At 35.1% G+C, this 72089-nt stretch overlaps 1 protein-coding gene and 1 long non-coding RNA gene across 3 annotated transcripts; one reads left to right on the forward strand and one right to left on the reverse strand.

Annotated features, from left to right (window-relative positions):
- Positions 1–14910: 14910 nt before the first annotated feature.
- Positions 14911–29263, reverse strand: LOC139485919 (uncharacterized). Of its 2 annotated transcripts, XR_011655425.1 has the most exons (5): positions 28723–29263; positions 24076–24709; positions 19430–20063; positions 17735–17880; positions 14911–15414 (listed from the first exon to the last, which is right to left on the reverse strand). It is a non-coding gene; the product is annotated as an uncharacterized lncRNA (long non-coding RNA). The 2 variants fall into 2 exon arrangements; XR_011655426.1 differs by lacking the exon at positions 17735–17880.
- A 16447-nt stretch (positions 29264–45710) lies between these two features.
- LOC139485920 (cyclic GMP-AMP synthase-like receptor 2) lies at positions 45711–55677 on the forward strand. The gene is made up of 2 exons (XM_071270590.1): positions 45711–45796; positions 53710–55677. The coding sequence occupies exons 1-2, from the start codon at positions 45790–45792 to the stop codon at positions 55644–55646; spliced, it is 1944 nt and encodes a 647-aa protein (XP_071126691.1). The 5' UTR covers positions 45711–45789; the 3' UTR covers positions 55647–55677.
- The last annotated feature ends 16412 nt before the right edge of the window (positions 55678–72089 follow it).

Here is a 72089-nt window from a genome sequence, read left to right on the forward strand (position 1 = left end):
CAAATTCTAAAGTTAACGGAACCGGAAGATGTGGTAAATTAGATTATTTCATTCAGATGAATTTTCGGTTAATATGATAACCTTGATTTGACACGTACGTAAGTTCATACAAATGTCCAAAATCCTGCAGTCCCGTCACATTGAATCAAATACTAAAGTACTAGAACGCACACTTTAAATCCAAAAACTATACCGTTTGTTTCAACGCAAAACATAGCAAACCTACACAACGCACTGTCGTTTGAAAACCAGTTTGCCCAAGCCATTCTCACAATCAACACGCAATAAAGTACATTTCCTGCAACTTTTAATCAGAGTAACGTACCAAAACTTACGATTCCAACTTTCGAAGGCACGATTTCAGAATGGCAATCCTTCTGGGACTCATGTGAGTCGTCCGTACATCTTAACTAGTTACTTACAAATATACAAAAGTGTAACTGCTTGAAAGCTCATGAAGTAGAACACGAAGCACTAGATTTAGAAATTCCTTCGCCTATAAATCAGTAAACAAGCTTACGAAGTTTTTTACGATCAAATTGGAGGTAGCGTCAAGGTCTAGAAACTTTGGGTAAGACACATGAAACATACGGCACACTACTTCTTCCCATTATTGTCAACAAATTACCCGTTGAAGTCAGAAAATATCTCGAGCGAGGACATAGAACAAAAACGTTGGTATAACGGACCTCCCTGAAAGCATATTAGACGATATCGTTATACCGGACACAGGATAAAAGAGTCGACATCCGAAATTGGTGAAATCTAAATCTTACAAGAATATTAAGACTAGACCTAGCGTTTACTGTCACGAAATACATCCACCAACTCATTGCAGTAAAACAGCCGACACATAATGCCGTATGAACAAATTTGTTATCTTTAACTACCTTGGTATACACAGACTAAACGAATGTAAATCTAAACGCACATTGTAATGAGAAACACCACACAAACTAATGTAATGCACGTTAAACCCACTATCTTCGAATTCGCCCAACGTTCAACTCGTGAATGACATTGATGATACGGAACATAATACTACTATTTTGTATTCTCAACGGACAGAATTGCAATCGAATGTACTTTTGAAAACTGCCGTGGCACAAGTAGGCTCAAATCAGTTCTTTATCGATACGGATAATTCTTTTTGACGAAGGAGGGCAAACATCTTTTGAAACGCAAAACTTAACTAAATTTACAGATAGCGGGAACATAAATAATATATTAATCGGCATTTGGAGGTGCAGAGAAAAACGTGAGACACATAGAAAAGTCAACAATCTATCTCAAAACCGATGTAGGACACGTATTGTAAATCAAAGCACTGATAGTACAGATGATCGGCATGCCTATACAGAATCACATACGTAATATTGATACACAGAACGGTTATTTGCGTGGTTTAAAGATAGCGCACACGGTGACAAAGCACGATTCATTCGAGATATCGTTGCTGGTAGGCGCATATCACTACGGGGACATTGTTAACGATTATATAGTCCGTGTAAACGATCCGACCGCCGTGAAATCCAATATCGGATAAATGCTATCGGTACTTACATACGGTAAGAAAACAAACACGTCGAAGACTAGTATGTGTAATGTTGATAAAAGGGATGATTTTTCATTTCCTATCGTTAATTATCCGTTTTTAGATGGTGACGTTCCCTTGTCACCATCTTACGGTGTTTATATATCTCAACTTGTACGATTCGCTCGTGTATGTAACAATGTTTTAGATTTTAACGAGAGAAATTTATGTATTACTGAAAAATTATTACACCAGGGTTTTCGATATCACAAACTAGTCAAAACATTTACTAAATTTTATCATCGGTATAAAGACATCATTCGTAAATATAGCTCAACATGCAGACTTCTAATACGTTCAGGTATTTCACATCCAATTTTTTATGGAAATATTCTTTATAAAGCACAAAGGTGTCAGTATTCACCTCAGAAACTTACAAAACCTTTGAATAGACTTATTAAGAAGGGATATAATTACGATACTGTTGTCAAGTCATTAAAAATTGCATATTTTGGCGTTAATATTGAGTCACTGATAAGGTCCTTGCATCGGAACTAAACACATTTATTCTAAAAACAGTTGTTGGCATGACACGGGTTATGTTCTTCTCATATATGTTATGATGGTATGATACTAAACCCCTAACGGGAAGGATTGTGCCTGATGTTCATATGATGAAATCATAATCTTTCAGTCAGTTTAATTGAAGTCTGGAGCTGGCATGTCAGTTAACTGCTAGTAGTCTGTTGTTATTTATGTATTATTGTCATTTTGTTTATTTTCTTTGGTTACATCTTCTGACATCAGACTCGGACTTCTCTTGAACTGAATTTTAATGTGCGTATTGTTATACGTTTACTTTTCTACATTGGTTAGAGGTATAGGGGGAGGGTTGAGATCTCACAAACATGTTTAACCCCGCCGCATTTTTGCGCCTGTCCCAAGTCAGGAGCCTCTGGCCTTTGTTAGTCTTGTATTATTTTAATTTTAGTTTCTTGTGTACAATTTGGAAATTAGTATGGCGTTCATTATCACTGGACTAGCATATATTTGTTTAGGGGCCAGCTGAAGGACGCCTCCGGGTGCGGGAATTTCTCGCTTCATTGAAGACCTGTTGGTGACCCTCTGCTGTTGTTTTTTATTTGGTCGGGTTGTTGTATCTTTGACACATTCCCCATTTCCATTCTCAATTTTATCTAGTATCACACAAAGTTAAAGAATTCAATCTGGAGAGATTTTGGAATTTAGATTCAATAGGAATAAATAGTAGGGAGGTAGACGAAGACGACAATGCATATATTTAAGTCTATCAGGACAGATAAATTGAGTTCTGAGAAAACAAATATTCCGCTATGTTACCTTGAAAACGTGATGAATTGCCTATAAATTAAGCAGTCACGAACAGAAGGACAGAAAACGTCCTTCAAAGACTTACTCAAAACTCAGATATGTTAAAGAAGTACGGGAACATTATACAAAAACAGGAACGAAGAGGATTCATAGAGAAGGTAGATGAAACAGATGAACTTAAGAAATGTATCACTACATTCCTTATTATCCTGTACAGAAGGAATCAAGCACTATGCCTATCAAAATTGTTTACAACTGCATTTGTCGACATTGCATAATTCGCAAAGTTTGAATGACTGATTTGTATGTGGACAACATTCTGTTAAGTTTACAGAACGAGGGTGGGCTGACTATAAGGAAGGGAGATCAATGATGGAGGAAACTGGATTCTATCTACGATCCTGGACGTCAAACCGTGTGGATATACGTAAGCTAGCTAAAACGGAAAAAGTACTACTATATGCGGACAAAACACAAAAGTACTTGGTATGTTATGGAATAGCTGATTCGATGATCTGATGTACCAGAAATTAATACGGCCGCTTTGTGAAAAATTGTGCAAATCATGCTACAGGAATAAAATTTGGCATAGACTCAGCTCAGCTGTTACTCTTTTATTCAAGATAAGGAGGCATTTGAAAAAAATGTCTCACATCCGGTAAAAATCTTAAATGGTCGACATCATACTTAAATCATTCAAATATCAGAGGCTAGTGTAAGTGTGTGAAAAGCGGTTTTTATCATGCTGATATAATAATATTTGGAACAAACCTTTGTTATGTACTACTTTTGGATATTTTATATAGATTAGATGTCTTTTAAAACCCTACTTTCGGTAAAATCCAACATGGCGGACATTGTACTAAAATAAGCTTATTTTTAAAGGAGGGTATTGCTACTATCATTAAATTGTTCAGGAACCTTTCTTTGATGCTGCTAATGGATACAATACATAAGACATATGTCTTTAAAAGCATTACTTCCGGTGATAGTCAAACTGGCGGACATGAAACATCATTATTTTACTTTAATATTCAACTTAATTTCAAAATGTAAAGAAACTGTTTTTTTTTGTGCTGGTCGGTTACCATTTGGTTTTGGCTTTAAGTTATCTTCTAAACCACCTATTGTATTCTATAGATAATGATTAAATACAAAGCTAACACTTCCGGTATATAAAACCAATTTGGAGTAAATTTCAAAGATGAGTCCTCAGTCCATATCTTCGAAATAGAGCTTTTATTTGGATAGATTGATGAAAATAAGATAAAATCACTGTAGTACTAAAACATCTTTAAAAGTACAGATCATTTATGGCCGCAAATATTCACAATCGGAAAGCTGATTTTCCTCATTTACTAAGACAGCGGCGGTATTGGTTTTTACATCAATAATGTACAAGCTCCTGATAAGGTGAAGAGGCCTCACAAAGAGTTGTCCAAAGGGGTTCCAATGTTTCATATTTTCCCCGCCATTATAAGCGTCTGGAATAGTAAGCATAGAAACCAAATCTCAAGCTTGTTACTCATCCACACCCGCCATGGTATATTGCACGTTTTACATGATGAAAAACATTAGACCGAGTCGTTCAAATATCATCAATAAGTCTTTCCACTTTCAAAAACATGTTTTCTTGCTTCGTAAACCCTATCTGATAAGTTTGTTCGATCTTACTACAAAACCACGTATCGTTTTATCAATGACATTATCAAATCCATATCTGGTGATGTTGGCTGATCAATCATCATTCTAAATCATTAAGTCACATCTTCAAACGCCATCCATGTCAACAACGAAGTTTCCTTTCAAGTAAACGTGCACTTTAAAGGTCACGGATAGATTATATCTAAGGCTTTTTCCACTTCCAAATACAAGCCAAAGTTCATCTGCCCCCATGTCACGGAATAATGACACAGCAATGACAGCAGCATCAGTATCGACTGTTCAAGTCATGAGTCAGTTAAGTCTGTGAATCACTGCATCAGACACATGTTTTTTTTTGTATATTGATTCTATAGTATAAGCCTATTCATTTTAACATGGGGCTAAACTTGAAACACCATCATGTGGTGAATAACACAAAACATCCTCAGCATTTGTTGCTACAACTAACTCTTCCTCAAAATCTATTGAGCAAGCGCCTGTGAATAAAAACTAAAAAGTTCTTTCTTAATGTCGTCATCTCTCAGAAAACATTACCAATTTTGAGATTTGTTTCGTCTCTGGATTCGTCTTTGTATTCTCTTACCCCTAAGTGTATTTCTTTTTTCTTGTGGCAGCATTCAAACTACCGGTATTGTCTATATATGCATTCATCCACTGTTACAGTTTCAAGTTGTTTCATAACGAGTATGCTGATAGGGTATTATGCCCTTATCTTAAAAAGCATGAAACTATTATGATAAAGTCTTGGATGCATATGACAGTTGTAGCAACACATGTTCAGGATATTCTATCTTTACCGACGTGATGCGTTTCAAGTTAAACACCATATTAATACATATGTATTAAAAGGCTGACACTAGAAGCATGCGGTGCATGTGTCTGATGCAGTGAAACACAAAATTAAACAAGTCATTATTCGAACAGTTGTTACTGATGATGCTGTCATTACTGTTTCGCTATTCCGTGACATAGGGGTAGACGAACTATGGATTGTGTTTAAGAGGAGGAAAAGCTTTGGATAAATATATATAAATGACCTTCCAAATGCACTCGCGATTAGGGATCACACACAAATATTGTGATCCATTTTCCGGTTGTGATACGGTTCTCTGTTTTCTTGAAAAGGGGGGAAAAGACTGTTTGGGAGACATTGATAGCATTTGAAGATGTGACTTTAACTTAAAGAATGATAATTGATCCGCCTAAATCACCGGTGTTAACTGTAAGATAGCAAAAAATAATCATATGGGGTTAGCATGGTTAACAAAGCAAGAAATATCTATTTACGCAAAAGGGTAGGTTAATTGAGGTTATCAACTTAGTCTAGTCTTTTCCAGCATGCAAAATGTACAATATACTAAGACACGTGTTTAGGGGACGAGCCTGAAATTGGCTCGTATGCTACCAAGTCCAGGCGCTAATGGATGACGACGGGACAAAGAGGATCACTTTTAAAAAACTCTTTCTGAGGGCTCATCATGTTGTCAGAAGCTTGCACATTGTGCATGTAAGAAAGGTTGTCACGGTTGTTTTTATGAGGAAAATCAAGTCTCCCGTGCCCTGCGTCTTGTGCATGAGGTGGTAACTGGGAATTTACAAGTTTTTTTGCCAAATAGTGGTAATTTTTAAAAGGTTTAGTACTTAAGTGATTTTATTTTGATTAAATCAATCTATCCAAAGCTCTACATCGAACATATGGAGTGAGGACTCAATTTTGACATTTACGCCATATTGGGTTTTTTTTACCGGAAGTGTTAACTTTGTATTTAAATATTAACTACAGAATATGATAAGTGGTTTAGAGGATAAATTAAAGCCTAAAGTTGATGACCACCACAAAAAAAAAACCACTTTCTTCACATTTTCAAAAAAAATAAATATCAAAATAAAAAAATGACATATTTATGTCCTCCATTTTGAATATTACCGGAAGAAAGGATTTTTAAGACATATATCTTATACATTGTATCCCTTGGAAGCATCAAAGAAATGTTACTGTACAATTTAATGATAGTAACAATACGTTAAAACACATTTCAATCCCTCTCCCTAAAAAATAAGCTTATTTTAGTCAATGTCCGCCATATTGGATTCTACCGAAAGTAGAGTTTTTAAAGACATTTTATCTATATAATATATCCAAAAGTATTACATAACAAAGGTTTGTACCAAATATTATTATAGCAGCATGCTGATAGATCCTTTTCACATACTGTGGATTCATTATTATTCGTGGGATACCAATTTCTCGTGGATTTCGTTGGTACAGGCAAACCACGAAATTTGATGTTCAACGAATGACAAATTTTACAAAGGCTTGTACTAGTATGCAGACTTCGGTAAAACCACGAAATCAAATATCCACGAATATGTAAGTTTCCCTGAATCCACGAAAATTGGTACCCACGAAAATAAATGAATCCACAGTACAAGCCTTCTATATTGGGCCGATTAAAGTATGATGTCCGCCATTTTTTATTTCACCGGCAGTGAGACATTTTTTTCAAATGCCTTCTTATCTGAAATAAAAGAGTAATATTTCAGGAAGGTCTATGCCAATGTTCATGCTTATATCAGGATGTGCACAACTCGTCTGAAATATACTTGTGGCCGCCGGACTAAATGTGATATTCCAATACTAGACATTGTAACAAAAAGTGAGATTTTGAAAATTCTTCGAAAAAATACGATCCACTTAGAATACTTAGCCCGGTCACAATACGAACAAAGAAGCTCATACAGGATCTATGGAAAAGTGGATTGAATTGGGATAAACACGTTTCGGAAAACTCTAAGGATTACTGTAGCAAGCGACTTTGAGAAAGCGACACACAACGTATTTCCGAGCTATTATTTCTCCGGTAATTCTATTTCGGAATAGTCCGGTAACAGCGCTTCTGTCTTCTGTTCTCCGATCTGACTAATTTCATTTTTTCGAGATCCGGGTCACGGTATCATAAATAAAGATGATAGTTAAGGCAATATGTACTACAACAACTGTTCAGCCAGTACATTAAATATACATATTCGTATTCCAAGGCGAAGTCACTGACAGTACGACGTCGACAATGGACAAGTACAATAAATCGGACGTTATGCTCCCGCGATAGGTTAACCAATAATGGCTAACGTGGAGAATCTCTTAGTATGGCCAGTCAACAATAGTTAATTTTTATTTTTAACCCTCTTCTGAAAAATCTTACGGGTCTAAGGCATATGTGCTTTTATCAATTTTAAAGGTAATAACTACCTTTGTCCCTGTTATCGTGGCCCTAGTGGAGAATCTTTTAGTTTTGCTAGTCGGCAACAATTCAATAAACCCCTTTCTCTTTGCTGACTGACTCGTACGGGTCTAGGGCATAAGTGTTATGGGTCATTTTAGAGTCAATATCAACTTCTACCTCTGGTATAATTGTCGATGTGGAGAAGCTCTTAGCTTGGCCAGCCGGCAATAGTTCAGTTCGAATTGGTTGTAAACCGGTATCCCATTTCCCCACTTTTAACCCTCTACTTACTTACTCATACGGGTCTAGGGTATAAGTGCTATGGGTCATTTTAAAGTCAATAAGTACCTCTTCCTCTGGTATCATTGCCTACGGGGACAATATCTTCGTTTGGCCAGCCGGCAATAATTCATTTCGAATTTGTGATATACTTGGGTACCCCCTCCTTATCCTCTCCTGACTAACTCGTTCGGGTCTAGGGCATAAGTGCTATCGGCCATTTCAGAGGCAGTACCAACCTCTACCTCTGGTATAATGGTCGATGTTGAGAATCTTTTAGTTTGGCCAGCCGGCAATAGTTCAGTTCGAATTCGTTGTAAACCGGAATACCATATCCCCCCTTTTAACCCTCTACTGACAAACTCGTACGGGTCTAGGGTACAAGTGCTTGGAGCCATTTTTAAGGCAATAAGTACCTCTTCCTCTGGTATCATTGCCCACGTGGAGAATCTCTTCATTTGGCCAGCCGGCAATAGTTCATTTTCGAATTTGTGATATACCAGGGTACCCCCCTTATCCTTTCAAGACTAACTCGTACGGGTCTAGGGCATAAGTGCTATGGGCCATTTTATAGGCCATCCCAACCTCTACCTCTGGTATGATGGTCGATGTGGTGAATCTCTTATTTTGGCCAGCCGACAATAGTTCAGTTCGAATTCGTTGTAAACCGGAATACCATATCCCCCCTTTTAACCCTCTACTGAAAAACTCTTATGGGTCTAGGGTACCAGTGCTATGGGCCATTTTAAAGGCAATAAGTACCTCTTCCTCTGGTATCATTGCCCACGTGGAGAATCTTTTCGTTTGGCCAGCCGGCAATAGTTCATTTTCGAATTTGTGATAAACCAGGGTACCCCCTTATCCTTTCCTGACTAACTCGTACGGGTCTAGGGCATACGTGCTATGAGCCATTTTATAGGCAATACCAACCTCTACCTCTGATATGATGGTTGATGTGGAGAATCTCTTAGTTTGGCCAGCCGGCAATAGTTCAGTTCGAATTCGTTGTAAACCGGAATACCATATCCCCCCTTTTAACCCTGTACTGACAAACTCGTACGGGTCTAGGGTACAAGTGCTCAGAGCCATTTTAAAGGCAATAAGTACCTCTTCCTGTGGTATCATTGCCCACGTGGAGAATCTCTTCGTTTGGTCAGTCGACAATAGTTCATTTTCGAATTTGTGATATACCAGGGAACCCCCCTAATCCTTTCAAGACTAACTCGTACGGGTCTAGGGCATAAGTGCTATGGGCCACTTTATAGGCCATACCAACCTCTACCTAAAGGCAGTAAGTACGTCTTCCTCTGGTATCATTGCCCACGTGGAGAATCTCTTTGTTTGGCCAGCCGGCAATAGTTCATTTTCGAATTTGTGATATACCAGGGTACCCCCCTTATCCTTTCCTGACTAACTCGTACGGGTCTAGGGCATAAGTGCTATCGGCCATTTTATAGGCAATACCAACCTCTACCTCTGGTATGATGGTTGATGTGGAGAATCTCTTAGTTTGGCCAGCCGGCAATAGTTCAGTTCGAATTCGTTGTAAACCGGAATACCATATCCCCCCTTTTAACCCTCTACTGACAAACTCGTACGGGTCTAGGGTACACGTGCTCTGGGCCATTTTAAAGGCAATAAGTACTTCTTCCTCTGGTATCATTGCCCACGTGGAGAATCTCTTCGTTTGGCTAGCCGCCAATAGTTCATTTTCGAATTTGTGATATACCAGGGTACCCCCCTTATCCTTTTCTGACTAACTCGTACGGGTCTAGGGCATAAGTGCTATGGGCCATTTTATAGGCCATACCAACCTTTACCTCTGGTAAAACTCGTACGGGTCTAGGGTACACGTGCTCAGGGCCATTTTAAAGACAATAAGTACTTCTTCCTCTGGTATCATTGCCCACGTGGAGAATCTCTTCGTTTGGCCAGCCGCCAATAGTTCATTTTCGAATTTGTGATATACCAGGGTACCCCCCTTATCCTTTCAAGACTAACTCGTACGGGTCTAGGGTATAAGTACTATGGGCCATTTTAAAGGCAATAAGGACGTCTTCCTCTGGTATCATTTCCCACGTGGAGAATCTCTTCGTTTGGTCAGCCGGCAATAGTTCATTTTCGAATTTGTGATATACCAGGGAACCCCCCTAATCCTTTCAAGACTAACTCGTACGGGTCTAGGGCATAAGTGCTATGGGCCACTTTATAGGCCATACCAACCTCTACCTCTGGTATGATGGTCGATGTGAAGAATCTCTTAGTTTGGCCAGTCGGCAATAGTTTAGTTCGAATTCGTTGTAAACCGGAATACCATATCCCCCCATTTAACCTTCCACTGACAAACTCGTACGGGTCTAGGGTACAAGTGCTATGGGCCATTTTAAAGGCAATAAGTACGTCTTCCTCTGGTATCATTGCCCACGTGGAGAATCTCTTTGTTTGGCCAGCCGGCAATAGTTCATTTTCGAATTTGTGATATACCAGGGTACCCCCTTATCCTTTCCTGACTAACTCGTACGGGTCTAGGGCATAAGTGCTATCGGCCATTTTATAGGCAATACCAACCTCTACCTCTGGTATGATGGTTGATGTGGAGAATCTCTTAGTTTGGCCAGCCGGCAATAGTTCAGTTCGAATTCGTTGTAAACCGGAATACCATATCCCCCCGTTGAACCCTCTACTGACAAACTCGTACGGGTCTAGGGTACACGTGCTCTGGGCCATTTTAAAGGCAATAAGTACTTCTTCCTCTGGTATCATTGCCCACGTGGAGAATCTCTTCGTTTGGCCAGCCGCCAATAGTTCATCTTCGAATTTGTGATATACCAGGGTACCCCCCTTATCCTTTCAAGACTAACTCGTACGGGTCTAGGGCATAAGTGCTATGGGCCATTTTATAGGCCATACCAACCTTTACCTCTGGTAAAACTCGTACGGGTCTAGGGTACACGTGCTCTGGGCCATTTTAAAGGCAATAAGTACTTCTTTCTCTGGTATCATTGCCCACATGGAGAATCTCTTCGTTTGGCCAGCCGCCAATAGTTCATTTTCGAATTTGTGATATACCAGGGTACCCCCCTTATCCTTTCAAGACTAACTCGTACGGGTCTAGGGCATAAGTGCTATGGGCCATTTTATAGGCCATACCAACCTTTACCTCTGGTAAAACTCGTACGGGTCTAGGGTACACGTGCTCTGGGCCATTTTAAAGGCAATAAGTACTTCTTCCTCTGGTATCATTGCCCACGTGGAGAATCTCTTCGTTTGGCCAGCCGCCAATAGTTCATTTTCGAATTTGTGATATACCAGGGTACCCCCCTTATCCTTTCAAGACTAACTCGTACGGGTCTAGGGCATAAGTGCTATGGGCCATTTTATAGGCCGTACCAACCTTTACCTCTGGTAAAACTCGTACGGGTCTAGGGTACACGTGCTCTGGGCCATTTTAAAGGCAATAAGTACTTCTTCCTCTGGTATCATTGCCCACGTAGAGAATCTCTTCGTTTGGCCAGCCGCCAATAGTTCATTTTCGAATTTGTGATATACCAGGGTACCCCCCTGATCCTTTCAAGACTAACTCGTACGGGTCTAGGGTATAAGTACTATGGGCCATTTTAAAGGCAATAAGGACGTCTTCCTCTGGTATCATTGCCCACGTGGAGAATCTCTTCGTTTGGTCAGCCGGCAATAGTTCATTTTCGAATTTGTGATATACCAGGGAACCCCCCTAATCCTTTCAAGACTAACTCGTACGGGTCTAGGGCATAAGTGCTATGGGCCACTTTATAGGCCATACCAACCTCTACCTCTGGTATAATGGTCGATGTGGAGAATCTCTTAGTTTGGCCAGCCGGCAATAGTTTAGTTCGAATTCGTTGTAAACCGGAATACCATATCCCCCCTTTGAACCTTCCACTGACAAACTCGTACGGGTCTAGGGTACAAGTGCTCTGGGCCATTTTAAAGGCAATAAGTACGTCTTCCTCTCGTATCATTGCCCACGTGGAGAATCTCTTCGTTTGGCCAGCCGCCAATAGTTCATTTTCGAATTTGTGATATACCAGGGTACCCCCCTTATCCTTTCAAGACTAACTCGTACGGGTCTAGGGCATAAGTGCTATGGGCCATTTTATAGGCCATACCAACCTTTACCTCTGGTATGATAGTCGATGTGGTGAATCTCTTATTTTGGCCAGCCGACAATAGTTTAGTTCGAATTCGTTGTAAACCGGAATACCATATCCCCCCTTTTAACCCTCTACTGACAAACTCGTATGGGTCTAGGGTATAAGTGCTATGGGCCATTTTAAAGGCAATAAGAACCTCTTCCTCTGGTATCATTGCCCACGTGGAGAATCTCTTCGTTTGGCCAGCCGGCAATAGTTCATTTTAGAATTTGTGATAAATCAGGGTACACCCTTATCCTTTCCTGACTAACTCATACGGGTCTAGGGCATAAGTGCTATGGGCCATTTTAGAGGCAATACCAACCTCTACCTCTGGTATAATGGTCGATGTGGAGAATCTCTTAGTTTGGCCAGCCGGCAATAGTTCAGTTCGAATTCGTTGTATCCGGGATACCATATCCCCCCTTTGAACCCTCTACTGACAAACTCGTACGGGTCTAGGGTATAAGTGCTATGGGCCATTTTAAAGGCGATAATAACCTCTTCCTCTGGTATCATTGCCCACGTGGAGAATCTCTTCGTTTGGCCAGCCGACAATAGTTCATTTTCGAATTTGTGATATACCAGGGTACCCTCCTTATCCTTTTCTGACTAACTCGTACGGGTCTAGGGCATAAGTGCTATGGGCCATTTTAGAGGCAATACCAACCTCTACCACTGGTATAATGGTCAATGTGGAGAATCTCTTAGTTTGGCCAGCCGGCAATAGTTCAGTTCGAATTCGTTGTAAACCGGAATACCATATCCCCCCTTTGAACCCTCTACTGACAAACTCGTACGGGTCTAGGGTATAAGTACTATGGGCCATTTTAAAGGCAATAAGAACCTCTTCCTCTGGTATCATTGCCCACGTGGAGAATCTCTTCGTTTGGCCAGCCGGCAATAGTTCATTTTCGAATTTGTGATATACCAGGGTACCCCCCTTATCCTTTTCTGACTAACTCGTACGGGTCTAGGGCATTAGTGCTATGGGCCATTTTAGAGGCAATACCAACCTCTAACTCTGGTACAATGGTCAATGTGGAGAATCTCTTAGTTTGGCCAGCCGGCAATAGTTCAGTTCGAATTCGTTGTATCCGGGATACTATATCCCACCTTTGAACCCTCTACTGACAAACTCGTACGGGTCTAGGGTATAATTACTCTGGGCCATTTTAAAGGCAACAAGGACCTCTTCCTCTGGTATCATTGCCCACGTGGAGAATCTCTTCGTTTGGCCAGCCGGCAATAGTTCATTTTCGAATTTGTGATATACCAGGGTACCCCCCTTATCCTTTTCTGACTAACTCGTACGGGTCTAGGGCATAAGTGCTATGCGCCATTTTAGAGGCAATACCAACCTCTACCTCTGGTATAATGGTCGATGTGGAGAATCTCTTAGTTTGGCCAGCCGGCAATAGTTCAGTTCGAATTTGTTGTATCCGGGATACCATATCCCCCCTTTGAACCCTCTACTGACAAACTCGTACGGGTCAAGGGTATAAGTGCTCTGGGCCATTTTAAAGGCAATAAGTACCTCTTCTTCTGGTATCATTGCTCACGTGGAGAATCTCTTCGTTTGGCCAGCCGGCAATAGTTCATTTTCGAATTTGTGATATACCAGGTTACCCCCCTTATCCTTTTCTGACTAACTCGTACGGGTCTAGGGCATAAGTGCTATAAGCCATTTTAGAGGCAATACCAACCTCTACCTCTGGTATAATGGTCGATGTGGAGAATCTCTTAGTTTGGCCAGCCAGCAATAGTTCAGTTCGAATTTGTTGTATCCGGGATACCATATCCCCCCTTTGAACCCTCTACTGACAAACTCGTACGGGTCTAGGGTATAAGTGCTATGGGCCATTTTAAAGGCAATAAGTACCTCTTCCTCTTGTATCATTGCCCACGTGGAGAATCTCTTCGTTTGGCCAGCCGGCAATAGTTCATTTTCGAATTTGTGATATACCAGGGTAGCCCCCTTATCATTTTCTGACTAACTCGTACGGGTCTAGGGCATAAGTGCTATGGGCCATTTTAGAGGCAATACCAACCTCTACCTCTGGTATAATGGCCGATGTGGAGAATCTCTTAGTTTGGCCAGCCGGCAATAACTCAGTTCGAATTCGATGTATCCGAGATACCATATCCCCCCTTTGAACCCTCTACTGACAAACTCGTACGGGTCTAGGGTATAAGTGCTATAGGCCATTTTAAAGGCAATAAGTACCTCTTCCTCTTGTATCATTGCCCACGTGGAGAATCTCTTCGTTTGGCCAGCCGGCAATAGTTCATTTTCGAATTTGTGATATACCAGGGTACCCCCCTTATCCTTTTCTGACTAACTCGTACGGGTCTAGGGCATACGTGCTATGGGCCATTTTAGAGGCAATACCAACCTCTACCTCTGGTTTAATGTTCGATGTGGAGAATCTCTTAGTTTGGCCAGCCGGCAATAGTTCAGTTCGAATTTGTTGTATCAGGGATACCATATCCCCCTCTACTGACAAACTCGTACGGGTCTAGGGTATAAGTGCTATGGGCCATTTTAAAGGCAATAATTACCTCTTCCTCTGGTATCATTGCCCACGTGGAGAATCTCTTCGTTTGGCCAGCCGGAAATAGTTCATTTTCGAATTTGTGATATGGGTCAATATGCGCATTAGATTCTCCATAGGCCATAATGTTAACGTTTTCTTCTGTTGCTCAGGCCATATCGTAAACTTGGATATGTATGATAGCTCGTTTTGAAGCTGAGACACTTGGACACATGTGGTGCGATTTTCGGGGTGGCAAGTGTGATTCGTTTTCCCGTCAAGTGCCCAACCCCGAAAGATAGTGAAAAAAGTCACTCTCCACAGGAAATAATCCCAAAATTCTGACCATAAAAATCATTAAAACATATGTCCTTTGTAATTTTTTGATCAGGTTTATTTTTGTATACTTTTTTTCACATCACATCAGCTGTATAAAACACCAGTCCTAGTTCATTTATGTCAATTTTTAAAATCACAGCTCCCACATATGCATGGCGGACTAATTTTTTAATGAGAGTCAAAAATCTGTGTTCCTCATCTCAAGGTCCTTTAGGGGTCTTGTCCCATATTAGATCAGCTAATGTCAGATTTTACTTATTTTGCAGTTTGTATCCCTTCAGTACACATTTCTGAACAATTCTGTGAAGTTTTAGCCATATCTGAAATAAAATAAGGTCATTTTAATACTTTTAGGTAGCAATGTTTATAACTGTTTAATATCATTTTTAAGAAAGAAAAAAACACAATAAGCATATACTATAAATTTTCATTTTAAACATTTGTTTTAACTTTTTTTGGTATAACTGCAATTCATAAGCCTCTTTTACCTTACAGACTTTCTACAAATCATCTTTTTTTGTTGATAAATCATGAAAATATAGTGTTTTTCACTTAAAAACTATCAGATTTAAGAATTTTTTTCCACCCTGAGAGTCTTGTTTTCTATTATATTTTTTTTTATTGAATAAAAAGCTCTTATATCTTTGCATTACTGTAAAGATTAGTCATAGACCTTTCCAAAGCTAGTCTTGTTTTTAAAATCCATCAAGTAATAAGAATTTTAGAGGTTTTCTTTGTATGTGTCATGAAAGTGGGAAAAATGGGTTATTTTTTTGGTGAAGAGTACATTGTGACGTCATGGTTTTTGTGACGTCATTGCATTATGACATCATAATTTAGAGTTGTACACAACTTACAGAGTGTAGTAATTTTGAAAAATGAAAGGCAAAAAGAAACGAAACAAATTTAAGGTTGGTAACCAAGCATTTTTATCACGTTATGATTCCCTAGCAACAAATCAAGATTGCAATGGTGTTGCTCTATCTACAGCTCCATCTACACAGGTTTTAAAAAATTCATCTATGCAAGTATCATCTGCATCATCTAAAAGTGAATTTACTAATTCAACTACAAATGTATTGCCAAAAAAACCCACTGAATCCCTCTGGTTACCCCGCCTTACTGAAAAGGATTTTAAATTGCATTCTAAAGAAAGTTATGATAAGAAGTCATATGTAGCACCTCAGACTGAAAAGTGTGCTACTACCGTGAAACTCCTTCGTCCACATAAAGTGTCTGATGACTATTTGGATGAATATTTAGGGGATACAAATACAGAAAATAGAACAGTGGATAGAGATTTAAATATTTTAATGATGAATAATCTAATAATTTGTCATATAAATGAAAGTCCACATTGTAATGTTCCACATTTTGAACTTGTGCAAGAGACTCAGTGGGGTCTCGGTTGGATTTGGGAATTAAAATGTACAAAGTGTAAGTTTATATCAGAAAAATATAAACTGTTTAGAGAAATTGAGACTGGGCGTCCTGGCCGCAAGAGTGCCAGCATAAACTATGGGTTTCAAACTGGTGTAATAAACTCTAACATAGGTAATGATAGCGCGCGAGTACTTTTGACCAGTTCGTGTATTCCTCCTATGGCAAGAACAACAATGCAAAGAATAACCAATAATGTATGTGACAAGGTTGTTAAACTTGCTAATGAGTAAACTAAAAAGGTGGTTGAGAATTTTAAAAGGAGAAATGAAACCTTAGGGTTAAATAAAAATAGTCCAATAAAATTACAAATGGATGGTACTTACCAGAGTGTTTATATTAAAAGTAGACATAAAATGGGTCAAAATGCCTCACAAGCAATTGGCATTGCCTGTGAGAATGAAACTGACAGTCATGATGTTATAGGACTTCACTTAATAAACAAACTATGCTGGGTCGGTGCATGGTTACGGGGTAAAGGTTATGATGTTGAATGTCCTAACCATGAGCATTGTACAGCAAATACCAATAGGTATGATCCTTTGAGTGAAAAGGATCTAGGGTATGAAATAGGTAAAAAAATTGCCACAAATGAGTTACTTGTAGATTATTGCACTACTGATGGTGATGCAAAAAGTGTAAAAGGTTTACAAGAGGCCATGCAAGAGGTATTTGGTCCCTTATGGTCGGTTAACAGACTTCCCGATACAATTCATAGGGGTCAAAGTCAGTTCCGTGAAGGAATTCGAGCAAATTTTAGTGTTGGTATGTTCCCTGGTGTAACAAAAGCTCAGAAAAATGATATAAAAACAGCTTTTGCAAATGATATAAAACTAAGGTCGCATGGTATAATGAAATCATTATTTATGAAGTACAATGGTGACCGACAACAAATTTCAAAATGCTTGCCTGGTATTGTTCGGTCTGTGGTAAATTGCTACAGTGGTAATTGCGGTGATACGTGTAGATGGAGCATAACACTTTGTAATGGTGGTAAAAAAACAAGCTGGTGGTATAAATCAATAAACCTAAATAGCCATGGCTTACAAAATGGGTCTCTGATACCAACTGACAGAGACAAATTATTAATAGAATCATTGCTAGAGATGAAACTCTCGCAGAGTGCGTTAGATCAAATGAAATTTTTCAGTAACACTAACAAGTGTGAGTCTGTAAATAGGACTATTTCCACATACCTACCAAAAAATAAGAATTTCTCCCGCAATGCCATAGGTCGTGCTTCTGCAGCAGTCTTGAAAGTAAATAATAATGGAGATGTTGCCTTGGTTAAAACTCTAAAAGCTGTTGGCTGCACAATGGGTAAAAAGTCTCGTGCTGCAGTAGCTCTGAAAAAAATACGTAAACTTGAAATGTATGATAGTGCATATCAAAAAAGTTCAAAAGTAAAATATCGAAGGTTACAGGCTCGTAAAAGGCAGGCGATTAATTTTCTGCTTCACAAAAGTAACCGAAATGACGGGTACAAAAAACATCAGTTGGAACCAAAGCTTAGTCAGTTAACTAACTGCAAAGAGTTTGTTCCGCAGCCTGGTTGTAGTTTTTGGCCAGATTAACAAGGTCACAATTCCCATTTCTCTTTCAGCTATTTCAGGAAATAGTACATGTACAAATGTATTAATTTATTTAGCTATTTATTTATTTTTTATGATTACAGGGACTAATAAATGTTATATAAATTATTGTGATGATAAATCAAAATCTTTTTCAGTAATATGCATGTGCATGTTGTTTTGAGTTGAGTTATTTCTATTTCTATAATAAAGAGTTTGTTTCATTTTAACTGTTTTGAAAATGGGATAAAGGTCCAAGACATTGAAACATACCACACACAGCATCATACATGCAAATTTAGACACATGTATATATTGCATAAAAATTTGTGTTTCCTATACTGCACACATTAGTTGAAACTGAACATACAAGGAAATAAAATAAAATAAAATAAAATAAAATCATGTCCATATTTACTTCCATTCTGTTTTGCAACTATTTTAGTTCTGTAGGCTTTTTCTTTTACTTTTTGATATCCTAATTTTATAATTTTGTAGTTTTTGTTTGATTTGTTTGGTTTTTATATTGAGGATTTCTTTTCACTCGTGCTTACTTCAGTTGGTTGATGTGGTTTGATTGTCCCAATTTCCTGACACAGGTAAAAATACATTTGTAAACAACAAGAGTTACTCCCCCTTCTATGTAAAGTAAAATGTAAACACTCGTGAAACCAGCCGTAAATGTTTTACCTCAGGTTAATAAACATGCATGTTTGTTTCAGTGTCTTGGAGGGTAAGAGGGAGGGCTTTTATCCCATTTTCATTTTTTTTTAGCAGTGTAAGAAACTTGTATTTGAGTAAATGATTCGTGCATAATGAAATGTGCAGTTGTCACCTCGGGGAGACTTAAATTTTAGAATTAAAAATATAACAAACCACAGTTTAAGATGCAGCATGCAGTTAGGATATGTTGTTCCATGCAGTTCATGAATGGTGCATTTTTGTGAAGCTACACAGACCTTACGGTGGTTATTTAAATCATGGGGCTCAAAAATTATATGGGCAGCATTGACACACAAGGCATTATGACAGAGATGGGAGGCATCTAAATTTCTATCAATATCAATAGTTTTTAGCTGCAACATTTTTGACAAGCGTGCAACATTCATTTTTGTCCTTTTTCCATTTGGATAAGCCACATTTAGCATCCCTAACATATAATTTCTTTTCCTCTGAATGGCCCCTGTCCAGATTTTACACGACCCATTTTCTGCATCAATGCAATTTAACAACAGAATATTGGTATATTTTTGATAAAAATCAAAAGTTTGAGAAGCCATTTTGTATTGTTTTGATTAATTAGCACTAAAAGAGTGTAACTGACCTTGATTTCAGCAGCTTTCATCCTAATATTGTAGTCACTGAGCCATGAAACACTCCATCACCTTTGAAATTAAAGGTCACAAGATGGGTCAATATGCGCATTAGATTCTCCATAGGCCATAATGTTAACGTTTTCTTCTGTTGCTCAGGCCATATCGTAAACTTGGATATGTATGATAGCTCGTTTTGAAGCTGAGACACTTGGACACATGTGGTGCGATTTTCGGGGTGGCAAGTGTGATTCGTTTTCCCGTCAAGTGCCCAACCCCGAAAGATAGTGAAAAAAGTCACTCTCCACAGGAAATAATCCCAAAATTCTGACCATAAAAATCATTAAAAAATATGTCCTTTGTAATTTTTTGATCAGGTTTATTTTTGTATACTTTTTTTCACATCACATCAGCTGTATAAAACACCAGTCCTAGTTCATTTATGTCAATTTTTAAAATCACAGCTCCCACATATGCATGGCGGACTAATTTTTTAATGAGAGTCAAAAATCTGTGTTCCTCATCTCAAGGTCCTTTAGGGGTCTTGTCCCATATTAGATCAGCTAATGTCAGATTCCACTTATTTTGCAGTTTGTATCCCTTCAGTACACATTTCTGAACAATTCTGTGAAGTTTTAGCCATATCTGAAATAAAATAAGGTCATTTTAATACTTTTAGGTAGCAATGTTTATAACTGTTTAATATCATTTTTAAGAAAGAAAAAAACACAATAAGCATATACTATAAATTTTCATTTTAAACATTTGTTTTAACTTTTTTTGGTATAACTGCAATTCATAAGCCTCTTTTACCTTACAGACTTTCTACAAATCATCTTTTTTTGTTGATAAATCATGAAAATATAGTGTTTTTCACTTAAAAACTATCAGATTTAAGAATTTTTTCCACCCTGAGAGTCTTGTTTTCTATTATATTTTTTTTTATTGAATAAAAAGCTCTTATATCTTTGCATTACTGTAAAGATTAGTCATAGACCTTTCCAAAGCTAGTCTTGTTTTTAAAATCCATCAAGTAATAAGAATTTTAGAGGTTTTCTTTGTATGTGTCATGAAAGTGGGAAAAATGGGTTATTTTTTTGGTGAAGAGTACATTGTGACGTCATGGTTTTTGTGACGTCATTGCATTATGACATCATAATTTAGAGTTGTACACAACTTACAGAGTGTAGTAATTTTGAAAAATGAAAGGCAAAAAGAAACGAAACAAATTTAAGGTTGGTAACCAATCATTTTTATCACGTTATGATTCCCTAGCAACAAATCAAGATTGCAATGGTGTTGCTCCATCTACAGCTCCATCTACACAGGTTTTAAAAAATTCATCTATGCAAGTATCATCTGCATCATCTAAAAGTGAATTTACTAATTCAACTACAAATGTATTGCCAAAAAAACCCACTGAATCCCTCTGGTTACCCCGCCTTACTGAAAAGGATTTTAAATTGTATTCTAAAGAAAGTTATGATAAGAAGTCATATGTAGCACCTCAGACTGAAAAGTGTGCTACTACCGTGAAACTCCTTCGTCCACATAAAGTGTCTGATGACTATTTGGATGAATATTTAGGGGATACAAATACAGAAAATAGAACAGTGGATAGAGATTTAAATATTTTAATGATGAATAATCTAATAATTTGTCATATAAATGAAAGTCCACATTGTAATGTTCCACATTTTGAACTTGTGCAAGAGACTCAGTGGGGTCTCGGTTGGATTTGGGAATTAAAATGTACAAAGTGTAAGTTTATATCAGAAAAATATAAACTGTTTAGAGAAATTGAGACTGGGCGTCCTGGCCGCAAGAGTGCCAGCATAAACTATGGGTTTCAAACTGGTGTAATAAACTCTAACATAGGTAATGATAGCGCGCGAGTACTTTTGACCAGTTCGTGTATTCCTCCTATGGCAAGAACAACAATGCAAAGAATAACCAATAATGTATGTGACAAGGTTGTTAAACTTGCTAATGAGTAAACTAAAAAGGTGGTTGAGAATTTTAAAAGGAGAAATGAAACCTTAGGGTTAAATAAAAATAGTCCAATAAAATTACAAATGGATGGTACTTACCAGAGTGTTTATATTAAAAGTAGACATAAAATGGGTCAAAATGCCTCACAAGCAATTGGCATTGCCTGTGAGAATGAAACTGACAGTCATGATGTTATAGGACTTCACTTAATAAACAAACTATGCTGGGTCGGTGCATGGTTACGGGGTAAAGGTTATGATGTTGAATGTCCTAACCATGAGCATTGTACAGCAAATACCAATAGGTATGATCCTTTGAGTGAAAAGGATCTAGGGTATGAAATAGGTAAAAAAATTGCCACAAATGAGTTACTTGTAGATTATTGCACTACTGATGGTGATGCAAAAAGTGTAAAAGGTTTACAAGAGGCCATGCAAGAGGTATTTGGTCCCTTATGGTCGGTTAACAGACTTGCCGATACAATTCATAGGGGTCAAAGTCAGTTCCGTGAAGGAATTCGAGCAAATTTTAGTGTTGGTATGTTCCCTGGTGTAACAAAAGCTCAGAAAAATGATATAAAAACAGCTTTTGCAAATGATATAAAACTAAGGTCGCATGGTATAATGAAATCATTATTTATGAAGTACAATGGTGACCGACAACAAATTTCAAAATGCTTGCCTGGTATTGTTCGGTCTGTGGTAAATTGCTACAGTGGTAATTGCGGTGATACGTGTAGATGGAGCATAACACTTTGTAATGGTGGTAAAAAAACAAGCTGGTGGTATAAATCAATAAACCTAAATAGCCATGGCTTACAAAATGGGTCTCTGATACCAACTGACAGAGACAAATTATTAATAGAATCATTGCTAGAGATGAAACTCTCGCAGAGTGCGTTAGATCAAATGAAATTTTTCAGTAACACTAACAAGTGTGAGTCTGTAAATAGGACTATTTCCACATACCTACCAAAAAATAAGAATTTCTCCCGCAATGCCATAGGTCGTGCTTCTGCAGCAGTCTTGAAAGTAAATAATAATGGAGATGTTGCCTTGGTTAAAACTCTAAAAGCTGTTGGCTGCACAATGGGTAAAAAGTCTCGTGCTGCAGTAGCTCTGAAAAAAATACGTAAACTTGAAATGTATGATAGTGCATATCAAAAAAGTTCAAAAGTAAAATATCGAAGGTTACAGGCTCGTAAAAGGCAGGCGATTAATTTTCTGCTTCACAAAAGTAACCGAAATGACGGGTACAAAAAACATCAGTTGGAACCAAAGCTTAGTCAGTTAACTAACTGCAAAGAGTTTGTTCCGCAGCCTGGTTGTAGTTTTTGGCCAGATTAACAAGGTCACAATTCCCATTTCTCTTTCAGCTATTTCAGGAAATAGTACATGTACAAATGTATTAATTTATTTAGCTATTTATTTATTTTTTATGATTACAGGGACTAATAAATGTTATATAAATTATTGTGATGATAAATCAAAATCTTTTTCAGTAATATGCATGTGCATGTTGTTTTGAGTTGAGTTATTTCTATTTCTATAATAAAGAGTTTGTTTCATTTTAACTGTTTTGAAAATGGGATAAAGGTCCAAGACATTGAAACATACCACACACAGCATCATACATGCAAATTTAGACACATGTATATATTGCATCAAAATTTGTGTTTCCTATACTGCACACATTAGTTGAAACTGAACATACAAGGAAATAAAATAAAATAAAATAAAATAAAATCATGTCCATATTTACTTCCATTCTGTTTTGCAACTATTTTAGTTCTGTAGGCTTTTTCTTTTACTTTTTGATATCCTAATTTTATAATTTTGTAGTTTTTGTTTGATTTGTTTGGTTTTTATATTGAGGATTTCTTTTCACTCGTGCTTACTTCAGTTGGTTGATGTGGTTTGATTGTCCCAATTTCCTGACACAGGTAAAAATACATTTGTAAACAACAAGAGTTACTCCCCCTTCTATGTAAAGTAAAATGTAAACACTCGTGAAACCAGCCGTAAATGTTTTACCTCAGGTTAATAAACATGCATGTTTGTTTCAGTGTCTTGGAGGGTAAGAGGGAGGGCTTTTATCCCATTTTCATTTTTTTTAGCAGTGTAAGAAACTTGTATTTGAGTAAATGATTCGTGCATAATGAAATGTGCAGTTGTCACCTCGGGGAGACTTAAATTTTAGAATTAAAAATATAACAAACCACAGTTTAAGATGCAGCATGCAGTTAGGATATGTTGTTCCATGCAGTTCATGAATGGTGCATTTTTGTGAAGCTACACAGACCTTACGGTGGTTATTTAAATCATGGGGCTCAAAAATTATATGGGCAGCATTGACACACAAGGCATTATGACAGAGATGGGAGGCATCTAAATTTCTATCAATATCAATAGTTTTTAGCTGCAACATTTTTGACAAGCGTGCAACATTCATTTTTGTCCTTTTTCCATTTGGATAAGCCACATTTAGCATCCCTAACATATAATTTCTTTTCCTCTGAATGGCCCTGTCCAGATTTTACACGACCCATTTTCTGCATCAATGCAATTTAACAACAGAATATTGGTATATTTTTGATAAAAATCAAAAGTTTGAGAAGCCATTTTGTATTGTTTTGATTAATTAGCACTAAAAGAGTGTAACTGACCTTGATTTCAGCAGCTTTCATCCTAATATTGTAGTCACTGAGCCATGAAACACTCCATCACCTTTGAAATTAAAGGTCACAAGATGGGTCAATATGCGCATTAGATTCTCCATAGGCCATAATGTTAACGTTTTCTTCTGTTGCTCAGGCCATATCGTAAACTTGGATATGTATGATAGCTCGTTTTGAAGCTGAGACACTTGGACACATGTGGTGCGATTTTCGGGGTGGCAAGTGTGATTCGTTTTCCCGTCAAGTGCCCAACCCCGAAAGATAGTGAAAAAAGTCACTCTCCACAGGAAATAATCCCAAAATTCTGACCATAAAAATCATTAAAAAATATGTCCTTTGTAATTTTTTGATCAGGTTTATTTTTGTATACTTTTTTTCACATCACATCAGCTGTATAAAACACCAGTCCTAGTTCATTTATGTCAATTTTTAAAATCACAGCTCCCACATATGCATGGCGGACTAATTTTTTAATGAGAGTCAAAAATCTGTGTTCCTCATCTCAAGGTCCTTTAGGGGTCTTGTCCCATATTAGATCAGCTAATGTCAGATTCCACTTATTTTGCAGTTTGTATCCCTTCAGTACACATTTCTGAACAATTCTGTGAAGTTTTAGCCATATCTGAAATAAAATAAGGTCATTTTAATACTTTTAGGTAGCAATGTTTATAACTGTTTAATATCATTTTTAAGAAAGAAAAAAACACAATAAGCATATACTATAAATTTTCATTTTAAACATTTGTTTTAACTTTTTTTGGTATAACTGCAATTCATAAGCCTCTTTTACCTTACAGACTTTCTACAAATCATCTTTTTTTGTTGATAAATCATGAAAATATAGTGTTTTTCACTTAAAAACTATCAGATTTAAGAATTTTTTCCACCCTGAGAGTCTTGTTTTCTATTATATTTTTTTTTATTGAATAAAAAGCTCTTATATCTTTGCATTACTGTAAAGATTAGTCATAGACCTTTCCAAAGCTAGTCTTGTTTTTAAAATCCATCAAGTAATAAGAATTTTAGAGGTTTTCTTTGTATGTGTCATGAAAGTGGGAAAAATGGGTTATTTTTTTGGTGAAGAGTACATTGTGACGTCATGGTTTTTGTGACGTCATTGCATTATGACATCATAATTTAGAGTTGTACACAACTTACAGAGTGTAGTAATTTTGAAAAATGAAAGGCAAAAAGAAACGAAACAAATTTAAGGTTGGTAACCAAGCATTTTTATCACGTTATGATTCCCTAGCAACAAATCAAGATTGCAATGGTGTTGCTCCATCTACAGCTCCATCTACACAGGTTTTAAAAAATTCATCTATGCAAGTATCATCTGCATCATCTAAAAGTGAATTTACTAATTCAACTACAAATGTATTGCCAAAAAAACCCACTGAATCCCTCTGGTTACCCCGCCTTACTGAAAAGGATTTTAAATTGTATTCTAAAGAAAGTTATGATAAGAAGTCATATGTAGCACCTCAGACTGAAAAGTGTGCTACTACCGTGAAACTCCTTCGTCCACATAAAGTGTCTGATGACTATTTGGATGAATATTTAGGGGATACAAATACAGAAAATAGAACAGTGGATAGAGATTTAAATATTTTAATGATGAATAATCTAATAATTTGTCATATAAATGAAAGTCCACATTGTAATGTTCCACATTTTGAACTTGTGCAAGAGACTCAGTGGGGTCTCGGTTGGATTTGGGAATTAAAATGTACAAAGTGTAAGTTTATATCAGAAAAATATAAACTGTTTAGAGAAATTGAGACTGGGCGTCCTGGCCGCAAGAGTGCCAGCATAAACTATGGGTTTCAAACTGGTGTAATAAACTCTAACATAGGTAATGATAGCGCGCGAGTACTTTTGACCAGTTCGTGTATTCCTCCTATGGCAAGAACAACAATGCAAAGAATAACCAATAATGTATGTGACAAGGTTGTTAAACTTGCTAATGAGTAAACTAAAAAGGTGGTTGAGAATTTTAAAAGGAGAAATGAAACCTTAGGGTTAAATAAAAATAGTCCAATAAAATTACAAATGGATGGTACTTACCAGAGTGTTTATATTAAAAGTAGACATAAAATGGGTCAAAATGCCTCACAAGCAATTGGCATTGCCTGTGAGAATGAAACTGACAGTCATGATGTTATAGGACTTCACTTAATAAACAAACTATGCTGGGTCGGTGCATGGTTACGGGGTAAAGGTTATGATGTTGAATGTCCTAACCATGAGCATTGTACAGCAAATACCAATAGGTATGATCCTTTGAGTGAAAAGGATCTAGGGTATGAAATAGGTAAAAAAATTGCCACAAATGAGTTACTTGTAGATTATTGCACTACTGATGGTGATGCAAAAAGTGTAAAAGGTTTACAAGAGGCCATGCAAGAGGTATTTGGTCCCTTATGGTCGGTTAACAGACTTGCCGATACAATTCATAGGGGTCAAAGTCAGTTCCGTGAAGGAATTCGAGCAAATTTTAGTGTTGGTATGTTCGCTGGTGTAACAAAAGCTCAGAAAAATGATATAAAAACAGCTTTTGCAAATGATATAAAACTAAGGTCGCATGGTATAATGAAATCATTATTTATGAAGTACAATGGTGACCGACAACAAATTTCAAAATGCTTGCCTGGTATTGTTCGGTCTGTGGTAAATTGCTACAGTGGTAATTGCGGTGATACGTGTAGATGGAGCATAACACTTTGTAATGGTGGTAAAAAAACAAGCTGGTGGTATAAATCAATAAACCTAAATAGCCATGGCTTACAAAATGGGTCTCTGATACCAACTGACAGAGACAAATTATTAATAGAATCATTGCTAGAGATGAAACTCTCGCAGAGTGCGTTAGATCAAATGAAATTTTTCAGTAACACTAACAAGTGTGAGTCTGTAAATAGGACTATTTCCACATACCTACCAAAAAATAAGAATTTCTCCCGCAATGCCATAGGTCGTGCTTCTGCAGCAGTCTTGAAAGTAAATAATAATAGAGATGTTGCCTTGGTTAAAACTCTAAAAGCTGTTGGCTGCACAATGGGTAAAAAGTCTCGTGCTGCAGTAGCTCTGAAAAAAATACGTAAACTTGAAATGTATGATAGTGCATATCAAAAAAGTTCAAAAGTAAAATATCGAAGGTTACAGGCTCGTAAAAGGCAGGCGATTAATTTTCTGCTTCACAAAAGTAACCGAAATGACGGGTACAAAAAACATCAGTTGGAACCAAAGCTTAGTCAGTTAACTAACTGCAAAGAGTTTGTTCCGCAGCCTGGTTGTAGTTTTTGGCCAGATTAACAAGGTCACAATTCCCATTTCTCTTTCAGCTATTTCAGGAAATAGTACATGTACAAATGTATTAATTTATTTAGCTATTTATTTATTTTTTATGATTACAGGGACTAATAAATGTTATATAAATTATTGTGATGATAAATCAAAATCTTTTTCAGTAATATGCATGTGCATGTTGTTTTGAGTTGAGTTATTTCTATTTCTATAATAAAGAGTTTGTTTCATTTTAACTGTTTTGAAAATGGGATAAAGGTCCAAGACATTGAAACATACCACACACAGCATCATACATGCAAATTTAGACACATGTATATATTGCATAAAAATTTGTGTTTCCTATACTGCACACATTAGTTGAAACTGAACATACAAGGAAATAAAATAAAATAAAATAAAATAAAATCATGTCCATATTTACTTCCATTCTGTTTTGCAACTATTTTAGTTCTGTAGGCTTTTTCTTTTACTTTTTGATATCCTAATTTTATAATTTTGTAGTTTTTGTTTGATTTGTTTGGTTTTTATATTGAGGATTTCTTTTCACTCGTGCTTACTTCAGTTGGTTGATGTGGTTTGATTGTCCCAATTTCCTGACACAGGTAAAAATACATTTGTAAACAACAAGAGTTACTCCCCCTTCTATGTAAAGTAAAATGTAAACACTCGTGAAACCAGCCGTAAATGTTTTACCTCAGGTTAATAAACATGCATGTTTGTTTCAGTGTCTTGGAGGGTAAGAGGGAGGGCTTTTATCCCATTTTCATTTTTTTTAGCAGTGTAAGAAACTTGTATTTGAGTAAATGATTCGTGCATAATGAAATGTGCAGTTGTCACCTCGGGGAGACTTAAATTTTAGAATTAAAAATATAACAAACCACAGTTTAAGATGCAGCATGCAGTTAGGATATGTTGTTCCATGCAGTTCATGAATGGTGCATTTTTGTGAAGCTACACAGACCTTACGGTGGTTATTTAAATCATGGGGCTCAAAAATTATATGGGCAGCATTGACACACAAGGCATTATGACAGAGATGGGAGGCATCTAAATTTCTATCAATATCAATAGTTTTTAGCTGCAACATTTTTGACAAGCGTGCAACATTCATTTTTGTCCTTTTTCCATTTGGATAAGCCACATTTAGCATCCCTAACATATAATTTCTTTTCCTCTGAATGGCCCCTGTCCAGATTTTACACGACCCATTTTCTGCATCAATGCAATTTAACAACAGAATATTGGTATATTTTTGATAAAAATCAAAAGTTTGAGAAGCCATTTTGTATTGTTTTGATTAATTAGCACTAAAAGAGTGTAACTGACCTTGATTTCAGCAGCTTTCATCCTAATATTGTAGTCACTGAGCCATGAAACACTCCATCACCTTTGAAATTAAAGGTCACAAGATGGGTCAATATGCGCATTAGATTCTCCATAGGCCATAATGTTAACGTTTTCTTCTGTTGCTCAGGCCATATCGTAAACTTGGATATGTATGATAGCTCGTTTTGAAGCTGAGACACTTGGACACATGTGGTGCGATTTTCGGGGTGGCAAGTGTGATTCGTTTTCCCGTCAAGTGCCCAACCCCGAAAGATAGTGAAAAAAGTCACTCTCCACAGGAAATAATCCCAAAATTCTGACCATAAAAATCATTAAAAAATATGTCCTTTGTAATTTTTTGATCAGGTTTATTTTTGTATACTTTTTTTCACATCACATCAGCTGTATAAAACACCAGTCCTAGTTCATTTATGTCAATTTTTAAAATCACAGCTCCCACATATGCATGGCGGACTAATTTTTTAATGAGAGTCAAAAATCTGTGTTCCTCATCTCAAGGTCCTTTAGGGGTCTTGTCCCATATACCAGGGTAGCCCCCTTATCCTTTTCTGACTAAATCGTACGAGTCAAGGGCATAAGTGCTATGGGCCATTTTAGAGGCAATACCAACCTCTACCTCTGGTATAATGGCCGATGTGGAGAATCTCTTAGTTTGGCCAGCCGGCAATAGTTCAGTTCGAATTCGTTGTATCCGGGATACCATATCCCCCCTTTGAACCCTCTACTGACAAACTCGTACGGGTCTAGGGTATAAGTGCTATGGGCCATTTTAAAGGCAATAAGTACCTCTTCCTCTGGTATCATTGCCCACGTGGAGAATCTCTTCGTTTGACCAGCCGGCAATAGTTCATTTTCGAATTTGTGATATACCAGGGTACCCCCCTTATCCTTTTCTGACTAACTCGTACGGGTCTTGGGCATAAGTGCTATGAGCCATTTTAGAGGCAATACCAACCTCTACCTCTGGTATAATGGCCGATGTGGAAAATCTCTTAGTTTGGCCAGCCGGCAATAGTTCAGTTCGAATTCGTTGTATCCGGGATACCATATCCCCCCTTTGAACCCTCTACTGACAAACTCGTACGGGTCAAGGGTATAAGTGCTCTGGGCCATTTTAAAGGCAATAAGTACCTCTTCGTCTGGTATCATTGCCCACGTGGAGAATCTCTTCGTTTGGCCAGCCGGCAATAGTTCATTTTCGAATTTGTGATATACCAGGTTACCCCCCTTATCCTTTTCTGACTAACTCGTACGGGTCTAGGGCATAAGTGCTATAAGCCATTTTAGAGGCAATACCAACCTCTACCTCTGGTATAATGGTCGATGTGGAGAATCTCTTAGTTTGGCCAGCTAGCAATAGTTCAGTTCGAATTTGTTGTATCCGGGATACCATATCCCCCCTTTGAACCCTCTACTAACAAACTCGTACGGGTCTAGGGTATAAGTGCTCTGGGCCATTTTAAAGGCAATAAGTACCTCTTCCTCTGGTATCATTGCCCACGTGGAGAATCTCTTCGTTTGGCCAGCCGGAAATAGTTCATTTTCGAATTTGTGATATACCAGGGTAGCCCCCTTATCCTTTTCTGACTAACTCGTACGGGTCTAGGGCATAAGTGCTATGGACCATTTTAGAGGCAATACCAACCTCTACCTCTGGTATAATGGCCGATGTGGAGAATCTCTTAGTTTGGCCAGCCGGCAATAGTTCAGTTCGAATTCGTTGTATCCGAGATACCATATCCCCCCTTTGAACCCTCTACTGACAAACTCGTACGGGTCTAGGGTATAAGTGCTATAGGCCATTTTAAAGGCAATAAGTACCTCTTCCTCTTGTATCATTGCCCACGTGGAGAATCTCTTCGTTTGGCCAGCCGGCAATAGTTCATTTTCGAATTTGTGATATACCAGGGTACCCCCCTTATCCTTTTCTGACTAAGTCGTACGGGTCTAGGGCATAAGTGCTATGGGCCATTTTAGAGGCAATACCAACCTCTACCTCTGGTTTAATGTTCGATGTGGAGAATCTCTTAGTTTGGCCAGCCGGCAATAGTTCAGTTCGAATTTGTTGTATCAGGGATACCATATCCCCCTCTACTGACAAACTCGTACGGGTCTAGGGTATAAGTGCTATAGGCCATTTTAAAGGCAATAATTACCTCTTCCTCTGGTATCATTGCCCGCGTGGAGAATCTCTTCGTTTGGCCAGCCGGCAATAGTTCATTTTCGAATTTGTGATATACCAGGGTAGCCCCCTTATCCTTTTCTGACTAAATCGTACGGGTCAAGGGCATAAGTGCTATGGGCCATTTTAGAGGCAATACCAACCTCTACCTCTGGTATAATGGCCGATGTGGAGAATCTCTTAGTTTGGCCAGCCGGCAATAGTTCAGTTCGAATTCGTTGTATCCGGGATACCATATCCCCCCTTTGAACCCTCTACTGACAAACTCGTACGGGTCTAGGGTATAAGTGCTATGGGCCATTTTAAAGGCAATAAGTACCTCTTCCTCTGGTATCATTGCCCACGTGGAGAATCTCTTCGTTTGACCAGCCGGCAATAGTTCATTTTCGAATTTGTGATATACCAGGGTACCCCCCTTATCCTTTTCTGACTAACTCGTACGGGTCTTGGGCATAAGTGCTATGAGCCATTTTAGAGGCAATACCAACCTCTACCTCTGGTATAATGGCCGATGTGGAAAATCTCTTAGTTTGGCCAGCCGGCAATAGTTCAGTTCGAATTCGTTGTATCCGGGATACCATATCCCCCCTTTGAACCCTCTACTGACAAACTCGTACGAGTCTAGGGTATAAGTACTCTGGGCCATTTTAAAGGCAATAAGTACCTCTTCCTCTGGTATCATTGCCCACGTGGAGAATCTCTTCGTTTGGCCAGCCGGCAATAGTTCATTTTCGAATTTGTGATATACCAGGGTACCCCCCTTATCCTTTTCTGACTAACTCGTACGGGTCTAGGGCATAAGTGCTATGGTCCATTTTAGAGGCAATACCAACCTCTACCTCTGGTATAATGGCCGATGTGGAGAATCTCTTAGTTTGGCCAGCCGGCAATAGTTCAGTTCGAATTCGTTGTATCCGGGATACCATATCCCCACTTTGAACCCTCTACTGACAAACTCGTACGGGTCTAGGGTACAAGTGCTATAGGCCATTTTAAAGGCAATAAGTACCTCTTTCTCTGGTATCATTTCCCACGTGGAGAATCTTTTCGTTTGGCCAGCCGGCAAAAGTTCATTTTGGAATTTGTGATATACCAAGGTACCCCCCTTATCCTTTTCTGACTAATTCGTACGGGTCTAGGGCATAAGTGCTCTGAGCCATTTTATAGACAATACCAACCTATACCTCTGGTATGATGGTCGATGTGGAGAATCTCTTAGTTTGGCCAGCCGGCAATAGTTCAGTTCGAATTCGTTGTAAACCGGAATACCATATCCCCCCTTTTAGACTTCTACTGACAAACTCGTACGGGTCTAGGGTACAAGTGCTATGAGCCATTTTAAAGGTAATAAGTACCTCTTCCTCTGGTATCATTGCCCACGTGGAGAATCTCTTCGTTTGACCAGCCGGCAATAGTTCATTTTCGAATTTGTGATATACCAGGGTACCCCCCTTATCCTTTCCTGACTAACTCGTACGGGTCTAGGGCATAAGTGCTATGAGCCATTTTATAGGCAATACCAACCTCTACCTCTGGTATGATGGTTGATGTGGAGAATCTCTTAGTTTGGCCAGCCGGCAATAGTTCAGTTCGAATTCGTTGTAAACCGGAATACCATATCCCCCCTTTTAACCTTCTACTGATAAACTCGTACGGGTCTAGGGTGCAAGTGCTTTGGGCCATTTTAAAGACAATAAGTACCTCTTCCTCTGGTATCATTGCCCACGTGGAGAATCTCTTAATAATGAAAAACAGTTCAATATTTGAGAATGGGGCGACAGAGGACGATCGGCCTCGAAATTTTCCGGTACTAAGTAGCAAGTTTTGGAGTATTACACACAATCTTGTATTAATTTTGTACTTATCTGCCTAATAATTTAAGGAATTATATATCAGAAAATCATTTATTAAGCGGCACCCTCATCCAATGAGTGGAAATGCTTTAAATTGAATGAATTCTTAACTTGTTTACTTTTTTTTCTATTTCTCTCCGCTTCGTTAGTACCCAATTTCCGGTGGCGATGATACACAGTGAAGATAAGAGGATACAAATATTGCATAAGAAATGATCAACTCAGAGAGACACACAACTAAATATATTACATAATCAGATGCTCCGCAGGGCGCAGCTTTATACGACCGCAGAGGTCGAACCCTGAATGGTTGGGGCTAGTATGGACACAACATTCAAGCTGGATACAGCTCTGAATTTGGATTGTGATTAAATAGTTGATACAGCATATTAGGTTTCTGACACAGAATGAATGTGGTCTAATGAACTTAAAAAAATGTATTTGCTTTTGAGCAATTCACTATGCTGTTGAATATTAATCCTCTCAAAAACAACATACATTTGAAGAAATTTTCATTTTAATTTCTAAAATCTGAAATGAGAAAAATTGACCCCCCCCCCCCCCATTTTGTTCACCTCCCCCTTTCCCTTATTCAAAAAATGATCTCAATTCAAATTTCTAATGGAGTTTGCAACATTAACTACTCATTTAAATACATCCTAAAATATTGAAATATAAAATGTCATACAGTCATGGTTAAAATTGATATTAATTAATAGTAACTTCTAAAAAAATAAATGGGGAATGTGTCCAAAGGGACACAGATGATGCCCCCGCTAGCATATAACGTTATAAAGGGACATAACTCATGAACTGTAAAAGTGAAGCTGCCAAACATTGAACTTAAACTGAGTTTAGAGGTAATAAGCATTATATACACATTTCATTAAATTTAGTTCAGACAAACTTAAGTTAAGAGAACAGAAACTAAAAAATTCTTCAATTTTTCTATTTGTAAAGGGGCATAACCCTAGAATGGTAATCAAAGTGCTTGTTATCACTGAATGGTAAAGACTGCTTTAATTTATCAGTTGGTAGTAAAGTGAATATTGCATCGTATATTGTATATATATAGCATTGATTTAAGTTGATTCAACTACTATTCTGGACAAAGAAAGATAACTCCAATTTTCAAAGATTTCATAAAGCATTGGTTTTAGGTGATTCAACAACCATTCTGGACAAAGACTCCAATTTATAGACCACTTTCGAGTTCATCCGTCACCGGCAAAAACTCGTCAATTATGCATGCCTTTATGACGTCATTTACCAGATAGAGGGGATCGCCTGTATCCCTGCACTATTTACGTTCATCAAGCGTCTTAGTGATCGTCGTTGTGCAGGATAAACTAGAAATAATGGTTGTTCTGTAGGTACTTAATGACAATTCCCTAATGACAGCAGTGCTGATTGTCAATTTTGAGAATTTAATTTGCTGAATAATTCGTACAATATAGAATTATAGTTTTCCAACCCACTCGCTCAACATTGAAACGGAAGTGACGACGCCCCTAAACGCACAAATGACGTTCACTAAAACCAGAGTTTTTGACGGAAATGCATCGAACTCGAAAGTTGTCTATTGTCTTGACACTACAAACATGCTTGTTTTTGGCCCCTTTTTGGCCATTTATTCCCAGACTCTTTGCCCCATAATCCACAAAATATATCCCAACCTTCTACTTATGGTATTAAACATTGTGGTACAATTTCAGAACAATTGAAATACTTATACACAACTTTTTGTACTGACACTAGATAAATGATTGTTTTGGACCCCTTTTGGCCCCTAATTCCTAAACCTTAGGGACCATAACACCCATAATTAATCCCAAGCTTCCTTTTTTGGTTATATACATTGTGTTAACATTTTATTGATTTCTATTTACTTATACTAAAATTATTATCCGGAAACCATCCGTCTTCGGACGACGCTGACGACGACGACGACGACGACGACGCCGACATGATACCAATATACGACCGCAAAAATGTTTGCGGTCGTATAAAAACCACAACGAGACTAATATTACAGAAACCGTCAAACTGAAATATAGATAATTCAACTAATCCAGATCATCTAAAACGGTAAGCTGAATGTCTAAAATGCGAAAATAAATAAAGTTGTATCGCTGCAATAGTGTATGTTATCTATGTATTATTGTCATTTTATTTATTTTCTTTGGTTTCATCTTCTGACATCAGACTCGGACTTCTCTTGAACTGAATTGTAATGTGCGTATTGTTATGCGTGTACTTTTCTGCATTGGCTAGAGGTATAGGGGGAGGGTTGAGATCTCATAAACATGTTTAACCCCGCCGCATTTTTGCGCCTGTCCCAAGTCAGGAGCCTTTGGCCTTTGTTAGTCTTGTATTATTTTTAATTTTAGTTTCTTGTGTACAATTTGGAGTTTAGTATGGCGTTCATTATCACTGAACTAGTATATATATTTGTTTAGGGACCAGCTGATGGACGCCTCCGGGTGCGGGAGTTTCTCGCTGCACTGAAGACCTGTTGGTGACCTTCTGCTGTTGTATTCTCTATGGTCGGGTTGTTGTCTATTTGACACATTCCCCATTTCCATTCTCAATTTTATATATGTCACCATTGTACTTAATATGTACTTAAAATGTTTGATTTGTTATTTAAGAAATAATTGATGCCAGCTATACTTTATTGTAGTTTTAACATGGGTAGGCATTATATTCTTGATTATTTTTGCCAGAGCGATATCGAGGGCTAAAATAACACGAATATAATGCCTACCCATGTTAAAACTAAAATAAAGTATAGCTGGCATCAATTATTTCGATTCTGATTAGGACAATTACGGTAATTTCTATGTTCGGTGTATATAGGGTGTACAGTATTTGTGTAGGCTCTTCCATCAACCTTCCTGTCGATTTTTATCCAACTAGTTCAAACCAGTTTAATTTCGCAAAGTTGTAAGTTTGTAAAATTCAAAATTGAAACAGAAATTATCAAATTTATAACTTAAACAATATTTGTATCACAATATAACAGAAAAGTTATACATTCAACGTCTTTTTCTATGAGGTCAATTTCTGACACGCACATTTTCAAGTCAGTTGTCAATGGCGGTGGATGCACAAGGAGAATCGGGTAGGTCGATCTTTATTTACTTAATTAATTGTAAATGTTCCGCCAGTTATTGTAGCATTGGTAAATATGTTCACATCTGATAGAGGATTCCTTGATAAAGTTTTGCTGACATTCGAGACTCGGCAGGAGGGGCCCTTTGACAGAAATTCATTTATACTTGCGGTTAAGTCCAAATAATTGCGACGATTTCAAATTCTGTATTACATGATGATTAAAATTAATACTGAGTGACAATCTTGTTGCATTTGTAAAATGGATTGGAAACCTTGGTGGTATATTGGTAATTGCGCCTATTTTTTTTTATAGGAGAATGGGGTTCGATTCCCTGCTAGGGTCAATCCATTTTTCATAAATATTACACAATTTTGTCATTTCAGTACAACAGTTATAATTAATAACCTATACTTATTTTATATTTTATCGTCAGATCATCTGTTTCAATGAAATTATTATATACATGCCTTTTAACAGGATAGATGAAACGTGTTTTTCAGAGGGAGGGGTTTTGAAGTTAGAACAGCCAACATGAGCGTTGCGGTATCTAGGTCAAATATGTCAATTTCGAATTGTAATACATTTTTATCATTGTAAAAGTATTAGTAACAAAATGTGTATCATTTTAGTGTTTGAAAGTGTCCCAAGTTAATGAAATACATTAAATGCGTATACCAATTTGATAAAATTCATTTTTCTGCCGTAGTCAATATACGCATGTGTAAACTAATTTTATTGGATAATACAGTATGGTTTCTTTACAAAGCTAAAGAAGCACGTCATATTAGAATTGTTCATTTATTTCAATAATTTCACTTTCTCTTTCACCATTCTCATTATGACGTTTGACTAAGACTGACGGCATTTCAAATATACGTCACTGCACAATTTCCGATTCACATCAATTCAGATAGAATAAAACTGTACAGGATAATAAATGTATGCCATACATGATTATAATATTTCATTCACTGCTTATAATAATTAACCGACTTTCACATCGGACACTTATAACACGCCTGGTAAACCATCTAATCTCAACCAAATGGTTGAGACGGAAAAAAGTATTCTGGCACTTCCTGTTGAGCTTTTCTGGTTCAAATTATCCAAAATAAACATAGGGTAGGTCGACTTTTCGTCAATTTACTGAAAATCAATGCGTTTTTTGTAAAATAGGAGAATGTCATGCCATAGATAATTGAATTAGGGTTTCTCTCGTGTATAAGATGGACCAATCTGATTTAAAATGACATCGGAATGACTTTTCTCCAGCAGGTAAATGTGGCCAGTGCAGTCAGCTATTGACAAAATGACAGCGATATACTCACGTATAAATTATACGTATACTCAGATAAACTCACGTATATATCAGTGAATTAGTATTTTTCTAAAACCTTATAAACATTAAATTACAGTTTGTTCTTTTTCTTTACTTATATAATTGCATTAAGCGAAATATGCTATAAAGTATGTAATGTTGAGATTTTCTGAGATATTCTAGAACAATGTTGAGATCTTCTGGTGAATGAAACTTTCAACTATAGCTTAGTATCAATTACATATACAACCGTCAAAACGTTCCAACTGTCATTTAAATCTTGTCTGTAGTTATGACAGCAGCTTCTGAAGAGACCTTTGGTTGTAATAGAGTCTAAATAGTAAACAACTGTGTGTTTTTTAAAGTATTAAAGTTCTAGCGCTGGAGATCAATAGTCTAGCGTTTGAGATGCAGTTTTGCACAGAAGCTATAAAGTCAATAATGGTGTAATTAACATCTCTAAAAGCTAGAATTTATTCCTACATCGCTTATCTTGACATCTCAATAGCTAGCTTTTGGATATCTACATCGCTACACTTACATTTGCAGTGCTGGTGTTAACATCAGCATACAACTGTATCATTTTATCTACAGAACTTGGTTTTAAAAAAAATTAATCGTTAGCACGGGACAATTTGCATCCCCTGCGCTATATTTACGTAATCAGTGCTTAACTGTGAATCTTCAACACTCGACCTTTATTCTGACAGCCTCATATCGTGGTATGTGGTTCCTTCTTTATAAAGAATACATAGACGTGCCAGAGGAATGGGTCTCTTTTTCATTGTCAAATTATATGTCAACGGGTAGCAATTTCACCAAAGTAAATGTCAGTGGGTCAGTTATTTTCTATAACGTCTTTTCTATGTTTATAATCAATATGAACAGGAGTAAAACTGCAAAGATTGTAGTATTGGTGTTTGAATGAGTCATTAACGCCCATTGTCTAACTACATGCATATTCAAGACGAGTACATGAAAATGTTGCACGAATATAAACCTTCCTATGTACTAGATTGACACGCCGTGTGTGCTTTTGAAATGAAATTGATATACACGTCCACTTGTATTTGTGTACTTCTGGTGAGTTGCCTTTTTCAACTGTTTTTTTTTATTCGTTCTTATGTTGTACTGTTATTCCAATGTCCCAGGTTAGGGGAGGGTTGAGATCCCGCTATAACATGCTTAACCCCGCCACATTATGTATGTATGTGCCTGTCCTAAGTTAAGACCATGTCTTTCAGTGGTTGTCGTTTGTTTATGTGTTACATATTTGTTTTATTTCCTTTTTTTTTTTTTAAATAAGGCCGTAAGTTTTCTCGCTACAATTGTTTTACATTGTCATTTTAGGGCTTTTTATAGCTGACTATGCAGTGTGGGATTTGCCGTACGGTGACCTACAATGTATAGTTGTTAATTTCTGTGTCATTTTGTTCGCTTGTGGAGAGTTGTCTCATTCGCAATCATACCACATCTTCTTTTATATCTATATTTATAGTATACACAAGGTATTGTCCCGCAGTTTATATGTGTCCCTTTTTAACACATTATTCTAAATCTAAGTCTAGATGTGTTTACTTCTCACTTCAGCTGTGATCACACCGTACCGGATAGCACGAACGAACGCCTAACGGATAAAAGAAAAGGGTTTCCGTTGACAAAATTGATATCCATTGGGAGTCCGTTGATGAAGATACGGATTAAAAACGGAAACGGGACGGACACATACTGTAAAAAATGGACGCCTACCGGATGTACAACGGACACTTCCACACTTCATCCGTTGAACGTCCCTTAATTCAAATAAAATTGAGAATGGAAATGGGGAATGTGCCAAAGAGACAACAACCCGACCATAGAAAAAAAAACAAAAAAAAAACAGCAGGAGGTCACCAACAGGTCTTCAATGTAGCGAGAAATTCCCGCACCCGGAGGCGTCCTTCAGCTGGCCCCTAAACAAATATATACTAGTCCAGTGATAATGAACGCCATACTAATTTCCAAATTGTACACAAGAAACTAAAATTAAAATAATACAAGACTAACAAAGGCCAGAGGCTCCTGACTTGGGACAGGCGCAAAAATGCGGCGGGGTTAAACATGTTTGTGAGATCTCAACCCTCCCCCTATACCTCTAACCAATGTAGTAAAGTAAACGCATAACAATACGCACATTAAAATTCAGTTCAAGAGAAATCTGAGTCTGATGTCAGAAGATGTAACCAAAGAAAATAAACAAAATGACAATAATACATAAATAACAACAGACTACTAGCAGTTAACTGACATGCCAGCTCCAGACTTCAATTAAACTGACTGAAAGATTATGATTTCATCATATGAACATTAAATTTGTTTATAAGATGTTGTTTCGATGGGTCTTTGCTTATTTTTGTCATAAATTGTAACTCATAGCAATACAAAAACAGGTCCGCAATAAGTGGTGCACAGTTAGTCCCCATTGGAATTCCGATAATCTGACGATATACGGAATCCCCAAAGCGAACAAAAATGTTATCTAGTAAAAATTCAAGGGCATATATAGTATCAAAGCATGTCCAATTGACATCGTTTTTTTGTTTATTGCTACTAAAAAATGACCTAAAAGAGTTTGAACATTTATATTCACATTCTGACTTTTTAAATGCCCATTTAATTAGGTGTGTGAATTTTTTCTTAATGAGAATGTGAGGCAATGTGGTATACAGGGTAGAAAAATCAAAACTTTGAACAGATTTAAAATCACCAATATAAGCATGCAATTTATCAAGTACTTCCAACGAGTTCTTGACACTCCAAAAGTAATTAATTCCACTATTTTCGAAGGCCTCATTTGAACAATTTATTATCAGGTTTTTAATTGTACCAAGTGTGCTGGTAAGAAGAATAGACAATTTAGTAGCGGAACAATGGCCTGAAGACGAAATAAATCTATATTTGTAAGGTGTTTTGTGTAGCTTCGGAAGCCAGTACATAGTTGGGACTTTCATTGCATTTGGCTCTGCTTGTAAAGCGGTAGCTAAAAGTTTATGTTTGTTACAGATGTCGTGTTCTGAAATTGGAGTCAGTTGGAATGTTGGTGAATTGGTGATATCTTTTTTCAGAACCTCAATGTAAAATTTACGTCAAACAATAATAATATTATAAGCAGTTTTATCGCCCGGGACAAAAACAAATTTCTTGGCTAGTTCTTTTAGTTTATGTTTGATACGAGAAATAGGTTTTTGTGGTTATTGTTAAAAGTAAAATGTTCTTTAAAATGTTGAATACGTATATCAACTATCTTCATTACTGAATTAAAAAAAGAGTCCAAAGATTTTTTGTCAGCTTTTTCCCGTTTTATCCATTTCATACAGTAAGTATGGAGTGAGTCGTGGATGATATTACGACACTCATTCCAATTAATAATTGACGGGGGACGATATTTAGGTCCTTTACTGAGGAATGATTTTAACTCTCGGTCTCGATCTTCATTACTGAATTAAAAAAAGAGTCCAAAGATTTTTTGTCAGCTTTTTCCCGTTTTATCCATTTCATACAGTAAGTATGGAGTGAGTCGTGGATGATATTACGACACTCATTCCAATTAATAATTGACGGGGGACGATATTTAGGTCCTTTACTGAGGAATGATTTTAACTCTCGGTCTTGAACGATGTTAAAATCTCCTGTTATAACATGGGAAATGGGTCCATAAATATATTCGGAGATACTACAATTACATGAAGTAGGTGTATTTTCACTGATATTAACATCTTTACACAGTTGACTATAATTAAACACAAATTTCCGGGTAGATTTCTTGTAAATACATTTGTATAACAAATAAGAGGTAGCTCAGTATTGTCAAAATATCCAGGAATTTGTTCTTTAACAGAATGGTCGTTAAATATACCGGCAATATTTACAAAATCAAAACCTTTATTGACATAAAAATGTTTTTTATGATCTTCAGGGCGATCAATTTTGGGAAATAGTTTAGAATAACAATATGCCATACTAATTTGAACAATTTCATACTTAGGACTGCTATATGAAATTGTGTTGCAATCCTCCAAAATTTTATTTAACTTATTAACCGGTAATGAACAGAGTTTTGTTAACAGATAATGTCTGCCGTTGTTTTTTGAAATATAAATTAGGTCCGAAATATTGGTATGATTGGTCCGAAATTTTCTTTGATTGCGATTTGTCCTACGACCGTGAGAACGGTTTTTACGAACAGTTTTAGAAACTATATCCAAAATGTTAACAGACATGCTCAAAATTTTCCACCGGACAGAAGGGACATTGATGGATAAAACGTATGCTGAACGGACATAAAACGAAAACTAAGGGATGTCTAACGGACATGAACGGATTGAAAAAAGTTATCCGTTTGGCGTCCGTTTGCGCTATCCAATAAGGTGTGACTGGTGCTTAAAACTCCGGTCACACCTCATCAGATAGCGCGAACGGACGCCGAACCGCTAACTTTTTTTTTGAATTCGTTCATGTCCGTAAGCCGCATGTTGTTATCCGTTAGACGTCGGTCGATATCTGTTTCATTTCGCTCAGTGTCGGACTGTCCGCTTTATCAGTCGACGTCCGTTCTGTCCGATGGAAATAAAATGAGCATGTTCAAAACTTTGAACGGACGTTCAACGGATGAAGGTCCGGTAAGCGTCCGTTTTTTACAATACTCGTCCGTTATGTGTCCGTTTTGTATCCGTTATTTGTCTTATACTAAGGTATATAGGATTTTGAATTACCAATAAGGATATATATAAAATCGATGTCAATTAATAAACATAACTTGCAGCAATTTTTACCCCCCCCCCCCCCCCCCCCCTGTTGTTCTGCTTAACTATGTAAATTGAAAACTTATGCAGATGGTGTTTTTAAAATAAAACACTTCGTAATAGAGAAGAAAATTGTCATTTTATGTGTTTCTATTAACAAATTTTTGTTACTATAGTAAACAATTCAGTAAGCATTTATCGCCTTCTCTAACAAAGAGCTTCAATGCTTTGTTCTATTTCAACCGGGTTTCCGCCTGATACTGCGATCTACACGATTGCACTACGATCGTCAAAAGCCTTTTTTTTTTAGAGATCGTGGTGCGATCTTGGCCTAGTGTGACAGGGTCCGGGGTATAATATTAATGTTGCTGAATATAACCAAATATTAAGGATGTGCCCTGAATGCAGTTGTGAACAATCAATCTTGGTTACAATTATTTCAATACAAGTGTGATTACACTAAGTTGGACGTCACTTATAGTACTTGCATATAGCAGTTTTAAAATCGAATCATATCTAAGGCTTGTTTTTTTACGATAGAAATTACATTTTGATTAGTTGAAATAAACTCTAGCATAGCTATTTTAATAGTTTTTATCTTTATATAATAAAAATGCACGCGTGTTGGGTTGCCAGTCATAGTTAATTTAAACTTTGAAACCTAAGTGCCAATGTTTTTAACAGTAATATATTTCATGACACAAAGTAACCAGAAAGTCTCAACATTGTGACAGAAAGACTCAACCAATACCTTTATATCTCAACCATTTAGAATTTTTCATTTCTGTGCTAAGACTATAGGCTTGACAATCAAATAGTCTTGCAATTTACAGAAGTGGTTATCGTAAAGCATTAAAAAACACATATAATCGACATATTTTCTTGCTAAATCATTAATATCATAGCAGTTTTATCGGATTCAAAGAAAGTAAACATGATAATCCGTAGGAGAAAAGTGATTGTGACTTCAATTTCAGATATTTTGAACCAAGAAGAGACATATTAGTTACAATTACCATTTATCTATGGCATGGCATTCTCCTATTTTACAAAACAATCATTGATTTTCAGTAAATTGACGAAAAGTCGACCTACCCTATGTTTATTTTGGATATTTTGAACCAGAAAAGCTCAACAGGAAGTGCCAGAATACTTTTTACCGTCTCAACATTTGGTTGAGATTAGATCGTTTACCAGGCGTGTATAAGCTGAAACAATATTTAAAGGTAAGTTAATTTTGTTATTTTGTAGTTTTTACAGTTTCCCGATAGAAATTGATTTAGTAAAAGCTGTATTGATCAATATTAATGATAATTTTAGCGTGAAAATATATTGATAAAATAGCACGATAAGACTTTTCCGTACTTTTTATAATGTAGCTTACAAGCAAAATTACTGAAAAACAGCTATAAATTTTCCAAGTTCACTGGGTATGTTTGTAGTGTTTTGTTGAGTTTGTTAGTCCGTTAGTTCTTATGATCTCTACTAAGCTCGAGGTGTAATATATCAAAATTGAAGAGTTTAAGTGCTACCATTGATCAAGAATAATGTATTCGGAATAGGCGTGACTTTAATCAACCGGTAGATGGCGCATATTGTTAATATCACAAATGTTGGCTTAATCTGCAAAGTGTGAGAGAAGGGATTGGCTAGCGAAGATGGCTAAACGAGGCCTGGGGTGTTAGAAAGTTCTGTTAAGTTTAACTACATACTCATGATACTGTTTGCTTATATATTAAGGACACATCTGAATATATCAAACCAAAGGTTCCAAGGAGCCTGTGTCGCTCACCTGATATTTCTATTTACTATTGATGCATGAAATATTGCAACCAATATACTTTTGCTTTAGTTTCAGAGAAATATGCCAACAACTGCGTTTTCCAACTATGTTTTAGTTTAGCCATGTCTGTCATGTTGGTTGGCAGGCAGGGTCAATCGACACATATTCTTAAACTATATACGCTAATGCTTATTTGTGGCTTTGGTTAAATTTGTCTCAGTTGTTACAAAAGAAGACTCTTTTAAAAGATAACAAAAATTTATGAAAAATTGTTAAATTTGACAAATTTTACTTTAGAGGACAATAACTCCATCTGGGGTCCATTGACCATTTTGTAGATCTTATTTGTATATCTGACTTTGATGAAAATAATTGCTGTTTACACATGTTACAGTTTATCTCTATCTATAATCATATTCAAGATAATAACTAAAATCTGCAAAATGTCTCTAAATTTACCAATTCAGGAGCAGTAACCCGCTGAATCCGATTTGCTCTGAATGCTTTGGTTTCAGAGATATAAGCCGAAATCTACATTTTCCCCATGTGTTCTATTTTTAGCAAGGGCGGCCATCTTGGTTGGCAGTCCGGATCAACAGACACATTATTCAAAGAACATACCCCATTGATAATTGAGAACAAGTTTGGTTCAATTTGGGCCAGTAGTTAAAGAGTTAAAGATTTTTGTAAAAACTAAACTAAGGATGATGGACGACGACGGACGACGGACGCCAAGAGATGAAAAAAGCTCGCCTGCAATTCTAGCTCCGATCTACATACTACTCTACTGATTGAGTGAAGGACAATAGTCTCACTGCAAGGAGTTTGTAGTCACATTTAATAATAGGTAAGACGGGTTGAGCTGTTTGTTCTTCAGGTATAATACTTTTGGATAATATTATTTTTTTTTAAGTTTGTATGACAATGATAGGTAAATGTGTTCTTAATTTGTCGCATGTTGCCGTATGTTGTTTTAATTGATCACCAAAAGACTAAGTAAAATCTTCGGTTGTAATAAATTAACTGAATTACATTATATCAATTGATAACAAATTCCGGATCTTCGAGATTTGTGTTTGAATAACATATACACTATCTAATTAAACTACATCAGATACAAACTGAAACTCTTAATCGCAATAGAATCAATCACCTTAGCTGTATATATAGTAACGTTTTGATCAAACATGTATTTCTTTTTAGCGGTTCTGAAATATAGAAATTTGGTTAACATAAAATCTTAAATATAACATTATTAACCAACTAAGTACATTATTGCCAAAAATGACTGGTTATTAAAAATAACATATTTTCTGTAATGGCCCTGTTTTTCTGTAATGGTCCTGTTATTTCTGTAATGGACCTGTTTTTCTGTAATGGCCCTGTTTGTCTGTATGAGGCACAATTAGAGTTTTTAATAAAGTTAACAAAATTAAGTTGTAAAGAGTATAATACTTTTTTGTATTTTATTTAATTTAGAAACCAGCAACCAACATTAAAGAACCATATATAGGGATCACTGTTCATCCTGTTTTTCAACACATAACTTCTGCCAACTTAATATCTTAGATATTTGATATATTAACACATTACACATTACTCGGATGTCTGTAATGACCATCGGCGTTGCCTCGGGCCATTACAGACTTCCTCGGCCATTATAACAAACCTTGGACATATAACAGGGCCATTATAAAAACACCCATTCATTGATTTTATAATACTATTTAATAGTACATATACTGTCCGGAGTCAAACATGTCAAATTTAATCGGTCACAGTGAAGTGTCAAATAATCTATATAAAGTCTAGTTAATCTCTAACAAAAGAAGCCGACCCATATAAAATAAACCCTATTCATAAATTTATCATGTTTATACAATTGAAAGGTCTGTATTGTTTGATTTAATATCAACTGATGTTTAAATTTATATAGATTCTGAAATGAACTATATTTTGTTGACCTCTCCATAGACGTATCTGTGTAAATAAACGTGTTCGAAGAAGCAAAATGGCAGGTACGTTCTATCTTATACTATTTTCTGCTCTTGAATAATATTTGTATTACTGTTTTAAACGTTTTTAAACAAACATATATATGAAAACAATTTATAGAAAACAAAAACTAAAATCAAAAGCATCATAAGCATACATTAGTGCTAAACAATTCACGTTAGTAACTATAACGACATTCAGCTTTGTTTATTTATTATTTCTCTTTGATCCAAAATAATTATGCTGTATGATGTCAATGCAACATTTGCAATGATGATAATGAAAACGATGGAATTTGATATCTTGATATCTCAGTATTGACTTCATTTTCACTATAAAAAGAAAATAAAACGGTTTGAAAAGAAATTCATTGATGTATGTATCCAGGTAAGCCAAACGTCATCAACAAAATGGCTGGTAAGTTATTATTTATAGTTAATAATAATGTTTTGTTCTTTAATGTGGATTTTAATAGAGTGACAAAAGATACAGAAGGGACTAAAAGACAACTGCAGAATAAAAAAAAAGCACAACATAGAAAGCAAGCTTCATTATATTCGATTTATTACAACACAGATGTGTTTACTCGATATAACACATAAGGTCATTCAAGCGTTGTGCAAATAATTTCAATTTGTAAATACTTGTTTCCTTCAACAGTTCAGTTGCTATTTTCATTGATTTATTTTTTTCGAGTGTACATGTAGCTGATAAAACTTTTGAAGTCGAATCGCAAGTTGGTTAAAGGAAAGGAGTAGGTCCGGTAAGGACCGATTTTGGCCTCAAATTTCAGGTTCATCTGACGAAAGATTTTGACCACTTTTTAAACACTTAAGTGTCCATTTCGTTTGATTCAATTAGTTTATATGAAAGATTGTAACTGATTTAGTCACGAAAAACGATCCGATTAAAGCTCAAATATGAAAAATCTACCAAATATGCCGACAAATGTCACTTTTCAGATGGTTTTTGTCAAAAATGAAAGTGGCCGCATCCGTGTTCATCCTCAACCTTTATATATGTTATGTATTATCATTAAATACAACTTACATTTCAATATTAAGGTGGCAGGTACCAGTTTTAGTGTACCAGAACATGTGTCCCACGTTTTGTTATAGTTGAGTATTGAGGTATATAATTGCATCATGTTGACTGAAAAAATAAATGAATGTAAATTCTAGGCTATTGTACTACACAAGAAAGTAGTTGCATACACAGGTTGGGGATTTCCTTCACATATAGGTCCAATCAGATGTCAAAATTGTGGTCTCCTCACTTGACGGCATCCAATCAAAGTTGGGAAAAAATTCAGTTTTATGTAAACAAAAATATCTTGAAATTTTGATGGTAAGGATAGGTTCGGACAAGGCTCTAATTCACTGAATATCTTTTCTCTCTTGAATTTTGGCTAAAATTCTTGTCGGCTTTTAGCAGGATTCTGCAGGTGAGGAGTAGATTGGTATCAGAGCATCACATTTTTTGCCTTATTTGCAATGCATTTATAAATTTTAAAATCTCCATGCTGGACAGACACTAAAGGTTTTCTATATATTTACATAAGCACGCACACATATTATTTCCTTGAAATCATACATTTTATTTGTATATAAGCTTGAATGAATTTTCAAGAAAATAAAATCACAAATCCATTAAATTCTAAAGATTTTTTGTAAAATAACTGGTTTCTGCCATCTAAGGATGAACACGACTGAAGCCACTTTCGTTTTACACGGAAACCGTCTAAAATATAACAAGAATGCTAGAATTGTGAAGATTCCAGTAATTTAGCATGACTTAATGGTGCCACTACCCGATATATGTGCATGATATTGTAAAAAAACATATTTATGTAGCAGAAGCATTCTTCTGTCCAATAAATAACTAAAAGTTTACATTTTAACAATTTTGTAAAACTTCTAAATTTTGGGGCCAACAAGTGGTCTTACTGGACCTACTCCTTTTGTAGTTTTTATTATTATTTTGAATATTAGTACATATATATATATATATATATAAAGTGTACATTGCAATAATGTTCAACAAAGTAAGATCTACAAAAAGTTGATGTGTTTAAAATTATCATAATCCCTTGAGGAGTTATTGCCCTTTTAAGATAATTTTAAACGATTTGTTTTTCAAGTTTGCTGACATTCAAAAATCTTCTCGTCTGAAACTACTTGGAAAAATACCTTCAATCTTTAACTACATTTTCCTTAGGGTCTGTATCTTGTTTATCAATTATATGCGAAGTGTTGATCCGTCGTCAAACATTGCCGCAATGGCTAGAAATAAATCATAGGGCATATGTAGTTTTTGGCTTATATCACAAAAACTAAGGCTTTGAGAGCAAATCTGACTGGGTGAAACCGTTCAAAAGGTCAAAATCAATCAGCCCAAACAACCCATTTTTGGGTTGCTGCTACTAAATTTTATATTTTAAGAAATTTTTGCATTTTTTTTTTTATTAACTTGAATATCATTGAAGATAAAGATAAACTGTGAACAGCCAAAATGTTCAGCAAAGTAAGATCTACAAAATTGTCAATTGACATCTTAAGGAGTTCTTGCCCTTTAATGGCCACTAAATATTACATTAATATATATTGAAAAGCAAAATTAATCATTTATGAAGGATTTAAGCAAAAAACGATAGGTGAGCGATTCACATGATTCAGTCTCTTGTTTATCTTCTATAAGGATGTAAATTTGGGTGAGTTTTTTTTCCACTAGACGTATTGTTTTTACATCGGTACATTCTATATACCGGATGTTGTTTATATTAGGCCAATTGAAATTAATTGCTAGATTTTCATCCCCGCCCGCCCCTCTGAAATCGTCCCGCCCCGATTTTTTTTTATTTAACAAAAATACGATTTCCGGATTTTATCATGTCCGTTACCGGGAACCATCGATAATTTCGTTTCATTCAACACTTCCTGTTTCAAATTTCGTTTTTGTATTTCTCCGAGTAATCTAATAACGATATGATTGAGTCGACATATTCTGCTGCTCTATTATGACAACATCTACCGAGAATAGAGATTGATAACGATAAGGGCATGACATATTCGAGTAACGAGTAAAACGCCGCCTTGTCATTTAACGCAAATTGCGGTATTCACAAGTGAATAGAAAACCGTGTTTTTTCTTTATTTATACGATGACTTTGTGTCAGGAAATTTGGACTGTAAATGATATCCAAAGCGCAAGAATCGTAGACCAAATTGGTACAAAAAACATGACTGGATTAAAGAAATTGACACAAGCACGAATTTGTTTGATTTATGACTGTATATTGAGAAAAAAAGTCGACAAACACGCATTTTAATTCCCTTATATTTACCCATGGCTGTTGTTTTGGTTGACAAACAGCAAACACCCTCTGTAACTGTCCCAATACCCTCAATTTAGTCATTAAAAAACTACTTTTTGGTTAAGTTCATGTTTTACATCACATAATTACTTTCCACACTGAGTTTACATTTCATTTTGTACTCATAATACTTGTGTTGCATACAATTGTACCAATACATTTTATTGATTTTATGGGGACTACAAACTATTGCTTAGAAAGCGAAATAAATTTGGTGTAGGTCTAGTCCAACTGAAGAGAGCATTTCTCTTCCCTTTAATGTATACTATAAATAGGTTTCTAAAGCGGCAATTACATGTATAACAGTGGTTGCCAATCAGGGATTTTTATTTAAGAGTTTAAAAAATAGTGTCAGATTCCTTATACAACATGTATATACATTATACAAGCTTGTTTTCCACTCGCATATACCCCGCAGTATGAAGACCTTGTGACAAGGGTTTCATAGGAAATAAAATTTAAAAAATAAAATCCTCCCACCCGCCCCATGTTTTCAAAAATTTGGATGAAAATCTACTAATTAATTTTAGTTGGCCTTACGCTTTAAGTGATCTGTGTAGATACATGTAGCATGTCGATATGCATTATTGTTTGTTTTGTGATATACTGTTGGTGTGTTACTATTTCCACATCATTAAATATTGTAATAAAAATGCAGGTGTACTTAGGGTGAACTTAGATGCTAAATACATAACATCTTACAAAAAATAAATGTTGAATAGAACCCTTAGACTTCCAAAAGAAAAAAAAGAAATAAATTAAGAACCAATTGTTCAGAGAACAATTGAAGGTCTTTCCACCAAAAACAATATATTTTAATATGAAAGTTGTAAAATTAAGTTTAAAATGTCATTTCAACCGTCAAATGATAGCTTATTGTATGCTGATTTAAAAATATATGGTTCTATACAATATTTTTTAAATAAGGGATTTAATTTGTGTCTCCCGGTTTGAAAAATGTTACTTCCGATAATATTTGAATATTTACTTGACACTGATTCCAAAAATATCTGGTTCTATATACTTTTATATTAATAAAGTACAAAAAAAGCTATTTCCGGTTTATACAAGGTCACTTCCGGTTTTTTTTCAAGATTAAATGGTTTGATACCTTTTGCATAAAGTCTCATGGCTTTATCGTGTATACATATGAGGTAAAAGCAAAGGTCATAATCTAGAACTTCAAATTAAACTATGACCTTGAGATCAATTTCAAGGTCATAAACCAAGGACCTCAAATCAAAAGACCATAGGTCTTAATTATATTTGGTTAATGAGGTATATCACCATACGCGTATTTTTAAATACAAGAGGGGAGAAACGTACCTTGCAATCAAAAATTACGTGTTACGACATGTCGCAACTAACAATTTAGTAAAAATAATTTGTTGATATCTTATACGGTTTTTGGTAATAAGGGAAAATAAGCCAAATTCAAAAATCAGAATATGACCTTGACCTTTGACCATGACCTAATTTTGATTTTGTTGGACCAAGGACCTCAAATCAAAAGATCCTAGGTCTCTATCACTTATGGTTTACAAGATAGAAATGCATATCACTTATATCAAATGCATAAGGGGAAATAACTATCATATGGAGCGTTTATATTGCTTCGGTCAAAATAGGACAAATGATGTGAAGGATATAACGAGCAATTTTATAAAATAAATTTGTCGCAATCTTTTACGGTTGCGAAGGAGTAGTGGACACAAGGAAAACAGTGTTTGGGTAACAATAGGTCTTTCCACAGAAAAGTGGAAAGACCTAATAAGGCATTTAAGTGTACGTATATATCATGTAATATGTTGTATATAAGTATTCTTGTAGATTTTCAAAGAAGGTATGATTTTAAACATAATACATCAATATATATTGCAATTCGACATACTTTAAAATCAAAATCTGAACGTAGGTAGAATTATAAATGATGTAAATAGCACTTAAATTAAAACACTTCTTTTTAAAATTCATAGCATACCTGTGTGCAATTTGTTTTATACTTAAGAGCCCAATCACAATGTGTAAATATCTGTATAGATATTTTTGTTGATTAAGCATTTAACCCATATATCCTCCAATATATAACGGAGGAAAATATCTGTACAGAACAGGACAACAAACACTAAGTATGATAATTTAGAATGTATCAACTGAACGTGATTAAAACTTTTTAAAAATGTTTGCAAAGTTATCTTCCTGTGATGTCCTACACCACCTTTTTTATAAGTTGTACATGCTGCACACCCACAAAATAATTCAAAACATCAGAAAACAAGAAGAAGTGATCAACAGATCTGAAAGTAAACTCATTACTACCATTAGTACCAGGAATTGAATTTTGTATTTGCACCAGATGCGCGTTTCGTTTACATATACTCACCAGTGACGCGCGCATCTAAACAAAGTTAAAGAGGCAAAAAAAAACAACAACATCCACACATTACAAGTCACCACCGCCATTCGTGTTAAAAAGATGTAGACCAAATGTGAACAAATTCTGTACAGTTGTTGCAGAAACAGACAAACGTATAGAGACGCTTATTATATTTGATGCGTCACAAATCACAGGGGATAATAAACAAAGTTAGAGTGAAAAAAACATTCACACATTACAAGTCACCACTGCCAAACGTGTCAAAAAGATGTAGACCAAATGTGAACGTATAGAGACCCTTATTATATTGCTGCGTCACAAATCACAGGGGATAATAAACAAAAATGAAATGATATTATTTTCATATGAGCATGCGCAGAAGCTCTATTTCCAAAAACTCCTGGGCGAATAAAAATCGCCCAGGAGTTTTTGGAAATTGTATATGCCGTCACAATGATAACATGAACAATGAAGCTAACCTAGACAGTATAGTAGAGGCGCACAAGTTGTCAAATTCATGATCAAAAGGTTGAGGAGTGTTTATTAAGTTGAAGTAATCCCGTAATGACTGTTTTCTCTTTTGGTCTGCTTTAACCTCCAGGGTCAATTATTGATTTTTCGTCAGATAAAAATAAACCAATTGTGTTGTTATGGTTTCTATAAGTAATTTCCAATGATGATTTTTAAGATTGTCTGATAATCTCTTCATAATTGTTTCAATATTGCACTATTGTTGTTCCTTTAATTATCACAATACAGGATGAAAAAAAAGAATATACTGCAAGGTAAGGCCAACTAAAATTAATTAGTAGATTTTCATCCAAATTTTTGAAAAACATGGGGCGGGTGGGAGGATTTTATTTTTAAAATTTTATTTCATATGAAACCCTTGTCACAAGTTCTTCATACTGCGGGGTATATGCTAGTGGAAAACAAGCTTGTATAATGTATATACATGTTGTATAAGGAATCTGACACTATTTTTTAAACTCTTAAATAAAAATCCCTGATTGGCAACCACTGTTATACATGTAATTGCCGCTTTAGAAACCTATTTATAGTATACATTAAAGGGAAGAGAAATGCTCTCTTCAGTTGGACTAGACCTACACCAAATTTATTTCGCTTTCTAAGCAATGGTTTGTAGTCCCCATAAAATCAATAAAATGTATTGGTACAATTGTATGCAACACAAGTATTATGAGTACAAAATGAAATGTAAACTCAGTGTGGAAAGTAATTATGTGATGTAAAACATGAACTTAACCAAAAAGTAGTTTTTTAATGACTAAATTGAGGGTATTGGGACAGTTACAGAGGGTGTTTGCTGTTTGTCAACAAAAACAACAGCCATGGGTAAATATAAGGGAATTAAAATGCGTGTTTGTCGACTTTTTTTCTCAATATACAGTCATAAATCAAACAAATTCGTGCTTGTGTCAATTTCTTTAATCCAGTCATGTTTTTTGTACCAATTTGGTCTACGATTCTTGCGCTTTGGATATCATTTACAGTCCAAATTTCCTGACACAAAGTCATCGTATAAATAAAGAAAAAACACGGTTTTCTATTCACTTGTGACTACCGCAATTTGCGTTAAATGACAAGGCGGCGTTTTACTCGTTACTCGAATATTTCATGCCCTTCTCGTTATCAATCTCTATTCTCGGTAGATGTTGTCATAATAGAGCAGCAGAATATGTCGACTCAATCATATCGTTATTAGATTACTCGGAGAAATACAAAAACGAAATTTGAAACAGGAAGTGTTGAATGAAACGAAATTATCGATGGTTCCCGGTAACGGACATGATAAAATCCGGAAATCGTATTATTGTTAAATAAAAAAAATCGGGGCGGGACGATTTCAGAGGAGCGGGCGGGGATGAAAATCTAGCAATTAATTTCAATTGGCCTAAACAACAACATTTTATAAAACAAGCATTTTATTCACAAATAATACAGTCACCATTATTTAGTTCGAAAAAAAATTCAATTGTGACTTTTTAAGAGCAGTGACTATCTAATTGTCAAATTGCCGTACTGGAAACAAAAAGGGAAAGAGCAACAAAACAAACATGTAATTGAATATAATTTTCAACTTTAATTATATATATTTGGCTCCGCTTGACCGACCTTAATGTGCAAGTTATTATCTTTTTATTTCAAACTAAATATCATTTCAGAACCAGCAACACACCAAGCATCAATAGCTCTATATCAATACATGTGCAATCATATTGTTGGGACCGAGGAACATGTTCAATCACTTAGAATGATCAACACTGTAAGAGATAATTTATCACGCAATGAAATTCAAACAACAATCACAAGTGGAAGTTTTGGAGAAGGTCTTGATATGCGAGGAAGTGACGTTGATCTTGTGAAAGTGATATCATTTATTGAGGTTTGTGAAAACATAAACATTCCTTTCAACCAAAATATAACATATTTTACCATGGAAACATGCGAAGCACAACCAGGATCTACCCAATTACGTCTGGTTCATGGTAAGAACTTGAAAGTATTTGAACTTTGTAATGAAATTGAAGGCCAATACTATTTTTCAAACCTTAAAATAAAACAACTATTTTTGCACAAGTTTTCTTCGATCATCCATGGACCATGTGTTTCTGACAATGATGGATTTATGGATTATGCCTACACCTTACACAACAGATCATGGATAAAACAAGCAGAAGAGTGGAAAACACGATCAAAGAACGCATGGCCAGAGTACGATGTTAAACAGTCAATTATAAAACACGGTGTTCTGTTTGTACCAAAAGGTGTCCAAGGATCGAAGAAAGAAGAATTAGAATGGCGAATATCATTTTCCGTTGGAGAAAAGTTTCTTATCTATTCTTTCACACATACACAATTACTGTGTTATGCTCTGATGAAAATTCTTTTAAAAGACGTGATAGATACTGACTTAGAATGTAAAGAATTACTTAGCTCATACTTTATGAAAACAATTTTATTTTGGATATCTGAAGAATTTCCACTTTCGATATGGAGGCCAGAAAACCTGATATCTAATTTTATGAGGTGTGTGAAGAGACTAATATACTGTGTTGAAAACTCAGTTTGCCCACAGTACTTCATTCCTGAAAATAATTTATTTAAAAATAAGATTAAAGGACACGCACAGGAAACACTCTTACAAAAACTAAACATTCTATATAGTTATGGGTGGCGAAGTATCTTATTTTCAGATCAAATGTCGAATTTCAATGAATTATCATTTCAAAAAGAAGTGCATCTAATGTACGGTGAAAGTCTTAAACTACTAATGTCGCCATCTATGTGCTTACGAGACCGTTCAATCCCAATTGGAAGTGATTTGTCATGGAGGAAAGGAATACATATGGTTTTGTCCAATAACAGTTCCAAAATAAGAGACTTTTACTCGTTCTATACGTCAACGATCTTATTCAATAGTGACAATTTTCTTACAATTGATGATATACCCGATAATAAATCTTCCTATAAACAGTACAAAACTAGTATAAGTACTGTGTTATTGAATGCACGACATGATGCTGTGTCTGGATGGCTAAAGTTAGCTTCGCTTTTCTATAGGACTAAACAGTACAAACTAGCTCTCGACATTCTGCAGTATTCACTTTTAAAATGTTCACCCGAAAAACTTTACTTTGGCATTCGTTTGTCTCCTATACAGAATGAATTGTTAAGTTTGCAGTTGGTAAAGCGGTTGACTGTTTCTCGGTTGAAAAGAATGCTGCTTTTCAGTTATTTAAGGTTTACTAAGAACTGTACGTTGTTACCAGATGAATTACAAATTAATGGAGATTTGTCATATTACCAAATACCACCGGAGGTATATGCCCATTTTATTTCTTTTCTTTGTCATTATAATATGAAAAATACCGATCAATGCCTTGATTCTCTCCAAGATTTACAATTGACTATAGAGGAAGAGCATTTCATTGCAAGTGACTCAGAGAGGGCTATGTCCTACAATATCCTCGGTGTAGTTTTCAAGGTTTTGGGAGACATAGAATCAGCTAGATATGCCTTTATAAGATCTATAGAACTCGAATCAGATCCAGATTTAAATACTGCTTTTCGGAATTTGTTATCAATTGGTGGAATGTAATACAGATAGTGTAATAAAACCTAAGATTTTACTTATTCTTTTAATGATTAAAGTTTTTTTTACTCAAATGGTATTGATTATATTATTTGTGCTTTATATGTTGTGTACAAGTTGTAATGTTGTACAGATTATAATTTGTACAGATTTTTTGTACAAGTTATCAGTGTTTTATGTACCGCTAAACACAAATGGATGATGCAATCCCACAATGTTTTATTTCGCATATTTTTGTCATATTTCCACAACTGCATAATACAGTCTAAAACTGAGCATTGATACACACACATTATAAGACCACACACACAATTTTTTATGGATATGATTTTGGTATTAGAAGAAAGATAAAATTAGAATTTAAACCATTCAGGTGTCCTCCTTTCCAGTTTAAGGACAAAGAAAATAGCACTAAATGTTAAGTCGAAGTATATACATTTGAATTTAAGACATTAAGCTGATACATTTTAGAAGATAAACTTTTATCACCTGGTGCAAGAAGTTCTGTGTAAAAAAAAATTATAACTTGTACAAAAACCCTGTACAATTTATAATTTGTTCAAACTTTCATCTTGTATACAACATACTCATGATATATGAGTTTAAAACATATAATGATTTATTTGCAATAAGAAACAGAGAACAAATACAAATATATTTTTGATATGCTTCTTTTTCTTCAAAACTCCAATGTGAAATACCTACAAGTTTTTTTGTTCTGTCAAAATATAAAATATTGATCTCTTCACATTCTGCACAGTTTGGAGTCTTAACATTAGACAAGTCAAAGATGTTCAATAAGTAGAACAAATAATTTCCTTTATTCTGTAAATACATTGAGTATACGTAAAGGCAGTGATTATTTTGCGGGCGCCGGAAACATATTTTTCTTGCACTTCAGTGTTTCTGTTGTTCCGTTGTTTTACTTTTGTAGTTGATGTGTTTCCCTGTGATTCGATGTTTGACCCTGATTTGTTTTCTTTAAATCGTTTTCTGATAATTGGACGTCGGTGTACTACAGTTGCATTTTTTACAGTTGATAGGCAACAATCGATCAGAACGACAAATTTCTGGTGAGGATTTAGATGCAATCGATGTTTTACAAACTCAAATTTAAATACTAAGTAGATTATTTCATGTATTTACATGATGCATATCGTGTATAGTAAATTGTTAATTGTAATATCAATTTTATTCATGTACATATTTAGTTTCTTTTTTATGTCCCATTTTTAGGCATTATGTTTTCTGGTCTGTGCGTCAGTCTGTTCGTTCGTTTGTCTGGTCGTCAGTTCGTCCGGCCTCAGGTTTAATTTTCTTGGTCAAGGTAGTTTTTGATAAAGTTGAAGTCCAATCAACTTGAAACTTAGTAAACGTGTTTTCTATGATATGATATTTCTAATTTTAATGCCAAATTATAGATTGTCCCCCATTTTTACGGTCCATTGACCATAGAAAATGATAGTGTGGATGGAGCATCCGTGTACTTGGGACACATTCTTGTTTATGAATAATTGAACATTCATGTTGCAATACTAGACATGCTAGAAGTATTGGTCATTGGTTGATTAATCATTTGCTCGGAGCAAAACAATTGTGGGGTTTTGTTTTGCCGTTACTACAGTGGAGTTATAAAACATTGAAACACAACGTTACAAAGATAAAAACGGCCGTTACTTTTCTCGTTTGAATTATTTTACATTGTTATTTCCGGGGCCTTTTGTAGCTGATTGTGCGATATGGGCTTTGATCATTGTTGAAGGCCGTACGGTGACCTATAGTTTTTTAATATCTTTTTTTCTTCTTTTGTTTTATATACATGATATATTGCATAAAATTGAGAATGGAAATGGAGAATGTGCCAAAGAGACAACAACCCGACCATAGAAAAAAAACAACAGCAGAAGGTTACCAACAGGTTTTCAATGTAGCGAGAAATTCCCGCACCCGGAGGCGTCCTTGAGCTGGCCCCTAAACAAATATGTACTAGTTCAGTGATAATGAACGCCATACTAATTCCCAAATTGTACACAAGAAACTAAAATTAAAATAATACAAGACTAACAAAGGCCAGAGGCTCCTGACTTGGGACAGGTGCAAAAATGCGGCGGGGTTAAACATGTTTTTGAGATCTCAACCCTCCCCCTATACCTCTAGCCAATGTAGAAAAGTAAACACATAACAATACGCAGTCTTGTTGAACAAGTTGACTTCCTATAAGCATATCCATGTTTAATACATTATTTTTGTCATCGTATTTGTGTTGACTTCTTAACATTAGTCTAATGAAGGATAAAAACTCAGTAAACACATTACAATAGACCTTTGAGAAGCACGTATATCTTTAAACTCATTTAGTTTCGATACTAATTTCATTTAAGATGGTATTGGAGTTCTGTAGACAAAGTTTTCATTGGAACTCATATACATGTCTAACAACACGATTGGTTAAACGCAACCATTGGAAGTAGGTTCTTCTTTTTTTCATGTACTTTGCTCGTCTATTATATCGTAACCCCCTCCCCCCCCCGCATTGGGTGGTACCTAACAGACTTAGTGAGCGTAAACGCATTGATATCGATAGCCAAGGACAAACAAGTTACAGGTGAATGATTCAGTATTATTATTAACATATGTATTGCGGTTGTCCACGCTTTTATAAAAATGATTCTAAATTCGTTGTACAGTGTTCGAGTGGACTAACACGTTATATATTGGGTTTGTAAATTGCATATTGCGATTTTAGCTTTTCTCTAAACCCATATGGAATTAAATGACCCCATATATATCGTTTTAGCTCACTATCACACTATATAACCAATAATGTCACAGTTATATATTTAGTCGGCAGTTGTTTATTCACTCGAATAGGGTTTACATGCTTACAAGTTCTGAAAAAATAAATAAAAACAATGACAGACATGAACCAACGACATCTACTGCACAACATGCTCCTGACGAAGGACAGAAACAAAAAGAATATTGCGAGGTAACATATATTTGTAAGCGCCCTCCCCTTTCCTAACCTCAGACATTAATCCACATGTATAAAATGAGAATAATTTTAAAATAAATTACATGTGTTTTGCTCAACAGATCCTCCTGAGGCACAATACCATTAATTCGTGTTGACCAATCTTTAGTTTTCCTGATTTTGTTGTGTTTTGAGTACCGGGTGACTTGTTGTTTGTTGTTTTTTGTAATGACTTCTGCCATAACATTATCAATTCGTTTTCGACTCATTCATTTGAATATTCGTTTGTTATCGTTTGTATTTCTTTTTAACCATGTTCTTAGATTTGAAGATGTTCAATGAGTCATGTAATATTTTAGTGTATTTTTTATTGATATTTCATATTGACGATATATCACTTTCTTAGAGATAAGCCATAATATTTGTAAAATGCATTTTTTGTTTCATCAATCCCCTCTTGAATTCCTTATATCATTTCTTGTAATTTGATAATGTATTTTTAATTGACATTTTTGATTTTTGAAGTGCATTTTCATTTATCAACCACCTCCTAAAATCAGTATTACATTTCATCCAATAAATCAAGAATATATTATATGTTAATAATGAGGGTCTTATGTTGATATTATAATCACTTCATTCACTGAACACCAGGTTCATAGCTCTTGTATTTACTAAGAGTTTGTTTCTCTTTAGAACTTACATGTATGCTATCGGAGATGGTTTTTTTTCCTAACTATATTTTACACTTTAGTTTCGTTTTCTATGAATAACCTTATAACCAATCAATTTTGCAATTCGACACATGCAAATTTGAAGTCTTTTTAATATATTTGTTTACAAAATGAAATAACAATTGATAAAGCATTAATATTTTCCGCTTCACGAGTCATCGTTGTTTTACTTATCGTTAAAACTACACTTGAAATGCAAATTTTCCGGCATGTAGTATATCAATAAATGATCAATATTTACAATAGAAAAATGTTTACCTTTCAATTTTTTTGATACAATTTAAGTCTCCAAATCAATACAAAGCAGACAATGTAAATGAAAATAATAAATTATCTTAAGTCTGTTGCATGCCTTTTAAAACTTAAATACATGTAACGGTAACTACAAAGGATTCATTCGATATATATCAAATGTTAAAATTAGGTATTGTAGTGTATGAATATATGGTGTCAAAGGATAAATACTGTATAAACAACGTGCAGATTAAATGCTATAAAACATAAAGCAGAAACATGTAGGGACTAATGAATTAGATCTTGGTTTACACTCAATGTGTTAGTGTACTCAACATTATATTTGTGACATGAACTTCACATGCAGTACAATAATAAATAACTATGCTGCTCTCTTTTAAATAAGAAAGAACAGTATATGTTTATTGTAAGCAACATATTATATCTATTTAATAAACTCATCATAGATACCAGGATTACAATTTTGTTTTTAAGCCAGAAGCGTTTTTCGTCTACATTAGACTCATCAGTAATGCCCCAATCCAAAAAACAAATATTTTATAGGACAAATACATAGCGAAGCTGAACACATTGAGGACCAACAATTCTAAACGTTTTCCTCAAAACAGATAAGGTATTCTATAACTGAGGTAAAAAAGCCTTAGAATTCCATTAATGCGTATAATTATGTGTTGAAGTTAACATTTAAAAATTAACATGATTTATGTTTAGTGTGTTACCTGGAAATTGTGTAAATACAAATCGAAAAGTATAATTTTAACGGAAGGTAGCTCAGAATCAGCAGAGCTTTTCCTGTTTTCAAAGCCAATTAAATGTCCTTTAATCTTATACAAAATACTTCGTTGCTTAGAAATGTACTAAATCACTGTTAAAAAAAGAAATCAAATTTGTTGATGATCTTGGTATTCATGTCAAAGAGCATCACTTTCAACAACAAAGCATACGAAATTTTATTTCATTATCTACTTCAAGACAGTATAGTGGAGTGACACGTTTAAATTGAACTACAATTGTCATCGGGAAAACGTTTTAGATTACTTCAACTGATTGTTGCAATGCTCATGATATGTGGTATTGTTTGTCGCAGTTTGATGCTTCAAATTAAATTATCATTTCCAAAACAACGAATTGAACAGAGCAACTTGCAGTGAGGTTTACCATATATTAGTACGAATGCAATATGTAAAGCAATCTGCCTTTCCGTTGGATTTTGTGGATACTTATCATTAATACAAATAAAAGATTCCTTCATTTAAAGAAAATTATTCAAAGCTCGTTTTATTATAATGATAACAGTTTTGTTTCGGTTTACTACAACTCTATGGGGAAAAACGGGTTTAACGAATTTGTATACTTTTGATTCTATATGTATGTTTTAAGCTTTATTCTCAATAAACAAATATATGTTGATAAGGTAATTAATGTTTGTTGTTAAAAATATTACTACAACACATTTGATCATTATTGATTCGTTTTCACGGTTCATAATTGTTTCATTCTGAAAGATGAAACAGAAACTACTAATATGCGTTTATAAGAAAACATGATCTGTAAAATGATCAAATGAATAATTTGAAAAGGTTTACCTTTATCTCCCATTATGTCGTTAAATCTCTAGTTTAAACACAATTAATGAATAAACGTATTATTAGTATAGTTTTACCCTGTTTCTCAAACAAATATATTCTACCCTTTACTTATAAAGATCATGTATTACCTGTGAGGATAATTAACATTTCTTTTGTTCATACAATAAATAATTTAGGTACCATGCATAGTTGCATTTGTCAACCTCGTCAAATGATTTTTCAGTTCGTTTTTTTTAGAAGAAAAACAAAAATAAAGGCGTCCGAATATTGTTTCCGTCATCGGATGGATTTTTAAGTAATGGACAAGACTTCAGTTAAGGACTGTTTTTTTAAATTTTCACATAGTTGTCATACATGTCAAAGGTACATTGTACTTGGAGACAAGACTATTAGTTTTGCGTCTTTCTGTATACTATGACTATACATACATGTATACTATAAGCGTCTGTCACCGATCTTTATAGAGAGTCTCTTTAAGACTATATCGCCTTGGATATTAAACTTGGAATTGATGGTAAATAGCAAATACACTTTATTTATAGTATATATATGTGTTCATAGTATACAAAAAAAAAATAGAAAACAAAAATAACTGACTTTGGAAAAAAAGGAGAGTTTAAAAAAATTGTCCTGTCACCAAGTACCTATTACTGTTATTACCTTTCCTCAAATCATCCAGTTATAACATTTATTCCAAAAAAATCATCTTAAAACAGTATACATAACACCATGCATTAAAAGACCGCTATTTCATGGGTGTGTTCGAGTAGTCAATTAATAATATAGTCGAGTACATGTACACCAGCCGTTTGCGGGGTTCGAACTCACAACCTTATTGTTGATATATAAAGTATAAAGTAATTTGACTTGAAAATGATCACTTGTCTGTCAAAACTGGGTTTGTTAGTATATATCCCGCACTTACAATGTTGTTTAGGGAAATTTGGAGGGATGTAGTGTTATGAGGAAATTTTGTTTGCAGTAAATGAAAGTAAGAACGACCGAACTCATTAGTAGACGAGTTTGACGACCATCATATTGAATTGGTTATATTAAACATGTGTCTAAAATGACTATCATACTTCATGTGATATAAGAGTAAAATAAAATTGAGAATGGAAATGGGACTATGTCGAAGAGACAGAAATCCGACTAAAGAGCAGAAAACAGCCAACGGTTTTCAAAAACGCGGAGATATCTATAAGTCTGCATATGCGTAATGGATGCTATGTGAATAGAGGCAGATGATTAAGCAGTCGACCAATCTGGATCTTCTTTGAACTTTTTACCCTCTTTTTTTTAGATTTAATCTTTATTAAACACACCAAAACTTTAGTTTGGTACGACAGACATGCGTTTTGTGGACCTGTTACTTGATCTGAATAGCATGTTTTTGTTCTTTTTATGTTGTACGATTTAGAATGTTGTATCTTTTTGTAATAAACGGTGTTAATATTAGACTTGTTAGAATTAAACATAGACGTAATAAGTTTAGTTTTGTTCAGATCTATTGAAATTGGTTATCGAAAACTTTCTCTGAAAACAAGTAACACAACTATTTATACACCATTAGCCATGTTCTAATAAGCCTTATATAAGTTGACACATGCACACACAATTACTGTTATTTCATTGTTCTCCTATTTTGTTTTTACACTTAGCAGCTTTCATAAACTTTTTGTTATCGAAGACCCTCGATTTTTTTCAAAAAATGCACTGTAACAAGACAGGAAAATGGCCATTAGTACGTTATAGTTCGTTTTCGTGTGTGTTACATTTCGGTGTTGTGTTTCTGTTGTGTTGTACTTCTCTTATATTTGATATGTTTCCCTCAGTTTTAGTTTGTAACCCGGAGTTGTCATTTCTCTATCGATTGATGAATTTTGAACAGCGGTATACTACTCTTGCCTTTATATATGTTCCCTGGTTTTAGTTTTTAAACTTATTTAATATAAAAAATGTGATGTACAGACCTCACGGAGAAAAAACGGGGACAGTCAAACATTTTATTGTACTTTCGTATGCTTCGACCTACTGTATTAATCGCTTTACGCTAACGCTAAAGCTAACACTTACGCTAACGCTGAGTGTAGAATGTTAAAATCAGAATAGATCATGTTATGAAGGAATTGTTTATAAATTATAAAATATTTTAAAAAAATAGCATAATCCATACAGGAGAGTTAACTCGAAAGTATCGAAATAATGTGTTGAATCATAAATACCAAACCGTTAGACGAAGGTAACGATACAATTCCCTGGAAGCAGTGATAGAGACAGATGACTTGTACTGCATGATATATCACTCTTTTTAAAGGGTACATTGAGCATATCTTTCGGACAAATTAAGATGAATTTGATTATTTAAAATTGTGTTAGAGTACAGTCCAATGCAGACAGTATTGTTATTCATTCTTTTATTGTAGAACACAAATGTAAATGCACTGATATTTCCAAACAGAATATTGCATTCCATGCCAACTTTTGAAAAATTCTACACAATTAAGGCCAAATCAGTTGTTATTTTTGTCCGAGTCAATCTGAACATTGGGAAGTCTTACAGACCACCCTACGGATTGTTCACATGTTTTGTTTATGGTTTATATAGCTTTATTTTGACTGTATTTACGGCACTTTATAACAGTTTTGAGAATGACTTTGTAGTTAACGGTATGTCATGACATTACGAGAGTGTCATCTGTAAGTAATAACAAACCTTCTACAATGTAAAGAGTCAGGAGTTGTGATTGTATTGGACAATTAATTCATAAGGGTGACTGTTAACGTATAGTATACCAATTTCAGTTGAGTTTCTCCATAGTTCTGGTGCAGTAGCTTTCGTTCATAACAGAAAACACAACAGTGTTATATACCACATGCATCTTACGGACATATAACACAAATCTGTCTTACTCTCAAATAAACAACAATGACTCCATTTGATATCTTTCCAAGACTTCTTGTAAAATTCAATAACCAAAGACGAATGATACATGTACAAGTAAATGATTATTCAACAAATCACAAACACCTAAAATATGTCAAATTTACGTTTAAGGATTACACATGATACCATGGAAGAACATTATCGTTCAGTAAATAAAAGAAAAAAAGTGTAAAAGCTTCTACTAACGTATCTTGTTTATTTGAATATTTAAATAGTTAGATATGGCTTCTGGTCAATTGCATTCTTGTTTTCACTTTCACTGAACTGAAATATAAATTTGATGTTTTACAAAATAACATATGGAACTTGCAAACAAACTAAGGATACTAAATAACGAAAGCTGACAACAGGAAATACAGACTGCACGATTATGTTTTTCAAATGTGTACTGTTATAGAAATTATCTCTAAAAATTCGCCAAAATACAACTCCTTATTTCTAATATAATGCAAAAGATTTAAGTATGCAATGTAATGTACATGTCTGTAAAACAAAGTATGCATATTCATCTCTGACTATGTCACTAACATCTTTTACTCAATCACTACGATCCTCATCATTGATTGTCGTTTGCAATATTTGATTTGTTTTGTCATTTTTGACAATGTTTTGATGATGGTATATCTATGGAAGTGTCCGCTAGATTTATTTACAAATATCGGCGTTGGTAATTCAGACTGTTTCATACTTAACTATCATTTCAGTACTTTTTTTGGTTTGCTACTGTCTCAAACATAACTTTTCCACATCTATATTATATATCTTATATGTTGATTTGTAACAAACCTGTTTAGACAGATTTTCCCCAAGCATCGCCACACATCCTTCGTGGTTCTCCTTGACATGCATGATTGCATTCGGAGTCCGGTCTCATTGGATATTTTATGTTTACGAACTTGTTTCCACAATAGCACTCCCTAGTACTCTGTTTAGAATTAGATCACAAGTGTATGGTAATTATGCTAATACTTATCATTACAATGATCTGTATTCTTTTCCATATTAAGTTTTTGCTTTAAGGGGCGTTTTAAATTTGACAATTTTACAATTTGACATTATCTTGATTGAGGAAGTTAGAATGGCCAACTTTTTATTAGTAATAACAAAATGATTAATGATACATTAGCATGTTTTGATGTGTGTGAACATGTACAATGTTCCAATTCAAACATTAGCAAAACCAATGCAAGGAGAAGATAACATATAAATAAAGTGTCAGATGGCAAGAATACATAAACTTACCTGTAAGCCAAGGTAACTATAACCTTTGCATTTTTTCCGAAATTTTGCCAAGGTGATGTCCTTAACTTTGTACTTGTAATGTGGTAAGTGACGACTGATATCATCAATAAAACATCCGACATATCCTAAAAAGAGACGAATAAACAGGTTACCAGAGTCTTGTTTTTGTTGTTGTTTGTTTTTATTTACCGCAGACATTCTGAGTTCGGAAAAATGAACAAAATTTTAAAACACGCAGAAAAATCGAATTAACATTTTCTTAAAAATATGAATAAATAACAGTCAAGCAAGGATTAAAACAAAATCAACACCAAACAGTAGTGACGGTACTTATGATAATAATAATGATGATACTTATGAATAACATAAATGTTATGTTGAGAAAAGCTTACCATTTGTATCTCCGTGATTATCAAATTTTCCCTGTGTGTTCTATAGTAACTTTATCACCCTTTCTATCATTGCCATCATTGCCATCCTTGTGTTATCCGTTCCCTTCATTGCATTCAATATTGTTTTATTATATTGATCTTCATTCGTCTGTCGTTCATTTGTTTCTGCATCCATTTTTTTCCCTCTAGGAAAAGTACCTGAACCATGATTTCCGAGAAGAAAACGACAAATTGGAACATTTTGAGCTCCTGTTATCGATTGTTTTAACTGTTTCCCTTCATTTACACAAGAAACAAGAACACTTTCTAAAATCGAAACAAACACGACAAGAAACTTCATGTTGCTTTAGTAGTATGTAATATGGAAGAGAATGTATCCGAAAATATTATATCAAGTTATATAGCGTGTTACACTTTATCGTCTGTTTATATATATTAAAATATTGAAATGCACACCTGGTACAATAAAATTGGCACCGTAAATATAATTATAACAACTTCTCTGTTTAAAATCAAACCAAAAGGAATATTTCTTAACCCGGTTTTGCGTTTAAAATACGTGTTTTAGTGTAGGTATCAACAACATTTCATTTTCTATTCTAATATTGTAAGGTGGTCATGAAAAACCCCCACTTAAAACATGGAAAAGATAGAATAAATGTGACGACAAATTATGCATCCTTTACATTTGTATTTTGTTCTACATAATGTTCAAATTGAGACATGTTTATATCCGAAAGTATTGATATTCTGTTCAAGTTCCCCGTGTTGTAGTTGAATGCAAATTTTCATCATTCATGTACATGTATTTACATTCTTCGTTCATGAAAAAACACACTTTTAGTTCCATATAAAGATATAAATATGGGGCAGATTTGAAAATTGGAATTCATCAAAAATGCCATTGCTGTCCAATTTACCGTACATAATTCGATTTAAAGGGCTCGATCATTAAATCGCGTCATCAGAGGAAGACCAGCAATAGTTCAAAAGCAGGTCAAAGCAAACGTGCATGTCTAAATTTATCACACTACATACATGACATAGAAAGTAACTGCTCTTGCACTCTCATCGCTATCTTCAAGGATTTATATTGATCTAAGGTCAGATTATTGAGTTAATTTATTATACACATGATAAAAATATAAAACAACACGTTTAATAATTTATTGCGTCCGAAGCGCTTTTCTGGATTTACCTTCACCAGGAACGCTCAAAGCCAAACATTTGAAATCCGAAGATGTATAAGTACCGAAAATCGTTGAAGAGATATATGTTAAAAATACCTAAAATAAATAGCCAAATTCATCTAAAGCCAACTTTGCCTGAGGGAGTTGAAACCTTAGTTTCATAATAATTTCAAAATTTATAAACGGACAATTTTAGTAAAGTTTGTTTAACCATGTCAGTACCGAAGCACTGACTACTGAGCTGATGATACCATCGGGGACTGATAGTCCACCAGCAGAGGTATCGACCCAGTGATGTAAAAATATAAAACAACACGTTTAATAATTTATTTGATATTTAATTTTAATACATTTAATCGATTTTATTTGTTTATATTTATTATATGTCTATATAACGAATTATAATGTTTAATCTAATTAAATTTTTAGTTTCATTCACATTATTGCTTTGTCTTTTATCGAGGCAGCTAATGTTGATGCTATCCATGCTAATAATATATTTTTATGCAGATTACTCTGGTAACTTCGATGCACGCTAAGAGTCATCTAATTATTTATTGGCGAAGTAAGGTCACGGATTCTGTCGGTTACCAACCCACGACCAAACGGTCTTTGAGTAACCGTAAATTAAAATTATAAATCAAATCTTTAAAATATAATAGATAATTAAAATTGAAATAAAACTAAAATGTAATGAAATTATGAATTAAGAGTGTGCTGAATTGAACCCTGGTAACAGATGTCTAAATCAACACGAAAAACTACGTTTGAAGTGTAAATGAAGATTCAATGGATTAATGTTTTAAATTAAATAATAATAAATCAAGTTTATCGGTATTGGTGCAGCCTAAAAAGTCCACCACTAAACAAATTCAAAATATTCTGTCATAACATCATGTTTCGAAAATTGTTATCGCCAACATCAATTCATTGCATTCATTTCTTACCTTGTTGTTTCGTTCCCAGACGAGTCGATCCATTTTTACATAGTTACGATATAACAGTTATATTAAGATATTATCATAGTTACAGAACAAGCACGTATAAGGAGATCAGTAGAGTAATATATTACTGAATTTTAATTATAGCAAATTTCTTTAATAGTTGGTGTTTTCGGAACACATTATGACCTAAGAAAGCACACATTATACACTTAGTAAATACAGTATGATTTCCAATGAGATAACTATCCATCCTAAACCAAATGACGTAAATGTTATGTCATCGTACGGCCTTCAACGATTAAAAAGACTCATACATCTTAGCAAGCAATTAAAGGTTCCGACAGAATAAAAGATAAAGTCATTCAAATAAGACAATTTATAGCCTCACTTATGTTCAAAACAATAAGCAAAAAATAAATATTATATACAGGGAAAATTACAGACAGTACATCACATACTGTAGACTTTATACAATGACATACATAATATGACGTGGTTTTAATGTTTCCGAGCTCCCAACCAGCCACTTGTCTTAATCTAGGTATACAGGTTACAGCACAACAAACTATAAAAATTAGTTGAAAAGGACTTGACTGATCAGATCGATACAGAGCAAAGTAATCAAGTGACAAAAACACCAAAGAAAGAACTGTTCTGTGAGTATATTCCAGGCCAATAACAACCAATAAAAAAACCAATCTAAGACAAAAAGTTTCTTCTATTTATTTCCGAATGGAATATTGTTGCCAATATTCATCTTATTGTCTGTAATTTCTAGCGTTGTCGGGTAAAAAAATCAGGCCGTACACAGTATAAATGTACCTGTACTAAGCACAACATTACGTGTACATGGTGTATCATTGATTTTTTTTTCAATATGTTTTCAATCACATTTAATAAAGTACATTTTTTCATACTAAATAACAAAACCGACAGACTTTTTCTGATATTATCAAACTTTATATCTTACAAGAAAAAAAAATGGTTTAACGGGTTAAGTGGTACTGCAAAATACATTTAAACAATATAAAAAAAATAAGCATAATGATTTTTATTCGTTCGTAAAAATAGACATTATGGACCCATTTCTAATTTGAACTTGTAATCTTTCATACATCTAAATTCCACACTTTGAAATTTCTTTTTTATATTGTTTTCAATAACACTTTATTAAATAAATAAGTGTGAACTGTTGTTCAGATTAAAAGAGGGACGAAAGATACCAGAGGGACAGTCAAATTCATAAATCGAAAACAAACTGACAACTCCATGGCTAAAAATAAAAAAAGATAAACAGACAAACAATAGTACACATGACACAACATAGAAAACTAAAGAATAAGCAACACGAACCCCACCAAAATCTAGGGGTGATCTCAGGTGCTTCGGAAGGGTAAGCAGATCCTGCTCCACATGTGGCACCCGTCGTGTTGCTTATGTGATAACAAATCCGGTCAATAGTCTAATTCTGAAGGTCACATTCCTGAAAAGGAATGAGATTGTAGTTACAACGTAAGGAACATATCTGATATCATTTGTGAAACGGTTATTCCATGACGGTCAACCAACTCGTGTTAACAATTTGTTCCGTGAATATTTGAAGACTGTATGGCGTCCTCTCGATATCGTTTGATTGATTTTATATCTGACTTATTGTTTCATTGACGGTATTATTTCTAAGTAGGTGGGCTCTGCCGGGAATGATTATCATGATAAATGGTTATTGAAGTCTACTTAGAGTTGCAAAACGTAACAGTTAGATAGTAAACAAATAATCTGTCGGTACTAAGTTTCAAATCAGTCCACAACATATCAACCTATGATTTAACTTTCATAAAATGTGGGTATGCATTGTACATATGAGGGCGCTTACAATGCAGTTCTCCATATAAATATATTTCTAAGGGACACAACTCTTTTAAAGTTTTATCTATTGGCACTAATTTTTGAACTTGTCCAAGACAGTGCTGATATAAACCTATGATGTAAGTTTCATAAAATTCTATAAAGAATTGTACATTTGAGAGTGCTAACAATGCAACTCTTAATATAACTAATGTTTCCAAGGGGCATAACTCTTTTAAAAATAAATGATAGGCACTGATTTTCGAACTAACCCAAACTATTACTAAAAAACTATGATATAAGTTTCATAAAAAATCCGGTAAAAATTGTAAATGTGAGACAGGACGGATGAACGCACAGATAGATTGATGGAAGGACGGATGCCCGATATTTCCATTAACCCCGCAATGCTTAACGCGGGATACAAAAATATATAAATGTACGATTTGCCGATAACGCCAAGCAAATTTGGTCATAAGTTTGTTTTCCTTCTTTAGTCAATTAGTTCATTGTGTTACTTTAATTCTTCAAAATTGCTTTCAATCAAACTATCAATATTAAGGTGTCACAAATATGTATCAATTTAGATCTAAACCATGACGAATGTAACGAAAACCATGACGAATTTCTATACTATAACTGAACCATGTCAATCGCTTAACCAAACCTTACCAATTTGGATATCTTGGTTATCTTGCGTTAATTTCTTAAAAACAACTATTTCAATTTAGATGGTTTGACTTACAATATAGATTCAAACATTTAATTTATTTTTTATTTGCTCATTTGAAAAGAACGGAGTAACATAACTTATCCATGACCAACTTAACCAAATTATGACAAAATCACTGTACTAAACGTTCCTCGATATGACGACCTTACTACCCGTGCTGGTATTCTATCCTGAAACAGGTTGGATCAAAGATTTACTATGAAGACAAATAGCTATGGCAACAAGACCATTTACGTCGGATATACAAGGTCCATGTACAAGTTGTGCATCCTCGCTTAAAAATTTGTTTTGAATAAGATATTTGACAAATAAGAATCCCTTCTAAATTGTTCGCAAATTTTTAGTATACCAAAATAATGACTACTTACAAGACGTAACATTGCAAAACCTGGTTTTGTATCATCTGTCGTCATTGACAAATACGGTTTTATAGGATTGACAACCTTAGATGTTGTGGTATCATGAACCTCGATGAATTGTAATACCCACATAATATCTAGATCACTACCAAACATCTGCAGTCCTTCACCAAAACTACCACTGGCAATGTCCACTCTTGTTTTTTCCCTTGATACATTATCACAAACTGCTTTCATCAATCGTATTTACGTGATTTTCTGATCCGACAATGCTTTTGCACATATAATGGTAAAGGGATAATGACACCTCTGAAAAAAGAAATGTTCAATATTATCAAATTTAACCATGACAGGAATATCGATGCAAAACATAAACTATGTTAGAGGGAAGCCGAAAACGTATTTACTGTCTGCAAACGAATTAGGAGATATCTGTATTGCATTTTACGCTCCGACGGTATTCAGTTTAATGAAACCGACAGAAAACAACGTTAAAACATGTATTTTAAATCTGTCATCATATAATGTCTGCGCTTGCACGTACGTTCCATAGCATCAATTGTCAATTGATACATGAAAATAAGTGACTTTATCCAATCAAAATAAACAATACAAACGTTGGTGCATTCGAATAATATATATCGTTGCTCTAAGGTACCTCAACCCCATTACCAAACTGCACTCACTGACCAGGTTTATAGCATTAGTATTAACTAACGTTTTGCTCCCCTTAGACCATACATTGATGCTATCGGAAATGGTTTCTTAAACTATTTTTGACATTTTTGTTTCTCTTTCTATGAATACCGTCATAACCAATTATTTTTGCCAACGGACACATAAAAGTTGGCAGGCTTTTTATCATATGTGTATACAAAATGAAATAACAAATGATAAAGCATTAATATTATCCGCTTTATTGATATTCTAGCTTCAAGAATAAATTCGTTACTTAAAGGTAATAGCACGCACATTTAATAACACATCAACGTCTGTAGTATCTCAAGTGTTTCTATTTCTTGTTTCTTTTTGTTACGCTCGTCAATTGCATTAATATTGTATGCGTTTGTTTATGATTTTAATAGTCATGTCCAAAATATATTCGGCTTTATATAGCAAAAAATATTCCCGTTTCATTTTTAAGATACAAATTGGTAAAACATTTACTCAACGAGAAGTTGATTTTTTTTACAAATGGATACACTTTTTATAATTTCTGGCGGTGCTTTTGTTCCGCTCTTTATG

The sequence above is a fragment of the Mytilus edulis genome, chromosome 8, assembly GCF_963676685.1.
Source record: "Mytilus edulis chromosome 8, xbMytEdul2.2, whole genome shotgun sequence".
In the NCBI taxonomy this organism is placed as follows: Eukaryota; Metazoa; Mollusca; class Bivalvia; order Mytilida; family Mytilidae; genus Mytilus; species Mytilus edulis.